The sequence below is a fragment of the Zingiber officinale genome, chromosome 9A, assembly GCF_018446385.1.
Source record: "Zingiber officinale cultivar Zhangliang chromosome 9A, Zo_v1.1, whole genome shotgun sequence".
Taxonomy (NCBI): Eukaryota; Viridiplantae; Streptophyta; class Magnoliopsida; order Zingiberales; family Zingiberaceae; genus Zingiber; species Zingiber officinale.
The window spans coordinates 119,634,029-119,706,117 of record NC_056002.1 but is presented as its reverse complement, the minus strand read 5'-3'; the positions used below and the strand labels follow the sequence as shown (position 1 = coordinate 119,706,117).

Below are 72,089 nucleotides of genomic sequence, written 5' to 3'. Positions count from 1 at the left end.
CAACAAATTGGTCTTGAAAAAAACATACTGTGCCGGCCTGCAGTGTATGAGGTCGGTCGGATGGTCCGGCCAAAATGATTTCGTGGTCGGAGGGGATGTCGAAAACATTGATCAAGCTCGTCGTGTCGTCCTCGTCAAACCTAGTCTCCATGGTGGTGTACCAAAGACTAGGGGCGGGATCGACTGACTGAGGAGAACTTGCCATGATCGAGAAAGAAAAGAGCGGTGTCTGATGAAAAGGTCACCGGAGAAATTGAGGAACAGGGTCGACGCGGGACCCCGGAAAGCACGAGAGAACAAAAAGGAAAGAAGGGAGCTTACGAGAAAAGGGAAGTTGAAGATCACCGGAGCACTCAGCACAGGATCGCCGGAGCACTTGACACAAAATCGTCGGAGCACGCAAGCAAGCAGCAGCAGTAATAAGACAGAGGTTGGTGTATCTGGTTTATAAAGGGCAAGCTCGGCTAAGCAGAGCCATCCGATCTAGGTCGCAGCGACCAACGCGCGCATCTGACCGTTGATTTTGAACGGACGCCTATCACATCACCGCAGACCCTTCGATCGCAGGGCAAAGGCAGCGGCGATACGTGGCATCTGCCCATTGGGTGCATTTAATGAACTCCATAGCTCGCGTGCTCGACCTTAATGGCAAGGATTTGCACAAATTTTGAGGCGATTTGGATGATGTCAGCTTTGACCATTTGCGGACCAGGACGCGAAGCAGCAAAAGTAGGAAGCACCGGTGTGTGAGTCGCCGCTCGGCATATGGGAGCACGGTCCAGGATGTTCGCCACTTTTGAATGAACCGATCGAAGCATCTTTCAACACCCTTGCCGATCGGCCGACTAAGCACTAGGCTACTTCTCTAGTCAGTCGAACTTTCAGCCTCCTTCGACTAGACTTGAGGGGGAGGCAAGTAATCCGACGGTAAGATAGGGCCCCAGCCCAGCAGAGGGTCTTAGGCCACGTGTGATGTCAAAGTCAACAGTCAAGGCAAAAGTCAATGGTCATCACCTCAGCTCGGCTCGGCTCGGCTCGGGTCTGAGCTCCCGACGCTTGGCGGGCGACTAGTACGGCTTAACAGCAGGGGTCGAGGGCTGAGCGGTTTTCGTCTCGGTCGAGCAAGAACCATGGCCATCGAGGTTCTCCCGTTCGCCCGGGCAACGCCGGGGCCGCCGTATGATTGGCTGAGCAGATGTCCCGCTCAACCGACCGCGACGTTAGCCAAACGGTTCTTCCGTCCGGCTTGGTACAATACAAAAGGAGCAGGTAACTCTATCTTCCTCGAGACAAGCGTCGCCGACAGACAGCATGGTCGGCGGCCGGATCAGATAGAGAATCGTATGACGGAAGTTTCCACTGTCACGTCAGGGATATGCTCGTACTATTGAGGTATGGCGTCATGCACGCTTTTCTAACATGCCTATTCTAGGTATGCTTTGAGGGTCATGCACACCTCGGGGAGCGTGCGCGAGCCCCTGAGAAACTCTATATAAGGGCCTCCAGACTCTAAAGGAGGTACGCGCTATTCATCACTGTAGCTACAGTTCTCGTCACTCTCTTTCGATTTCTTGCCGTTGGGAGCTGACTTAAGCGTCGGAGGGTCGCCGCCGAGGACCCCTTCCCGGCCCAGTTTTGTGCTTGCAGGTTCTCGCCAGAGGTCTATGTCACTCAGAGGGCCATGCAGAGTCAACGAGAGTGCCACGTCCCCAGCGACCATCGACTTAGCACTCGGACAGGATCAAATATACTTTAATACTTCATGATCAGTAAACAAGATGAATTCCTTCTATACTAGGTAGTGACGTCAATGCTTTAAGGACTGAACAATGACATAGAACTTCAAATTATAAATAGAATAATTCTTCTTGAATCTGGAGAGCTTCTCACTAAAGAAAGCAACTAGACACCCTAACTGATTCCTATACCAATATCAGATGCATCACAGTTAACCTTGAATACTTGGTCAAAATTAGGAAGTGTCAAAACTATTGCTTCTATCATCTTTGTTTGATCAGTTGAAAACTAGTCTTTGCTTCTTCAGTCCACTTGAAATCTCATCCCTTAAGACACTCGGTGATGAGAGTAATCAGAGTGCTAAAATTTTTAATGAACCAGCAGTAGAAAGAAGCCAAGTTGTGGAAACTTTTGATGTCGTGCAAGGTCCTCGACTGAGACCACTCCAAGATTACATCTATCTTCATTTGATCTACGTGTACACCATTAGTAGACACAATAAAACTAAGAAAAGTGATCGGTATAGTAAAAAAAAAGAACACTTCTTATTGATAAATAAACACTCTATTTTTTAATTTTTCAAAAATAGCACGGAGATGATCGAAGTGTAATGTCCATATTGGATTATAGACGAGAATGTTATCAAAGTAAATCATCATAAACTTTCCCATGAAAGGCCGCGGGATCTAATGCATAAAGCTCATGAATGTGCTGGGGCATTGGACAATCCAAAAGGCATAATCATCCACTTATAAAACTCATGTTGTGTCTTGAATGTTGTCTTCCATTCATCTCCTAGCTGTATTCTGATCTGGTGGTATTTACTTTTAAGGTCAATTTTTGATGAAAACTTAAACCAGATAGTTGATCCAACATGTCATCCAAGAGGAGAATTGGAAACTTGTAATTCACTGTAATCTTATTGATGGTTCATTTGTTGACACATATATGCCATGAGCCATCTTTCTTCGGCATTAGTAGGGCAGGAACAACACAGGGGCTCATGCTTTTATGGATGTGACCCTTTTCCAATAACTCCACCACCTAATGTTGTAATGCCTTGGCTTCCCTAGGACTGAGGCGATACGCTGGTTGATTAGGCAAACTCGACCTTGGAATAAGATCAATCTGATGTTGAATATCTCGTAGTGTAGGGACCTTTGTGCCCGCTAGAGGGGGGTGAATAGTAGTTTGTCGCGCTTGCTTCGGTTTGTTTCATCTTGATGATGATTGTTGGGGTTGCAAGGTTACAAACATAGTCCCAAATTGAAAACACATGGAAAAGATCATGGGTTTATAAGAGAAAGATATCTCCATTGGTATGAGGCCTTTTGGGGAGAGCCCAAGAGCAAAGCCATGAGGGCCTAGGCCCAAAGTGGACAATATCATGCTATTGTGGAGATATCTAAATTCTTTTCGATCCTACAATGATATGCAGCGGAAATACTCGAAGACAAACTATACAATGCTAACACACGGATTTACTTGGTATCCACCTCAAGATGAGATGACTAATCCAAGGATCCACACACGACACTATCTCCACTATGAAAACCCTCCTTCTCGGTCGCAGCCGAAGGCGGAGAAGCCTTGTACAAACTCACACTACAACACAACATGAATACAAGAAGAAGAAATGCAAATACAAGTACAAACACTCTCTTCTTGCTTACTTGTGCTTGTTGTTGCCTCTTGAACCTTGAGAGAACACCCTCAAGAGCCTTCGAGAACTGGCGGTGAAGATCGGAGAAAGTCACCGAAAAATCACTATGAACTCTCGTGGAGAAGAATCGAAGTAGTGCCGAAGGAATCGCACGCCAACGGCTAAAACCCGTGCCAACGGTCGAATCCCAATCGATTGGATTGCTCCCAATCGATTGGGGAGGCTTTGGATCGATCGACCGATCGATCCAGAGTGCCTCTGTGCTCTTTAGAAATCACCTGGATCGATTTGTCGATCGATCCAGGGCTTATCGAGCAAAAATATAGCTCCTAATCGATCAACCGATCGATTGGAGGCTCCCAATCGATTGGCCAATCAATTGGGATGACCTCTGTGCTCGCGATTTCACATTCCAATCGATCGACCGATCGATTGGGTCATTCCCATTTTCGCAGCACACTCCAATCGATCGACCGATTGATTGGACATTGGTTCAATCAATCGACCGATCGATTGGATACTGGTTCAATTGATCAACCGATCAATTGGACACTGATTCAATTGATCGACCAATCAATTGAACACCCTGAACTTGCCTCAAACTCAAGTTCAAGGTCCCAAACCCAACTCTCGGTCAACTGTGACCTGTTGGGTATCCATGCCTAGCATTTGGCCAACACCCGACCAACCTCGAACTAGCCTTCTAGCCTCCTCCATCAGCCTTACGTCCCTCGGATATCTCCCCATCCTTCACGCCTTACTTTCAGGAGCTTCCTTCGGCCTCATCCTAGTTGTCGGGTTCTCCTTCCCAAGTTACACTAGGACTTACCTTGCCAAGACCACATGCTTGGACTTACATCCTTTGCCAAGATCACACTTGGACTTTCCACTTGCCTAGCTCCTCACCAGCACTTTCTCCTTTGCCAAGCTCCTCACTAGGACTTTCCCGTTGCCTGACTCCTCACCAGGACTTTCTCCTGCCTAGCTCCTCACTAGGACTTCAAGTTGCCTGGCTCCTCACCAGGACTTTCTCCTGCTTAGCTCCTCACTAGGACTTTCTCCTGCCTAGATCCTCACTAGGACTTTCCAAATGTCTAACCTCCAGTTAGGACTTCCACCACTACCTAAACTCCAGTTAGGACTTCCACGGTCAAGTCTCCTGTCATCCCTGACCTACTTGACTTGTATTCTCATCAACCTGGTCAACCCTTTGACCATCTCTATAACCGGACGATTGCCCTAACAATCTCCATATATTGTCAAACATCAAAACTCAAACCCCGACTCAAGCTTGAATCAACTCAAACTTAGTCAAACATGACCTAGGGAAATTGCCCCAACAATCTCCCCCTTTTTGATGTTTGACAATACCACTAAGTTAGGCTAAATCCCATAGTCTTAACTTCTTCTTTACACTAAGGCTAAATCCCATATAGCCTTACCTCTTCTTTACACAAGGCTAAATCTCATAGCCTTAACCCTTTCATGACAAGGCATGAATGAAGGTTTCCTTCATTCTCTCACTTTCCTTGAGGGTAAACTCCCCCTTCTTGGGACGAAGGTCTAACTTAACCTTCCATTCTCCCCCTTTGTCACACATCAAACCAAGAAAATAAACTCTTCTCCATAAGAGTTAAGTCTCCATTGTTTACAACCTCATATGTTGTTAACAACCCCACAATGAAGATCTCATATTCTTCATTGTCTCCAAAGCTCCCCCTTGAGCTCTACTTCACTTCACAATGCTCATCCTAGAGCATGCATCAACTTCCCAATGAAACTCCCATTCATTGTATTCAATGCTCCCCCTTGAGCAGTAATCGTCTTCACAATGCTCATCCAAGAGCATTTAATATCCTAGCAATGAAGATAACCAATCTTCCATTGCTCCCTAATACTCGACCCTGAGTATTAATTCATCACGAAGGTTTAACCCCCTTCCAAGGTCTTTGAAAAGATTTTTATGTTTTTAAAGAGTAACTCCCCCTAAAAACATTGTCAAACTTCTATCATTACACCAACAATGACTTGGGGTTCCTAAATAATTAGGAAAACCAAAATTCGAAGTTTTGAGGTTCAAAATTCAATAATGAAACTAACCTCAACCTAAACTTCACCTAAGTTGACATTAACCAAACCATGCTTGTTTTCATCATGAAAACTCTCTCTAAGTGTATACAAATATATTCCAAAGGGTTAGGAATGGTTAATGACCCTTGAAAACCAAAACTTGAAGTTTTGAGGTTCCAAAATTCGAAATTGAAACTAACCCCATCCTAAACATCATTTTGATTTATCTTAACCAATCCATACCTGTTTTCATCAAGAAATCTCCCCCTAAATATATACAAAAGTATTCCAAAGGGGTTTGGAATGGTTAACGGGACTCGAAGTGACTTGAAGTGCTGAAATCAGGCTTTTCCAGCCAAAATCAGACTTCTCAATCGATTGAAGTTGCGACTCAATCGATTGAAATCACTTCAATCGATCCATTGATCGATTCCGCAAGCTACTGCTCGCAGAAATTCTCTTTGAATCGATCGACTGATCGATCCAAACTGGGTCAATCGATCGGCTGATCGATTCAATACCCTTCTGGTCGCAGGAATTGGTTTTCCAATCGATCGACTGATCGATTGAATCCAATCCAATCGATCGGCTGATCAATTGGGTTTCTGATTTCTTTGAAATCCAATTTTAGCAAAATTCAGAAACTCCCCAAAAATTCTACAAAATTCAAAAAATCATGAAAATTCATGTAAACACTACTTAGAGTATATACTATCAAGGAAAAATAGTTTTCTATGAAAATACTTCCTATTTTCAAAGATTGACACAAACTTAAAAACTCTTGAAAATTTCAATATTTTCTTCTAGTTTGTGATTAACTTTCCAATGATGATTACTATCAAAAGATAATCTTCACCAAGGTTTTCCAAAAGCATTTTAAAATCATTTTCAAAACCAATATCCAACCATGTTCTTTGGGCTCAATGCACATTACTTGTACATTAGCTTTCCCAATGATTGGAAGACACATAACTATGTGTTTTGATGAACCTAAAACTCAACAAGATGCACTAAATCAACATCTTAAGTTTTGTTCACCATCCTAACATCTCACTTGTATCTAATGTATACTAAAACACATACAAGTCACCTTATGATTCTTTGTGAGATGTATATTTGGTTTTTGCCCTAACTAAGGGATCATGCATATCTATCTAGACATTATGAGACTTATGATCATCCACCTAGGATGTCATTTGGTATAATCCCACTTCTTGAGATATTTACCATTCTTAATAAATGTCTTTTGTCCTTAATTACAGGAAATTAACATAATACATGATGTGTTATGACATACATCAAAAATATAGAATTTTCAAAAAAAAAAATTCTTATGGCTACATGATGTATGTATGACATGACATGGTATTTTTTATATTTTTCATAATAATCATGAATGCAAAAATAAATATGATGTCATGATATATGATGGGCAAACAATCATGACAGTTTAGCATAAATAAAATATACCTAGATAATCTATCTAAGTATCCTTAATTCTTAGCTAAACCTTAAAATTAAGTCCTAGATTGCCCAATTTTATCAAGAAAGTGTCAAACCCAATTTTGACCTTTCTTTCTCCCTTTCTAAATTTGTGTCATTTTAAATTTAAACAAATTCCTCAAAGTATGACACATTTTACTCTTTCAAGGAGTAAATGAAATCAAATTAAGACTTAGATTCGCCTTTAACCTTCTAAGAAAATGTCAAAACCCCAACTTGTCATTTCTTTTCCTTTTCTAAATGTGTCAATTTAAATTAAGTTCAAATCCTCAAAGCTTGACACATATTACTCCTCTTAAGGATCAAACATTTAGATTGAAACTTAATTTTGCTCTTAATCCCTTAAGAACATACTAATATCTCAACTAGACATTTCTTATCCTTTTTCAAAGTGTACCAACTTACATTAAATGTGATTCCTTAAAGTTTGACACAACTTACTCTTCCAAAGAGTAGTTATTTAGATTTAAGGCTTAGATATACCTTAATCCCTTTAAGAAGATACCAAAATCCCAACTTGATATTTCTTATCCTTTTTCTATATGTGCCGATTTAAATTAAATTCAAGTCCTCATGTTTTGGCACATTTTACTCTTTCTGATAATGACAAGTTGGATTAAGGTTTTATATTTTCCTTGATTCCATAAGAAAACGCCAACTTCCCAATTTGACATCTCTTTTGCTTCTCTCAAGTGTGTCAATTTTAAATTAGATTCAACTCCTTAAATCTTTGACACATTATACTCTTTTAAAGAGTGGCAATCAATCCTTCACATTTTCAAAGATTAGCAAAAATCTTGAAAATGCTCTCAAGTGTCAACTTTACCAAGGTTGGGTGGCCTACCCTTCCAATTGGAGTTGACACTCTCTAAACCCATCTAGGATATAGAGAGTATGCTCCTAGGAACCCAATACTTATTGGTGCTCCTTGGATGTTCTAGGTACTCACTAGGGATAACTTCCCTAGATACCTTCCTAAGAACCTTTCTAGACTTCTTAGAAGCCTTGGTCACTTCTACTAGGTCAACTCTAGGGATAACTTCCCTTGTAACATTCTTTGTGGATTTATTTGACCTTTTTGGAGCCTTAGTCACCTTGGTCTTGTCAAAAGTATTCTTAGGGATTCCTTCCCTAGTGTCTTTGACTTGACCTCTAGACCTAGGATTTGTTCTATAGCTATATGACACCCTATGATATCAGGCTACATCCCTCTTAGTTTTAGGTTTGTATCCCAAACCTTTGTGACTATAGGATTGCCTTGGTATTCCTAAGCCTAAGTTTTGCTCATTTTGACCCCTAAGAATATTTTCCATTCTTTCTAAGGTCTTCTCTAAATTATCAGGTCTTGACCTTAAGACTTGATTTTCACTCCATAAATCCCTAGATTTTGGGTTTTCATTGAATCCTTGAGCATTTCTATTTTTAGGCATATATCTATAATCCTTAGAGTGATCGCCTAAGTAGTTAGCTACCTTCCTAACCTTAGGTGTGGTAAATCTAGCATGAGGAGGAATATATTTATCCTTAGTGTCATCATGCTTCCTACTTTCATGATAATTAGCATTAAAATGATAAGTATTATTTCTAACATGCTTTTTATCATGTGTCAAAGGAATATGTTCATTAAATGATACCTTAGTTTTTACCTTGGAAGCTCCCCCTAGACTTGTGCTTCCTCCTTTGACCTTTGTTGTTTTCTTCCCCTTTGGGCATTGGCTTCGATAATGTCTATTTTGATTGCACAAGAAACAGACAATGTGTTCCTTGCTCTTCTTAGTTGTGGGGATTTTCTCCTTGGGCTTCTCTTTGCCCTTGGGTACTACTTGGCCCTTCTGCTTGGCCAATTTGGGACATTTGCTCTTGTAATGCCCATGTTTCCTACACTCAAAGCAAATGATATGATTTTTATTCTTAATTAAACTAATTATACCTTCATGTGTAGGGATGATGCTTGATTCTCCATTTGATGTAGCTTGAATTGTGGAGATGGCATCATCTTCTAATTCTTCTTCTTTACTTGAAGGTGTGGGTGCTTCCATCTCTTCAACTCTTGAGGATGCGGATGCTTCCACCTCCTCCTCTCTTGAAGATGTGGAGGATCTCTCATCATCTTCATTCTCCTCCTCTTCTTTTTCTTCCTCGAAGGTTGCACTTGTGTCAACGTTCGATTGGTCCTCTTCTTGGACCAATGAGCTCTTCTCCTTGGGCTCCTCCACTCCTTGGAGTTGTGTAGGGGTCTCATGATAAGCAATGATCTTTTTCCAAAGATCACATGCACTTGTGTATTCACCTACACTCAAAATTATGTTAGAGAGTAATGAATTTAACAAATTTTTTGTTACCTCCTTATCCGCCTCCGCTTGCTCCTTTTGTTCCTCGGTCCAATGTCGAGGTCAGAGGCGCTTCCCCTTTTTGTCCGTTGGAGCTTCAAATGGGTCCTCCAAGACCACCCATTAGTTCCAATCCATTTGGAACCAAATCTCCAACCGATTCCTCCATGAGCTAAAATCTTCTTTGTCGTACAGAGGTGGAATCCGGATGTTCCATCCAAGTGGACCTCCCAAGTCCATCTTCTTCTTCCTCTAGCTTCCTGCTCTCTTAGCGGTTAGTCCGTAGAAGAGTGACCTCGCTCTGATACCAATTGTAGGGACCTTTGTTCCCGCTAGAGGGGGGTGAATAGCGGTTCGCCACGCTTGCTTCGTCTTGATGATGATATGCAGCAGAAATACTCGAAGACAAACTATACAATGCTAACACACGGATTTACTTGGTATTCACCTCAAGATGAGGTGACTAATCCAAGGATCCACACACGACGCTATCTCCACTATGAAAACCCTCCTTCTCGGTCACAGCCGAAGGCAGAGAAGCCTTGTACAAACTCACACTACAACACAACACGAATACAAGAAGAAGAAATACAAATACAAGTACAAACACTCTCTTCTTGCTTACTTGTGCTTGTTGCCTCTTGAACCTTGAGAGAACACCCTCAAGAGCCTTCAAGAACTGGCGGTGAAGATCGGAGAAAGTCATCGAAAAATCACTGTGAGCTCTCATGGAGAAGAATCAAAGTAGTGCCGAAGGAATCGCACGCCAACGGCTAAAACCTGCGCCAACGGTCGAATCCCAATCGATTGGGGAGGCTTTGGATCGATTGGTCGATCGATCCAGAGCACCTCTGTGCTCTCTGGAAATCACCTGGATCGAACGGCCGATCGATCCAGGGCTTATCACGCAAAAATGTAGCTCCCAATCGATCACCAGATCGATAGGAGGCTCCTAATTGATCGGCCAATCGATTAGGATGGCCTCTGTGCTCGTGATTTCACATCTCAATCGATCGGCCGATCGATCAGGCCATTCCCATTTTCGCAGCATACTCCAATCGATCGACCGATCGATTGGACATTGGTTCAATCAATCGACCGATCGATTGGACACTGGTTCAATCAATCGACCGATCAATTGGACACTGGTTCAATTGATCGACCGATCAATTGAACACCCTGAACTTGTCTCAAACTCAAGTTCAAGGTCCCAAACCCAACTCCCGGTCAACTGTGACCTGTTGGGTATCTATGCCTAGCATTTGGCCAACACCCGACCAACCTCGTGTTGGGTTTTCGGGCCGTAAAAACTGCTTTTTTGCGTTGCGAAACCCCCGAAACCCCCGCCACCGGATCCGTGCGAAGAATAAAAGTAATAAAACTTTGAGTATGAGTTTTCTAACCTAGATCTACACTAGATCTACAAGGAGAAGAGTTTACCCTTGATGCAAAGCCCTTCGCGTAATCCCGCTCGTCCTAGGTTCGCCGGATCTCGAAAGTATCAAGGTAGATACTTCTCTATGTGTATCCACACAAGCAAGAGATGGAGAGACCAAACAAAAGGTGTGCTAGCACCTTTCTAGAGTTCGGCCAAGGAAGGAGAGGGAGAGAAGAGAAGAGCTTGAGGAAGAAGAGGGAGGTTTCACAACACAAATGAAACTCCCACACTAATCACAAGTGGTCGGCCACTTTCAAGAAAAGGTTTATATACTCCATGGAATTTCAAGAGTCAAAAACCCTTGATCTCCCTCATGAGGTGGCACACCATGAAGTAACATTGATGATGTGGAGCATCACCATTGACCCACTTAATGTCAACTCACCAATAAGGTGGCAAATGGTCAAGTCAAACTTGACCCTTCATCTTCCTCTCAAGTCAAGTCAAACTTGACCACTTCTCTCTCTTGGTTGACCTAATCTAACCATTGGTTCAAGTTAATTTTAATTTAATGAATCTCTATTCATTGAATTAAATTAATTAAATGAGTCTAAGTCCAAATTAGACTCACTTAACACATGAACCAAATTGAGTCCAACTCAATTAGCTTAATTTGGATTACTCTTAATCCAATTTGGTTCATCACATGAACCTAATCCTTTAGGTTCATCAAATGAACCTAATCTCCATCTAATTGCCCTTTGTGTGTGACCCTATAGGTTCTTGTAATATTGGCAATGCTCCTAAACCTATTTAGAAGCATAAGTAATGAGCGGTATCTAGCAACACATCATTACTACCCAAGTTACAAGAATGTTGAGATCCAACATCACCTTGTGACTACTAATTGTGACTCCTCACAATATATGACATTGTCCTTCTATCCTAGACATCTGGATTGATCAATATGAGGCATAGACCGTGTCATCCTCTAATCAATCTAAATCTTGAACTCCAAGTAGACTCACTCGATCAAATGAGCTCAATATCTCATATTCACTCATTTGGGCATGGCCATGCACTTAGTGGTCTCACTCTATCAAGAATATCAATGTCTCTCCCGTCATATAGGAGGGATAGATCCCATCTACATCACTCACATCCCTCCACATAATTTGTTACATACCAAGTAATCGCTTTTATAGTCCACCCAGTTATGGGTGACGTTTGACGAAACCAAAGTACATAACTCCTTATGTAGGGAACCATGGTGACTTCAGGTCCAAGGACTAGTAGTCATACTAATAGCCACATGAGAAAGTTTATGACACTCATATAATGATCCATGATACTTTTGTTGGTTTTCTACTCGGAAAACCTAGAGATTCCACTGTACAAAAATTTTGTACAAAGGTCTGAACCTTTTCCTAGCTACCATGTGTTCTTTTAAATTAAATTTTGGATCGCCTGCGGAACTTAACACTTTTGATCCAAAACTTAATCTATATGTTCTTTTAGGTTTAGACTTGGATCTCCTGCGGAACTTAACACGTTCGACCCAAATCACCTTAAGTTATTAATTCCATTAAACATTAATTTCCATAATTGGTTCCCAGTACTGACGTGGCGAGGCACATGGCCTTCTTGGATATGGGAGCAACCATCACCGACTAGACAAAACCTTTTATGGAAAGCTAATATTTAATTTCCTAAAATAACTTTAGGTTAACCGAAAAGAACAATCAAATCACAAGGAAAAGAAAAACAAAAGAACACTATATCGAAAACAAATTCGAATACACTAGAATCGTAAGCCTCTTGTATTTGGTATTATTTCCAAAAATAACTAGTATGATGCGGAAAGAAAAAATACTAGTTATACCTTCTAGAAAGACCTCTTGATCTTCTACCGTATTCCTCTTCTAACCTCGGACGTTGTGTGGACAACGATCTTCCGAGATGAGAACCACCAAGCACCTTCTTCTTCCTTCTAGGTTTCGGCCACCAAAATTCTCCAAGAGAAGTAGTGGTCCGGCCACCACCACCAAGCTCCAAGGGATGCAAGAAACAAAACCTCCTTTCTCTCTTTCTTCTCCTAGCTAGAACCGGCCACCATCAAGAGCTCCAAGAGGGATTGCCACCGGCCACAAGAAGAAGAGAAGAGAAAGAAGCTAGGGCCGGCCACCAAGGAGGAAAAGAGAGAAAGAATAGAATAGAGTTGTTCACTCCGAAGCCTTCTCTACCCCCTCTTTTATAATCCTTGGTCTTGGCAAATAAGGAAATTTAATTAAAAACTTCCTTAATTATTTTGCCATGAAAAAGAAAATTTTATTTAATTAAAAATAATTTCCTTTTTACAAATACAATGGCCGGCCACACCATTCCACAAATCAAGAAAATTTTAATTCACACAAGAATTAAAACTTCCTAATTTGCTTTCAGAAATTTATAAAAATTTCTCAAATAATTTTTCCCTTCATGGTGGTTAATAAAAAGGAAATTTTATAAATTAAAATATTTCTTTTAAACATGTGGATAAAAAGAAAGTTATCTCTAAAAATTAAAATCTCTTTTAATCTACAAATAAGGAAGATATCAAATCTTTTCTTAATCTTTTGTAGAAACTTACAAAAGAGAATATTTAATTTTAAACTCTCTTTTAAATCATGAACATGATTAAAATTGAAAGTTTTCTTAAAATTTAAAATCCTCCTTTAATCAACAAATAAGGAAAGATTTCAAATTTTAAACTCTCTTTTAAACATGTAGATGATTTACAAATAAGGAAAGTTTTACCAAAATTAAAACCATCCTTTTAATCTACAAATAAGGAAAGAGATTAATCTCTTCTCTTAATCTTTTGTAGAAAGTTATAAAAGGAAATTTTTAATTTTTAAACTCTCTTTTAAAATCATGATATCCACATAAGAAATAATTTTAATAAAAATCCTTTTTAATATTCTAGTGGTCGGCCACCTAAGCTTGGGACCCAAGCTTTGGCCGGCCACCTACATGGCTCATCCACTTGGACTTGGCCGGCCCTAGCTTGGGTTCCAAGCTAGCTTGGCCGACCCCATTGGATGGGTAAGAAGGTGGGTATGCGGTGGGTATAAATCTCTATATACTAGAGGCTACGATAGGGACCGAGAGGAGGAATTGGTTTTGGTCTCCCGATGAAATTAAGCATCCCGTGTTCGCCCCGAACACACAACTTAATTTCATCAATAATAATTCATTCCACTAAAGAACTATTATTGAACTACCGCACCAATCCCAAATTACATTTTGGGCTCCTTCTTATTATGAGTGTGTTAGTCTCCCTGTGTTTAAGATAACAAATGTCCACTAATTAAGTAAGTTACTGACAACTCACTTAATTAATATCTAGCTCCAAGAGTAGTACCACTCAACTTCATCGTCATGTCGGACTAAGTCCACCTGCAGGGTTTAATATGACAATCCTTATGAGCTCCTCTTGGGGACATTCTCAACCTAGATCACTAGGACACAGTTTCCTTCTATAATCAACAACATACACTATAAGTGATATCATTTCCCAACTTATCGGGTTTATTGATTCATCGAACTAAATCTCACCCATTGATAAATTAAAGAAATAAATATCAAATATATGTGCTTGTTATTATATTAGGATTAAGAGCACACACTTCCATAATAACTGAGGTCTTTGTTTCTTTATAAAGTCAGTATAAAAGAAACGACCTCTAATGGTCCTACTCAATACACTCTAAGTGTACTAGTGTAATTATATAGTTAAGATAAACTAATACCTAATTACACTACGACCTTCCAATGGGTTGTTCCTTTCCATTATGGTCGTGAGCTACTGTTTATAATTTATAAGGTACTGATAACATGATCTTCTATGTGTGACACCACACACCATGTTATCTACAATATAAATTAATTGAACAACTACATTTATCATAAATGTAGACATTTGACCAATGTGATTCTTATTTCTAGATAAATGTTTATACCAAAAGCTAGGCTTTTAGTATACACTCTAACAATCTCCCACTTATACTAAAAGACTAAGCTGCCATATCTGCTGCCATACATCTGATTCCCAACCCTTCAACATTCCCATCAAAAACTCTTGCCTTTAGTGAAAGGATCTATAGGTCATCACCTGATGCAATCTGGGCGGCAACAACTTCTCCTCGTTTATACTATTTCTCGTATTGGGTGGTACTTGCGCTCTATTGTGTTTACTTGCCTTATAGACTTATGGTTTCTTTGAGTTTGCTACTGCACCAACATTATTACAATAAATTGTAATAATCTTTGGACAAACCAGAAATCATATCTAAGTCTATCTTGGGGTTATTGAGTCATTCGACTTTTATGGCTGCCTCAGAGGCTTGCCATATACTAAACTTCTATGGTGGAGTCCAGAAAAACACCTATGCTTATCACTCTTCCATAGTTATGACTTTACCTCCTAAAGTAAACACAAAACCCCGAGGTTGACTTATTATTGTCCCTATCCGATTGGAAATCAAAATCCATGTAACCCACAAGGACCAAATTAACTGCCTTGTAAGCTAGCATATAATCTCTAGTACCTCTAAGGTACTTCAATATATGTTTTACTGCAGTCCACTGTCCTTGTCTAGAGTTACTTTGATATCTGCTAACTATGCCCTTGGCAAAACAGATTTCTGATCTCGTGCATAGCATACATTAGGCTTCTGTCAGTCGAAGCATAAAGAACTGCCTTTATTTCCTTTATCTCCTTTGATGTCTACAGAGACATCTTTAGATAAAGTTACTCTATCCTGAAAAGGTAAGAAACCTTTCTTGGAGTTTTGTATGCTTAAAACGAGCAAGGATTTTTTCGATGTATGAAGCTTGGGATAAGTAAAATATTCTTTTCTTGCGATCCCTTATTACTTTGATCTCAAGAATATTTACATTCCTTCATATCGAATTGTTTGGACGACCATACCCTTACTTCTGACAACACTTTGATATTGTTTCCAACTACCAAAAATGTTATCTACGTATAGTACAAGAAATACCACCACGTTTCTATCACGCCTTTTGTATACACAAGACTTATCCGGTTACTAAATAAATCCATAGACTTTAATAAACCGGATGTTCTAAGACCTTGAAGCTTTGCCTCAGTCCATAGACTGATTGAGCTTGCACACAAGATGCTCTTAGCCCTTTGCAATGAACCCTTCTGGTTGCTTTATATGGATGCTTTCTTCAAGACTTCCATTAAGGAATGTTGTCTTGACATCCACTTGCCAAATAGATAAAAGAATCCGGATAGACTTAAGCATGGCTATCAGTGAAAAAGTTTCCTTTTTCATCAAGCCTTGCCTTGAAAGTTTCTACCTTCCTGTCTATCCTTCTTTTCCTATTATAGACCTTTTACACCCAAAGGCTTTTACACCACTTGGTGGTTTTACAAGCTTCCAGATTTTATTAGAATACATATATTCTAATTCTATTATTCATTACTCTTTGCCAAGATGCTGCATATTTATCTTGGAGTGCTTCGTCACATGTCCGGAGATCAGGTTCATGTCCTTCAGGGATCGAGTCCAAAAACTCTCCCAAAGCATGAATCTTTTAAGGTTGCTTAACAACCCTCCCACTACGACAAGGCATTTTTTTTTTAATTGTGTATCATTTGTGATACGTGTTGCAGTTTTCCTTGTGGTATCTCATCTTGTACAGTTGGTACTAGATTAGACATGTCTTTTATTATTTCCTTAAGAACAAATTTACTTCTGAGCACGTGGTTCATTATATAGTCATTTTCTAAAAAACCGTCATTGATGCTAACAATGACCTTCTGATTTTTAAGACTATAAACTTACTTTTGTTTATCTAGGATAACTTACAAACAAGTGAACTCCTATCCAACTTATCATTATCTCTCATATGTACTGGATTACCCGAATCCGAATATGCTTCAAAATAGGCTTACGCCTATTCAGCAACTCTATATGAGTAGAGAGTTATGACTTTGGAAGGTACTACGTTCACTTCCGTTTCCAGAGCATATCCTTAAAACAAATTTGGTAATTTTCTGAATAACTCATCACCTATCTAATTATTCCATAAGAGTCCTATACCTTCTTTCTACTACATCATTCTGTTGGGGTGTACCAGATGTAGTTAGTTGGGATTGAAATCCAACTTCTGATAAGTGACTCCTAAATTCTCCCAAGAGGTACTTGCCACTATGATCTTACCATAGTGACTTTTACTTTAACATTTCTCCGCATCAGCCTTGTACTCTTTGAACTAATCAAAGTACTTAGTCTTGCGGCACATTAAGTAAATTTATTTGTATCTTGAATAGTTGTCTATAAAATAGACAAAATATTCAATACTACCTCTTGTCTGGATAGTCATAGGATCACACAAATCAGAATGAACCAATTTCAACATATATTTGACTCCATACCCCTTAAAAGCTTCTTGGTTATTTTCTTTCTAAGTAAGACTCGCAGGTTGGAAAGATTTCCACTACCAATGAACCCAAAAGTTCATCAGCTACCAATGAATCCTACTCAAGTATAACCTAGCTTTTAGATGCCAAAGATATAATTGGTTCTTTTCTGAAGGTTGCTTTCTCTTAAAATTAGAAGATGTGTTACTAATTTCCATTTGTTGCATCGTGGGAGTTATTGGATTATAAATTGTCAACCATCATACCAGAATAGATAACTTCCCTATTTTTCTTGATAACAACTTTGTTATCAAAATAGACACAATATCTATAATAGTTTAGAAACTGAAATCAAGTTCTTTCTAAACTTGGTACGTAAAGACAATTACTTAAAATCCATATTTTATTCTTATCAAAGGATAAACATCTCCCACTGCAACAGCTACCACTTTTACAGTAGTGCCCATGTGGACGGTGATTTACCTTTCATTTAGTTGTCGGGTTTCCTGGAACCCTGAATTGCAGACATGATTAATGGCATCTTGTATCTACACTCCAGGTTCTGGTAGATAACACCACTAGACATGTTTCAACTAATGAATTAAATACACCTAAATTGTTCTTAGTTCTAAGAAGACAATCTACCTTAATGTCCAAGTCCTATTTCCAATCATTACAATTGGGACTACTAAGTCTTTTTCTATAGTATGACTACTAGGGATTGACAAACATCCTAAGAATCACAAAAATATTTGGTCAAGATCAACTCCTTAAAATCTCCATGAATTTTGTATATACAAAATCGAAGAGGAGATTTTATTCATTAATTTTATTATCTCGTTAACTTTACTTTATGACGAATAAAATTAATAGTTGATCTGTCTTTGATCAAATATTTGGTCAAAACTCTTTGAATTTAAAATAACATTGATTCCTCAAACAATATTATTTAAATTCACCAACACCTCAAACACCGTGAATTTTGCATGCCACGTTAGTGTGGACGTATACAAAATTTAAACATTTGTAAGAGGAGGGTTTTACCCATTAATTATCTTGTCAATAAATCTTTATGACAAATAAAATTACCTCAAACACCGTGAATTTTGTATGCCACGTTAGTGTGGACGTATACAAAATCAAACATTTGTAAGAGGGTTTTTTATCTTGCTTTATTTGACAAATTAATAGTTGGTTTTCTTCGGTCACACAAATAATAGCAGTGACTCCGATGGGGAGGATACTATTAGACATGCCTAAGTGTATACCATTACTTGACACTAAGTCCATTAATAAGATTATGCCCCTTCCGTTGGGGAAGATCACACGCTCTTAATTAACTTCCTATAGTCATCCAAAATTGGAAGTCTGTTCTAGTGATCCACAAACAAGCTCATCCGTTATGGAGGAAGGCACTCAGAGCCAACGCGCAAGCTTGTTTGCATCACTTACAAACCAGTAATGGAGACCATGGGATTTATTTAAAAAACCCTCTCCCACTTAGTTATTTATAAACGAGGAATTTTTAACTATACTAGTCTATGTATACTAACATGCACACACAGTACAATATAAAAGCAATAAATAGAAAATCTAATTTTCAACTATTATGGCTTTTATCTATTGTTGTCCTCCGTGTGTCACCAACCCTAGCTGCTGCCATCTTTGGCCACTGCCACCGGGTCTAGTTGTCGCATCCATCTTGCTCCTTGTTCCGCTGCGCCTCTAGTCCTTAAAAGGTTCCACGCCTTGCAAGATTCGATCCGCGACATAAATAGAATTTTACATTTTTCGATCCTATATTCCTCGAAGGAATGTACATGTATCTAGATCAAAAATAAAATCCTAATAAAACTAAATACAGCTCCTGCTGTATTTTATAATACAATCATGCACACACAATAAAATGCCCTTGACATGTCCAAGGGTCCAATCACACACATAATAACTATAAGCCATAATAGTTGGATCATGCATCCACAAAGTTAGCACATCCTACTATTATCCTGCCTAAATTATGTATGACATGTGCATAATTAAACTAACACCAAATACACAGAGGCAAATCCCTAGCTCTGATACCAATTGTTGGTTTTCTACTCGGAAAACCTAGAGATTCCACTGTACAAAAATTTTGTACAAAGGTCTGAACCTTTTCCTAGCTACCATGTGTTCTTTTAAATTAAATTTTGGATCGCCTGCGGAACTTAACACTTTTGATCCAAAACTTAATCTATATGTTCTTTTAGGTTTAGACTTGGATCTCCTGCGGAACTTAACACGTTCGACCCAAATCACCTTAAGTTATTAATTCCATTAAACATTAATTTCCATAATTGGTTCGACGTGGCGAGGCACATGGCCTTCTTGGATATGGGAGCAACCACCACCGACTAGACAAAACCTTTTATGGAAAGCTAATATTTAATTTCCTAAAATAACTTTAGGTTAACCGAAAAGAACAATCAAATCACAAGGAAAAGAAAAACAAAAGAATACTATATCGAAAACAAATTCGAAACACTAGAATCGTAAGCCTCTTGTATTTGGTATTATTTCCAAAAATAACTAGTATGATGCGGAAAGAAAAAATACTAGTTATACCTTCTAGAAAGACCTCTTGATCTTCTACCGTATTCCTCTTCTAACCTCGGACGTTGTGTGGACAACGATCTTCCGAGATGAGAACCACCAAGCACCTTCTTCTTCCTTCTAGGTTTCGGCCACCAAAATTCTCCAAGAGAAGTAGAGGTCCGGCCACCACCACCAAGCTCCAAGGGATGCAAGAAATAAAACCTCCTTTCTCTCTTTCTTCTCCTAGCTAGAACCGGCCACCATCAAGAGCTCCAAGAGGGATTGCCACCGGCCACAAGAAGAAGAGAAGAGAAAGAAGCTAGGGCCGGCCACCAAGGAGGAAAAGAGAGGAAGAATAGAATAGAGTTGTTCACAATGAAGCCTTCTCTACCCCCTCTTTTATAATCCTTGGTCTTGGCAAATAAGGAAATTTAATTAAAAACTTCCTTAATTATTTTGCCATGAAAAAGAAAATTTTATTTAATTAAAAATAATTTCCTTTTTACAAATACAATGGCCGGCCACACCATTCCACAAATCAAGAAAATTTTAATTCACACAAGAATTAAAACTTCCTAATTTGCTTTCAGAAATTTATAAAAATTTCTCAAATAATTTTTCCCTTCATGGTGGTTAATAAAAAGGAAATTTTATAAATTAAAATATTTCTTTTAAACATGTGGATAAAAAGAAAGTTATCTCTAAAAATTAAAATCTCTTTTAATCTACAAATAAGGAAAGATATCAAATCTTTTCTTAATCTTTTGTAGAAACTTACAAAAGAGAATATTTAATTTTAAACTCTCTTTTAAATCATGAACATGATTAAAATTGAAAGTTTTCTTAAAATTTAAAATCCTCCTTTAATCAACAAATAAGGAAAGATTTCAAATTTTAAACTCTCTTTTAAACATGTAGATGATTTACAAATAAGGAAAGTTTTTACCAAAAATTAAAACCATCCTTTTAATCTACAAATAAGGAAAGAGATTAATCTCTTCTCTTAATCTTTTGTAGAAAGTTATAAAAGGAAATTTTTAATTTTTTAAACTCTCTTTTAAAATCATGATATCCACATAAGAAATAATTTTAATAAAAATCCTTTTTAATATTCTAGTGGTCGGCCACCTAAGCTTGGGACCCAAGCTTTGGCCGGCCACCTACATGGCTCATCCACTTGGACTTGGCCGACCCTAGCTTGGGTTCCAAGCTAGCTTGGCCGGCCCCATTGGATGGGTAAGAAGGTGGGTATGCGGTGGGTATAAATCTCTATATACTAGAGGCTACGATAGGGACCGAGAGGAGGAATTGGTTTTGGTCTCCCGATGAAATTAAGCATCCCGTGTTCGCCCCAAACACACAACTTAATTTCATCAATAATAATTCATTCCACTAAAGAACTATTATTGAACTACCGCACCAATCCCAAATTACATTTTTGGGCTCCTTCTTATTATGAGTGTGTTAGTCTCCCTGTGTTTAAGATAACAAATGCCCACTAATTAAGTAAATTACTGACAACTCACTTAATTAATATCTAGCTCCAAGAGTAGTACCACTCAACTTCATCGTCATGTCGGACTAAGTCCACCTGCAGGGTTTAATATGACAATCCTTATGAGCTCCTCTTGGGGACATTCTCAACCTAGATCACTAGGACACAGTTTCCTTCTATAATCAACAACACACACTATAAGTGATATCATTTCCCAACTTATCGGGTTTATTGATTCATCGAACTAAATCTCACCCATTGATAAATTAAAGAAATAAATATCAAATATATGTGCTTGTTATTATATTAGGATTAAGAGCACACACTTCCATAATAACTGAGGTCTTTGTTTCTTTATAAAGTCAGTATAAAAGAAACGACCTCTAATGGTCCTACTCAATACACTCTAAGTGTACTAGTGTAATTATATAGTTAAGATAAACTAATACCTAATTACACTACGACCTTCCAATGGGTTGTTCCTTTCCATTATGATCGTGAGCTACTGTTTATAATTTATAAGGTACTGATAACATGATCTTCTGTGTGTGACACCACACACCATGTTATCTACAATATAAATTAATTGAACAACTACATTTATCATAAATGTAGACATTTGACCAATGTGATTCTTATTTCTAGATAAATGTTTATACCAAAAGCTAGGCTTTTAGTATACACTCTAACAACTTTCTCATGGCGGGTCATTCAATATACATTCTCTAATGCATACCCATGTGTCAACTTGATATCTCCATATCCATGACTTGTGAGATCAAGTCATCGAGTTGACCTACATGCTAGTCTCGTCGCATTAACATTGTCCCTGAATGTTAATACTTGACTAGGAATGATTAAGAGTAGTATTCTCTATATCATCTCACTATCGATTCAACCAATCGATTGATATAGGTAAGAACCTTCTACTCAAGGACGCTATTATACTTAGTTATTTGGCACCAATACAAGTAAATATAATAACCAAAACAAATACCTTTATTTATATACAAGAATATGATACAATGAGTCCATACAACAATCATCAAATGATTGGCTCTAGGGCTATAACTAACACCTCGAACTAGCCTTCTAGCCTCCTCCATCAGCCTTACGCCCCTCGGATATCTCCTCATCCTTCATGCCTTGCCTTTAGGAGCTTCCTTCGGCCTCATCCTTGTTGTCGGGTCCTCCTTGCCAAGTCACACTAGGACTTACCTTGCCAAGACCACATGCTTGGACTTACATCCTTTGCCAAGATCACACTTGGACTTTCCACTTGCCTAGCTCCTCACCAGCACTTTCTCCTTTGCCAAGCTCCTCACTAGGACTTTCTCGTTGCCTGGCTCTTCACCAGGACTTTCTCCTGCCTAGCTCCTCACTAGGACTTCTAGTTGTCTGGCTCTTCACCAGGACTTTCTCCTGCCTAGCTCTTCACTAGGACTTTCTCCTGCCTAGCTCCTCACTAGGACTTTCCAAATGCCTAACCTCCAGTTAGGACTTCCACCACTACCTAAACTCCAGTTAGGACTTCCACGGTCAAGTCTCCTGTCATCCCTGACCTACTTGACTTGTATTCTCATTAACCTGGTCAACCCTTTGACCATCTCCATAACCAGATGATTGCCCTAGCAATCTCCATATATTGTCAAACATCAAAACTCAAACCCCGACTCAAGCTTAACTCAACTCAAGCTTAGTCAAACTGGTCAAACATGACCTAGGGAAATTGCCCCAACACATAGGTGGTAGCCCAGAAGGAAGGTCCTCTGACATCAATTCTTCAAAATCCATTGGCAGCTGTTGCACTTCAGTTAGTAGCTCTGTGCCTGTGGCTTGGACATCCCTTTGAAATGGCAACAAAGCATAGACAACATCGCCATGCTCCATCTCATCTAAAAACCTAGAAATAAAAAGTATATTAGTAGTTTTGACTGTCGAAATTAGAGTGGTTTTATCTCGGAATGGTGTCAACACAATCTTCTGTCCCTTAATGTAAAGAGTATATGTATTCTTCTGTCTATCGTGGATGACACTGTGATCATATTGCCAAGGTCGCCCACGTCCATGGCCACCACATCACACCAAACACGATTATAATATGTGCTACCAATTGAAAAAGATATGAGACATCGTCTTTCCACTATTACATCGCTATTTGTATTCATCCAAGACAACTTATATGGCCTAGGGTGACAACTCATCTTTAGTTGTAATTTTCGAACAGTCTCCTTAGATACTACCTTCTCATAACTATCGTTATCGATGATCGTCTTGTAGACTTTATCTGTAATGGTACAGGTAGTATAAAAAATATTGGTTATCAACCATTTATACCCTGATTCGCCTTTAGGAGTCAGTAAACTCTTGCACACAACCAAAGTCTTATGCTCATCACTATATAGCATGTCGTCCGCTTCATACACTAGCTCGCTAATGGATGTTGGATCTTTTATTAAGTCTTCTTTGATCAATAAATATTTGCCCTTCGGATCAACAGGAGTAGATTTCCTGTATTGGTTCACTCTATATCCCTATTCACTATATTGATAACATCTGATAGGGGCCTTAGAGTAAACCTGTGGTGGTTGTTGTCGTGGTTGCTACTATGAAAGATAAGAATTCCGAGGGTGAACCAGTCGATTGTTGTTTTGGTCGCTTCTCCCCACTGGTTTTTGATTCTGTTGCTTTTCAAGTGCCAGTGGACGTTGGTAGGCCTCTGAAACTATCAAGAACGAATGAAGGTTGAGGGCTATTGGTGCAATTTGTACTAACGATCTAACTCAAGTTTTGATGAATGACAAGTGAATTAAGTTAAGTGTTGTCATAGTCTAATCTTGTTATCGAGTGTGTAGAGTTGACTAACCTCAGTCAGGATGTTCGATTCCTAATTGGTTGAAGATCGAATGTGTGATTCCGGCAAGTCGGGATGTTCTATTCCCGACAGGTTGAAGTCCAGATGTGAGATTCTGGCAAGGGTCAGGATATGTGATTCCCAATTGGAGAAGGCCGAATGTGTGATTATGGTAGGTCAGGAGGTGTGATTCTAGATTAGAGAAGACCAGATGTGCAATTCCTGTAGGTCGGAATGTGCGATTCCAGATTGGAGAAGACCAGATGTGCGATTCCGGTAGGTCGAGATGTTTAATTCTCGAAGTCTAGATGTGTGATTCTGAAACTTATCTCTACACCTAGTAAGTAGAGAGGTAAGTCACTAGAGGAGAGTGACTAAGTGAGGACGCGTCTCCATTTAAAGGGACAGTAGACATCGGTCCAATTTAGGTCCATTTCGAAAACCTAAATTGAGACCCTAGCTAGATCCTGATCTCGAAGAGACAGGGTCTAATTACTACTCCTTATTATTACTATGCTAACATTATCTTGTAGATTATTGTACTAACATTTTTTACAGGATAAAAGGAGCACAAAAGGTTTCGAGTGAACAGTGCTTGAGATGCCTTCTATGCTATGGAAGACGTCTTTGCACTGTTCATGGAAAGCGCCTTCAGTGTTATGGAAGGCGTCTTTCACAGGATAAAATTCAAACTTCATTGCAGATAAGGTGCGAGTAGTTCAGGATCAGATTCCTCACATTGGAGGCGCCTTCAAGGTTATGGAAGGCACCTTCCATGCTCAATAAAAGGATGTTTTGCCCAAGGCTCAGCAACTTCCATATGAACTTCTATGCGTTTGATCGGCTTTCCGACTACTCCGGCTTGTTGTTGCTGCCCTACTATGACTCTACTATGTCTGACTATTGCCGAGAAGCTGCCCGAACACCGAGCTCAAGTCGACCAACTACAAACAAGTGTTTGGTAAAAAATTAATTATTGTACTTACTTTCTGCAAACAGGAAGTGTAGCGTGTTACAGTTCTCTTACTTTCTTTGTATTCGATTGCTCTATCGGCGGTTCCGAAAGAGGATTTAGTGAATTATCCGTCGATAAGTCTGCGCAACCTGGGTCTTGGAGTAGGAGTCACCGAATGCTCTGAACCAAGTAAAAATTGAATCGTGTTTTTTCTTGTTTGTTTATTTTGTTTTCTTACTTAATTCTCCGTTGCACACTTTGTTATTAAAAACCAAAAAAGTCAGTTTTCCAAAACCACGTGATTCACCCCCCCTCCTCTCGCATACATCTCGATCTAACAAGTAGTATCAGAGCGAGTTTGCTCTGAATTGGTGAAACCACCAATCTAGCAGGGAGTTATTTTTTTTTTTAATTATATATCATTTTTTATTATTAATTAATCTTACGTCTTTCGTTTTTTCCTTCCAAGTTTTTTTCTTCATTGAAAAATTATCATTTTTTCGTTTTTATTTTTTCACCATTAGTTAGAATTTGTGAAATGTCTCATTTGACAAAATTTGTTATCATATTTTTTATCATTATTATTTTTTTTATTTTATTATTACTTTCCTCGAAGTTCATATAATACTACTCAAGTAATTTCTTTATCTTCCGTACAACTTATCCCAAGACATAGTCTTGGAATCTTTTTTAGTTTTCTTTTAGTACTGAAAAATGGTGTACAAAGAATTACACGGGCGAAATGTCAACAAACTACCTCCATATGAGTTGTACAAGAAGCACGAATTCAATCTATGGAGGATGCAGATGGAAAGCTTCATCCTAATGAACTACTTCAATGGCGGCATGGCACTGAGGCGATCAACCCAAAACACAGAAGCCAACAAAAAGGTAATAAATTCAATTGTAAAATTATTACCTAATGAAATCACATGTAAAATTGAAGAACACCCCTATGAGTTCTGAACTCATCTGACCAAGCTTCACGAGGAGACGATGGAGCTAGATGATCAAGTCAAAAGCGAATTCAGACTCGAGTCCAACTCAACGAAGAAGCCTACTAAATTAGGGGTTGTGCTTGAGATAAGTCCAATTTACCAAAATACTCTTATCAGTAGTAATTACATAATATGCCCGATAAATTAGATATTATTTCTTATAGTAATTATATAATGTTTTGCATGACAAATTAGATTTAAAAATTTTAAATGAAACTAAAATTTTAATTAATAATTTAGAAAATAAAACTATTAATTGAAAAAATTAATTATTTTAGAAAACTATGAAAATTTAGGTCTAATTAATTCAATAAATTCAAATTTAAATAAAGTAATTAATAATAATTTAATCAATTCAAACCTTAAGATAAAATTAAAACAAAAAAAAAATGATGAAGTAAATATAGATCTAGATAAGATTAATATATTTTTTAATAAAATATTTGATAATCTAGATAATGTCAATCTATAAATTCCATCCAAAATAAAAATAATTTAATAAATAAAAATCTTAAGGATGAATCTATATATAAAACTAATCTAATAAATTCAACTAACAATATGAAAGACAAAAAAAATAAGGATAAAATCAAACACTTTAATAAAATCAAAACTAAATCTAGATTCACAATCAACAATTAATAAAAAGTCAAATATTAAAGATAAACCTTTAAAGAAAATAATTTAAACCATTCAAATAATTCAAAATTCAAAATTAATAAATATAATTAGATAAACAAAAATAATTCAAATAATTTAATAAATTTAAAATTAAAAGAAAATTTAAATCTTAAGGATAATTTAACTAATTTAATTAATTTAAAATTAAAAATATAAATTCAACCTAAACTACAATGAATTAAACATTAACTAAAATTTAATTAAATTAAACTTAACAAATTAAAGAAAGGATTCTGAAAGCTTGTCTAACCAAGTAAGTAGAACCAAATCAAATCCATATAAACCTAAACAAAAACTTAAAAGGAAAATTCATGATTCAGGAGAGACTCCAAATTAGTTGGCACATCAAAAATATAGACCTTACCCATTAAGGGTAATTAGGACTAGAATAATTAGGAATAAAATTTAATTCGATAAACAGTACTAGAGAAGTTTTGGATGATAGTAGATTAGGGAAGCTCTGTCTATACATGTCTAGGAAGATATTGCTTCGACCTGGTGCATTTGGCTTTGTGAAACTAATTAAAGATACCTCTTACTAATTCTAACTGGTTAGACCAAAGTTTTGTACTAAGTTCAATGGATAGAACTATTTAAAAAATTTTGAATGCGTGGTTACTCTAATAAAGTTCAGGTGACTCACCAAGCTTAGACGTTTATCCAAAGAATGTATGCTTGTTGAACCCAAAGCTAAAATTGAATATAACACAAATTAAGCCAAACTATGAAATTAACTTAACTCATCTCACAAAATTATATAATTCGCTAATTAAAAATAAAGATCAGGTGAGATGAATAAGGATTAAATTAAATTAAATCAAATTGAATTAAATTAAATTAAAATAAATAAATTTAATTAAACCTTGAACTTAAAATTATAATGGAATTAAATATAAAGTTAATTAACATATTTAAGAAACTTTTAAAAATTGTTTTAAATTATTTTAAAATTTGTTTTAAAAACTATCTTAAAAATAGACTTAAAAATTGTTTTAAAATTTGTTTTAAAAATTATTTAAAATTTGTTCTAAAATTATTTAAAATTTGTTCTAAAATTTATTTTAAAATTTGTTTTCAAAATTTTTTTTTTAAAAAAAAATTGAAAATTCCAATTAAAATCTTTTTAAAAATCTCTTAAAAATTATTATAAAAATTCTTTTAAAAATTCTTTCAAAAATCCTTTTAATAATCATTTAAAAATTATCTTAAGAATTATTTTAAAAAATCTTTTAAAATTTATCTTAAAAATTCTTTTAAAATTTATCTTAAAAATTCTTTTAAATGTTATTTTAAAAAAAATATTTTAAAAATGCTTTTGAAAATCCTTTTAAATATTATCTTTAAATTCTTTTAAAATTTATTTTTAAAAATCATTTTAAAAATTCTTTCCAATATTTTAAAAATTTATTTTAATAATCTTTTAATCATTATTTTTAAAAAATAAAGCATATTTTATAAATTCTTTTAAAAATCTTTTAACAATTCTTTTAAAAATCTTTGAAATTATTTTAAAAATATTTTTTAAATTATTTTAAAAATACTTAAAAAAATATTTTAAAATCTTCTAAATTTTTTTTTAAAATATTATTTAAACACATAACTAAAACTTAAAAATTTTAATTCAAACTTATACTAAAATATAAATTTAATTTAACTTAAAATAAAAGAAAATCTAAAACACTAAATAAACTTACATTAATTAAATAAAGTTAAACCTAATGTTTCTTAAATAAATAAAATTAATTAATTTTAATTAATAATATAATTTAAGTTAATTCTAATCAAAATTTAAAGATGACTTCAATTAAAATTAAAACTAATACTCTCACTAATCAATTAACTCAATTAATTAAATGAAAATTTAAGTTGATTAATCAAATAAGTGAATTAAGAGTTAATCAATTGACTATTAATAATGATTAACTATTAGTTAGTAAAAAAACATTTAACTCGAAACTTAATTTTAACCTAAGGTTAATTTTTTATTAATGATTAAGTTAAATAATCTTATTTTAATTAATCAACTTAAATGAACAATTATAATAAGTATATAGAAATACTTATGTAAATAATATATTTGTTGAATACATGTATTAATAACACTAAATACTTAGGTAGAACTTCTTATTGCTAACAAAAATTGTCAAAATGTGCTAAGTTAAGGGGAGAAAGAGCCTTGAAAATATGTTGTAAAATTTAACATATCCAAACTCTAGTACGAATTAAGGGGGAGTATTAACTTAAGGGGGTGAAAGAGTTCACCTACTTTGAAAAATATTTTCACTTTATTCTGAAATCTATTTTAAAAATATTTTTAAAATTAATTTACTGAATTTCTTTGAAACATTTATTTGAAAACCCCCTTTCAAAATTTGCAACTTACCTTAAATACATTTTAGAAAAATTATTTGCTCTGAGAAATACATAATTTTGTAAGTTTTTAAAAAATCAGATAATTTGTAAAATTTGAAAAGTATACCAAATTATCTTGAAAATACTTCTTACCTAAATTTTTGATTGTAAGCATTTTTCTTAGAAACCTTTATTTAAAAATACTTTAAAATCATTCAAAATTCTTGGTTAAAGGATCTTTTAAAAATCCTTCGAGTTCATAGAATTTTGTTTTGAAATGGTTGAAAAAGTTTATTTTGAAAAGTGCTTTGCAACCCACTCTTCAAATATTTTAAAAAATTAATTTAAAAATATTTTTGAAGCTACTTTAAAACTTTAAACTTTGAAATTATTCTGTAAAAGTTAGCTTTCACAACTTATTATAAATTTTAAAAACTTTTTCAAAATTAAGTGGAAATTTTTTAACACTAAATTCCTCCCTACAATAAACCTGCAAGTTTTTTTTTGAAAAGTTTATACTTACTTGTGTATTCAATACTTTGGTATTCTTACTTGCATATTTTTTTATGAATGCCAAAGGGGGAGGGTAAGAGTTAAGTAAAAAAAAAATAAAAGACAAACAATCCTTGAAAACCGTTAATCCTAAAATAATCTAGAGAATAAAATAGTAATTAATCTTTCTTAATTAATTTTTTATTTTGAATTAGTTATTATTATTATTGCATATCTTTTCCTAACTCTAACCCAGATTGTCATTAAATCAAAAAATAGGAGATTGTTGGTGTAATTTACACTAACGGTCTAACAGGTTTTGATGAATGACAAGCAAGTTAAGTTAGGTGTTGTCATAGCCTAACCTTGTTATCGAGTGCGCATGGTTGACTAATCCTAGTCAGGATGTTCAATTCTTGATTGGTTGAAAACCAGATGTGTGATTTCGATAAGTCGAGATATTTGATTACTGACGGTTAAAGTCCAGATGTGGGATTTTGACAAGGGTCAAGATGTGCGATTCCCGATTAGAGAAGACTGGATGTGCAATTCCGGTAGATTAGAATGTACAATTCATAATTGGAGAAAACTGGATGTACGATTCTGGTAGGTAGGGGTGTTTGATTCCCGAAGTCTAGATGTTTGATTCCGGAAGTCCGGATGTATGATTCTGGAAGGTATCTCTACACCTGGTAAGTAAAGGTAAATCATTGGAGAAGAGTGACTAAGGGTGCGCCCCCTTTCGAAGGGACAACAGGCGTCAGTCTAATTTAGATCCATTTCAAAAATCTAAATTTAGACTCTGACTAGATCTTGGTCTCAGACAGACATGGTCTAATTACTACTCATTATTACTGTGCTAACATTATCTTGCAGGTTATTGGACTAACATTTTTTGTAGGGTAAAAGGAACACAAAAAGTCTTAGGTGAACAGTGCCCAAGGTGCCTTCCATGCTATGGAAGGCGTCTTCACACTATTCATAGAAGGCGCCTTCCGTAGGATAAAATTCAAACTTCATCGCAGATAAGGAGCAGGTGATTCGGAATCAGATTCCTCACATTGGAGGCGCCTTCAAGGCTATGGAAGGCACTTCCATGCTCAATAAATATGTTTCATCCAAGGCTTCAACAACAACTTTCGTACAAGCTTCTACACGTCCGATCGGCTTTCCAATTGCTCCGGCTTACTACTACTACCCTGCTATGACTCTACTATGTCCGACTGTTGCCAAGAAGCTGCCCAAACACCAAACTCAAACCGACCGACTACAAGCAAGTGTTTGATAAAAAAAAATTAATTACTGTACTTACTTTCTGCAAACGGGAAGTGTAGCGTGTTACACTTCTCCGACTTTCTTTGTATTTGATTACTCTTCTGACGATTTCGAAAGAGGATTTACTGGATTATCTGTCAATAGATTCATGGGACCTAGGTCTTGGAGTAGGTCTTGGACCTAGGTTTTGTTTATTTCGCTTTCTTACTTAATTATCCACTACGCACTTTGTTATTCAAAACTGAAAAAGTCAGTTTTTCAAAACCACGTGATTCACTCCTCCCCCTCCTCCCCCCCCCCCCTATGTGTCTCTGAAATTGTCAAGAACGAATGAGGGTTGAGGGCATCTTGCAAGGCCAGGCGCATCACCCTAAGTACCGTGCGACCTTCTGCTCCTCCGTCTCAGACAAGTTGTTTCAGGCAACCAACTACAAGAAATCTTCTGTATATTCGTCGACCGATATTGTACCTTATCTCAATGAGGGGAGTCGCTAGAACAAAGTTTGGGTGTCTTCGAAAGGAAGTGTTCCCTCATCTTCTTCTTCATCTTCTCCTAATCAGTAATTTGAGATTTTCCCTGTCTGTCTAGTGAGCACCGCATCTGTTCCCACCATGTCAATATTTGCCCCTTGGGTCTTATGACAATTAACTTCACCTTCATCCAATCTAGAATTTGCTTATAGTCTAAGATTCACTCCACTTCGTTGATCCAATCGATGAAGCCCTCTACTTGCAATGTACCAGAATATTCAAGTAGTTTAACTAAACTGAGGTCTCTATAGGGCTCCTCCCGACCACGACACTCTTGGTGGTAGCTTGTTGGTGAAAAGGGTTCTAGAAGGAAGACTCAGATCCATGATCTGAGATCCCACGATCTAAAAGCCCATGAACCTCAATAATTTGTGTCACCTTGACTAGACGCTAGGTTAAGTCTGTGATTTACCTCTGTAAATCCTCCATCGTCATTATGTCATGAACGTTACGACCACAATGTGAGACTTCCTCAGCTGGAACCTGCCTACTATGACCATGAGTACAATGATCTTCCATTGGATTTGCAACTTGGTTCTGATACCAACTAACGCTGAGCAGGATAACGACTATCCTACGGGTTAAAGAGATAAGGAACTAAGGAGAAGATAAGAAGAGAACCTTAAGAAGATCATTAGAAAAACTCATTGTTTGCTAAAAAAAAAATTTTTTATTATTTGTTGAGAGATCAATTCTCATACAACTAGGCATGTATTTATATATACTTTATACCATGAGACAAAGAAAGGAAAGCAATTTCAATATATGGACATTAATTTTAATCTTATAGAAAAAAAAAGAGATCTTTTCACAAAAGGAAATCTTTTAACATAAATTAAAATTAATAAAACATGACATTTATTTAGACTAACTATAACCTATAATTACTAGGAATACCAAAAATACCCCAAATACTATTAAAAATTATTAAAAATAGTAATAAAATCTTTGGAGGGTCGGATGAGAAATGGCAGAATTTGGGCCTCAAAATTGATAGTTATGGGTATCCTATAACAATTATAGATTGTCAAATTCTGTATGTGTGGCTACAGACAAAATCTAATTCTGAATCCTGAGTCAAAAGTTATGATTGTTTAAATGTCAAGGGATCATGTGAGATTGATCGTGCATCACCTATTCCTTAAGTGAATGAACGGAGAAATCTGAACTTTACTCCTCTATGACAACTCTACCATTCAAGTATCAACTCAACTACACATGAAGACCAACCTCTCGCCTATAAACTAGGTAACACTGAACTTGGAAGACCGGTCTAATCCTACGAAAATTTTCCATTAATCGTCAAGATAAATCTAGAAGGACTTGCAACAGACAGCCCAGAAGCCTAGCATCTCATGGTTACACATCTTCTGAAGGATCGAAAAGTACGCTAGAGAGGGTGAATAGTGCGCATGATTTTTTTACGTTTTTCATAAAACTTAGAGAGAATAACGAAGCAGAATTTTAAAAAACAATGCTAGCATTTTTCTTTTACTTGATCTGAACCTCACAACTTCTACTCCAAAGCCTACGATTGTTGATCATTTTTATTAGATAACTTATTATCTGTAAATATCTAGATGATAATTTAACGTCGTAAAACACCAGCCTCCCTCCTATGTCTACTTCAGGATGGCTGATAATCAAACTCTTTGAGAGTGTGCAATCGCATAAGAATCTAAAAATTGTTACAAATATGTTCACCACGGACACTTTAAGGGCAATATCAGAGTTCCAATTTCACTATAAATAAATATTTTAAAGATCGACGTTTGAATATCCATAAACTATACTCAAAATTTTCTATGAATCAGATGGAAAGCCGTCTATCATACATAGGGACCATAGAAACAAAATTTAAGCAATGAAATGTTAAATCTAGTGAACAACACGCAATGTCATGCAAGGATACAGTTTGGTCCCCTAGATCCTCTCCTTCACCACTGATGTTCTTGCATCCTTGCAGTTCCATTCAAGAACGATGGTGTCCTTGTGCACGGACCGACAACTCCCGACCGCAAGAGACTCGAATGCGCATTTCTGGGATTTGCAGCGACTTATCATCACGGCACTGAGAAAGCACCTTTCAGCATGCTGAAATGAAGAATAGAGTTGAGAATAAAGTTTAAAAGCTCGAGTCATAAACTTGATAACCAAGGCCCCTTACTAGTGGACTGTCAAAACCTCCTTCACAAGCATCGCAGAGATCCAATGCTAGTTTACGCAAGAGTGGCAACTAGATTGATGAGGAAAAACAATATTGCGTTATCAATCGTCAAAGTCATAGACAAAATGGCTTTGGAGAGGGAAGATAACTTACGGAAGAAGTAGCATCGTGTATGAATTTCCTTCCAATCCCTTTTCCCTGTGATCATGAAATAATAACGATGAGAGAGACAAATTTTCAATTGCAGAGTAATTCTAGTCCTATTCACAATCTCTTTTCCCTGTGATAAGTTCTAAACGTCCCAGATTAACAAAAAAATTAGGTAGAGAAAAAATAACAAGAAAACAAAGAATGAGAACTGATAAGGACTTTGAATTTAATATTTAATGGAGCATTATGGTGTAGGTTGAACAGAAGCATTAACTAAGCACTCACATTGTGCCGCAGCAATAAATCCTCAATAGCCTTACAGTTGAAAAGAGAAGAAACCCCACTCAAAGTAATTTGTCCACATTCCTGAATTTCATAAGCTTTTAGGTATATATATATATATATATATATATATATATATATATAAACTGACAAGTAAAGATAAAGCAAATCTCAGCAAACAGAGGCCAACAAATGCTAGGAAGTTGTACTACAAAATTCATAAAATTGCATCTAGCCTTCCTGAATTTTGATAATAGAAATGCTACAGCTTCAAACGCTACTTATTAAAGATAAATTCCTTAAGCATTCCATAATGATTTTCGTCTGTTGATAAATATAATCGACAACAGATTAGCAGTAGCATTCAGATTTTTGTAGCACCAGGAAAGATTACAGAAAGCATGCAAACCTCCAAATGGATAAATGTCAGGCCTGGCCATCCATCTGCAATGATTTTTTGTGAGGCTGAAAATAGGTGAAAGTTTTGGAGCAATAAAGCAATTAGTACACATTATGCATATATTGAAAATACACAAGCACTTGTGGTACACCACCTGAATCAAGAAGTTTACACCCCGTCAATGAAAACTCCAACACAAGTGGACAGTTCTGAGTAAGGACAGACAAATCCTCATTTGTCATCCATGGGGTTACCCTCTCTAACCTTAATATCCTCAGAAGATGCATTCCAGACGTAAAATTGAAGGAAGTCAAATCACCAAGACAGCAACATAGATGTAATACCCTTAGGTTTTTTAATGATTCCCCAAAACTTCTTAAAATACTGTCAGAAATTACCTGCATAAAAGAAAAACAAAAAATATTGAAAATGCATCAAGTGACATTAAATAACACAGTATTAAGTTTTACCTGAAAAATGAGGATAACAGACTGCAACATGGGGCAAATTTTGGGAAGTGCATTCAGCAAATGGTGGCCTGGTGATGCACCAAGACCAATAGTTATGCCCCTTAAGCAATTAAGGTGTAACAGCTCTTCCACTGATAAGGAAGAAAATCCCCATCCGAATGCTATTTCTTCCAGAATGCAATGACGAGTGACTTCAAAGAAGTGATCCCTTATGTCATTATAGCTTGTAAACACCAGATTCTCTCCAACACACTGATTCAGATTTGTACAACCAGTTGCTTTCAAGCATCGAATATCTGGGTTTCTCCTAATTACCAATGACAAAGCTTCCAAAGAAACCTGAATTTTCCAAGCTCAAATAAATCAAAAGCTAGAACAAAGGCAACCTATCTCAAGCTGGTCTGTCATATATAAGTTGTAGAATATTGGGAAAGGAGAGACTACAAGTATGATTACTGTATGGAACTATAACTCGTAATTATAATCCTCGAGTATGATTAAATTTATCCAAATAGCAAATTCTATCTAAACCTAGGCACAAGACTAGGTAAACCTTAGATTAGTTTTTCTATATTATCTACCACTCAACCTTAAGCTAGAGCATAGATCTTATATATGCACGGCTTGAAAAACTAAAAAAAACAACCCAATTCTAGATATTAAACTAGAAAAACTCATCTAAGATTAAAAAAAAAAAATGGGTGTGAAAATAATGAAAGAAAACATGATATTCACATACAGGCGGAGTAAAATCTAAGCTAACAAAATGAGCAGGCGACAATCCCTTTGATCATGATCTGAAAAACTCTAATGAGAGTTGGAGTACATAGGCAGTCAAATCAGGAACAGATGTTGATACTGGTTGTTCTTGCATCTGGGTGAGGCAAAGTTGTATTGAATCACGAGCTGGGGTAGGTAGGACTGATGATCACATTCACCAAAACTCCGCCTAGCGGCTTGGTAGTCAAGTTGTCAGCAGATGCATGCTCCCCTTCACATAGTTCCAACTTCTGACTTCAAATTGCAGTGATTTGGCATTCAGTCTATGAGCAGAGGCATGTTTCCCCTTCACCTAGCTCTAAACATAGACATCAGACTAAGGTAAATCCTAGACTAGGTTTCATATATTGTCTAACAAAAGTAATGCACTTAAGGTTGCACACTTCACCTTGAAGATTGTAACCCCAAAATTTTTATCAATTCTAAAACTCACACATCAAACAATTCAATATCAGAGGATACAGCAGCTGGTTAAGGCTTTATGTGTTTTAGCAAACTAAGTTTTGGCCATATGATTTGGAAAAATAAAGAATAAAAAAACTTACTTATAGCTAGTTTTCATGCATGCCTATTTGAACACAGACCTAGTTTAGATTAGCACGATAGGATGCAATGAGAGGAATGATAAAGCATGGTCCACAAGGGAAACAGTTTATAAACTCACTGAGAATCAGACAAATTAACAAAAGAGAATTATTAATCTAGATACACAATATTACTATAGAAAGAAATTTGTTGAGTTAAAAAGGTAATTACCACAGTCTCGGAAACATCAAGACTTTCAAGGAAGGAACCTGAAAAATTGTAAAGGGCATCATCATTAATAGCAGTTTCCCTTAGTATCAGTCCCTTTAACATGTATGAACAACGCATCAGTTGTGAGAGAGAATCTCGGTCCACACCTGCACCAGAACTTCAACTTACCATAGCTATCCTTGTATAGATAAGTCATGCAAAGCCAAAAAAACAATTATGAATCCAAAGCAATTTTGAAAAGCCAAATTCAGTACTTGTTTACAAAATGAATAATCAATAGTTACCCTCCAACATCAAAATTATAATAATGTTTGGGGATCGAGTCCAATGGTGTAGGAGCCATATAGCGACCCGACTTAGTGGGATAAAGGGTTGGTTGTTGTTGCATCATAGTTCTAGTAATGTTCGAGTTCAAGTTAAAATGACTATGGTTTCATCTTGTGGATGTTGAATTAGAAGAGTGAATTTCAATACCTTTACAACCATCAATATGAAGCTGATGGAGCCTATAGGCAATCGTCTTTGAATATTTGTGATCATCCACTTCCGTAAATTTCTGAATCAGTAAGCAGTCTGAACAAAGCACCTCAATTGAATTTCTACCAACAGATGTATATGATAGAAAAAGAGATTGGATTTTCAGACACTTGCTTACAAGTGTTGATATCCCCATATCTGTTACCACAGTGCAACCTTTGATGTTTAAGTAAGATAAAGAACCACAGAGAGCAGATATCTTCAACAAGTCTGCGTCTGGAAATAAATGAACAAGAAATTATAATTACCCAATTTTGAATGGTAAAATTAACTGATAGAATATAACAATAAATATTTTAAAAAAACATTTTTTCTAGTACTAGATAAATACATTGTGAGCAATGAACTAAATATATCATCTCCATAGTACTATCTTATTGAGAGGTAAATAGAGAATAATAAGTGAAGAACAGGTGTTCACTAAGAGCTATGGTTTAAGATATTTGACAAAAGGATGTTGCAGTCTTACCAGTAATATCACGTCGTCCCTCGAGTGTGAGTTTTGAGATATTTGACATAATTGGATTTTCCAATGTGGGCCTAGCAACACTGAACAATGATTTATCTCCTAGCATTGCATATGAACTGGTATTGGAAACACGATATTCTTCGATGTTTGTAGATACAATATATACTTTTGCAGGTAAAAGAGGACTCACATCAACAGAAATGTCAGCTTCAGTGAGTTTAGGAATGTTTTGTATCAAAAAATATAAATCTTCCATTTTAAATTGTAAACAGTGAGAGGCCCTCAGAATACTCAGTGATGGAAATGCCAAAGCTAAACATTTAATTGTGGCAACAATGTGCAACTTTGGGCACTTAGAAATATCCACCTCACGTACACTACTAAAGGTAAATAATCTTATTGGCTTCTCTAGCCTCACATTGTTGTTCATTCTGCCACTATCAGCCTCTGTAAAAGCATGCATTATCCTTTTCTTGGATGTCATTTCCAAATCAGATGGAAACAGCGCCAGAAGAATTGAAGCAGCTGTTATGTGAATGCAGCCGGAAAGAACAATTTTCTGGATGATAAAAAGTAAATTAGGAATTTTGTGCCTTTCCAAATCACTACTAAACAATACCAAATTCACTTTGTGGTAAAGTAAATTGACAACACAAGAGCATGATTGCATGTTAAAAGCAATAATAAATTAGAAGTTAGATACTACCCGTACAAAGTCTTATTTTCCATTGCTGATTAGAAAACCAGGCTTAACAATGTTGAACTTCAGAGATTAAACATTTTATTAAGCTGATTAGGCATACAACTTAGAACAGGACTAGTATTTTTAAAGAAGATGCATAAAAGAACAAAGATCATACAGGTACTTTCTCATACAAATATTTCATTTGTGTCGACGACAAAGACACTCTTGACATTTTCTTGGAGAAGTTCCTTGTCCATGATTGTTTATAAAACTAACAATCAACATTTCTTGTACTAGGACTAAATAAACAGAAGTTTCATATATTTTATTTTGCATATTCTTAATAGAGTACCCAAATAAAAAAACACGTGTGGGTGGGTGGGTGTGTATATGAGAGATTCTACTAGGTTGGTAGGCTAGTGTCTTTGCTGATCAAGCTGAATCCTATATAAGGAGTCGGACCAATTTATACATTTGTTGTTAATACTCCTTTTATATGTGGATGGCACTCCCTCTTCATGTATGTGTGGAGTACTTGACTTGATTGACCGCTACCTCCCAACATTGCATTGGTTAGAATTTTTTTTTTCTTTGACACAAGTGAGATTCAAACCGCTACCTCATGCTTTCTTTCCAACTAGCTCAGTCGTGGGACAAAGGATGACCTCACGAATGATGATGCAAGCAAAGGATTTGCTTATGGACGCAGTCACAAATGAAGGATAAGCTTGTGATGAAGGATACACTCACAAACTAAAGATTTTGCACCATCTTGCATGTACAAGCGAAATGAAAATTTTCGCTCGTGCCAATTGCCACAAAACAAAATTTGAAACACAAATACAATCCCCATAAATAGAAACTAAATCAAAAATTAAAATTTGAAACTTTGTACTACTAATTACTTGTATTTTATTTTTTTGTATAAGCAAGATAGTAGTAGCTGTTGGATTTTCTGAAGCCACAATGAGCTATTTGAAGATTTGACTTATTTATAACGTTTTGTCAAAGAAAAAAAAAATTGGTGCAAACCCTTTGATAAGATTTGCAGAAACATGAATGAGTTTAGGGAAGGGATCACTGAATATTGGGTATCACTGCTAAACTAGGTTGAAAACTTCATGAAATGGGTGGAGTATCAAACTTATAGCTAGAACAAACTATTTCACAAGTTGCATCCAAAATTTCTAAATGTACTCAATTTGTCATGATGGGGATGTAGAACTAAACCTTTGTTACTCTGAAGGATGGAATTACTTCTATAGATGGGCACGAGGTCAAGGTAAGAATGGGCTTCCATCCACTATTTACCTATACAAAAATTCAGGAGGGAAGGGCATCAATCTCATTCTGCAGATTTGATTTTTCTCCAAAATCCGACCACCCCAAATAGGTAGAAGCCAAAGTCTTCCACTAATTCCACTTGAAATCTTATTTTTGCCTCAAGCACTAAGGCATCCAGATGATGAAGATGAATACAACAATGCAAGTGTTAGGTAAATGGTCATCTTCAGGCATCTCCGCCAACGGCTCCATAGAGAGCTTCATGTTAGACAGTTAGGGTAGAGCAACTTGGTGATGAGGTGATGAACATTGAAGAGAACCATAAAGGACAACATAAGTCTTGCCCATATTGGATCTTTGAGGTTGCTAGTATCATTGAGGAGACAAGCTGGCAGAAGTACAAGTGTGTGACGTCCTCCCGAAGGCGACTGGAGTGATTTGGCAAAGAGCTCCTGCTGCAAACAAGTTCTATTGAGAAGAAGATGCAGGTGCAGGAGAACATTGGGATTTGAATTGGGAGAAGGAAACGATCGAGAGATCAACAACGTCATTCCTCCTTGTCAAGGAGGCAATTAGAATGGAATGGTGTTGTGCTAAATCAGTGCGGAGAAGACAGAAGACAGAGAACGAGGTTATTTTACAAAATTTTCTCCGTCTTTCCTTTTTTTCTCTTCACTAGTTAAACAGATTTGAATTGAATGGATGTTGATTCCTCATCATCTCCTCCCTCCAAATATTCCTATATGGATCCCTTTCTGTCCACTTTTCATCCTTAAGGTAAACAGACCCCTAAATAGTCTATTGAGAATGAGAAAACAATTTCACGTTTCTTACTTCTTGACAAAAACAAATCCATTTTTTCTTCATCCTTTCCATTAAAACAACAGATTCCAACGAAATGACAGGTTGTTATGTGAATTTTAAATCAGCAAGCAAAATTGGCTTCAACCAGGCATACAATTAATTACCTATTTGGACTGCCCAAACAAGCATAGAAAAATAAATTGTTTTTAAAGTCAGATTCTTGAAGAAAGATCAACAAGAAAAAAACATATTTTAATCATTTAATCTATTAAATAAATAACAGAATAATAACCTCAGTAAATTCCGTCACTCGAATTCTCAAATCATCCAACTCATCACCTTCAACAGCACGAAGTATGCTTGAGGAGCAATCTTTCAACTGATCCAGAAAAGTACCAATGCCCTCTACACCAAGCTGTGATAAGTCTTTTCCCAAACCTACAGGAACACACCTCACAGGAACACCACCCAAGCTAGTTCTAAATGACAGTTCAAACAAAATCAGAAAACCTACTTTCACAACAGTTAAACCAAGTTAAGAACTACCTGCAATGAACTCTAATGGCAGAAGGCAGATCTTCACCTGGTCAGGAAAGAGATAAGATCATTTAGCAAAAGAAGAAAGCAGCTCCTTCACAAACAATTTAACTTGTCGACTATTATGAATCATATGTTAGAAAAATAGAAGCATCTGCATCCAGCAAAGAATTTCTGAAACTTTGGTGATAGCAGATTTCTTTTCCATGATATGTGAAGGAAACTTAAATCTTTTACCTTCTTAAGAATGTCGAAGTGATAATTACTTGATGAGCCTTTCCAGGATGTTCTGTTTGTAGAAATCCAGTTTACTAATGTCTCGCATAGTTGCCTCTCACTAAATATAAGTGGCAACTAGAAATTAGTTCATCTAGTTCCACAACTCAATCTATAGAAGACAAAAACCAACCTATCCAAAGTCAGCAGAGGATGTACAATACAGGAATGTAATAGATCATAAGGAATATCAGGAAATGAGCTCCATGATGTAATCCATGCCTAAAAAAAAATCCAGATTACTCTTTATCATGATTCACGAACTAACCAATTAACAGACATATTTTTGGAAGAAAATAAAATAAGAAACATGTTCAAATTCAAACCAAATAAAATTAGGAATTATCTATTACATGCTTCAAGATACTGGATGAAATATCAAGAATGGATAAGCACTTGACTGCTTAACCAAACACCAATATGAGGATTCAAAAGACTTTATTGGCGACCTTGAATTCATCTTCATTCAATGCTGGACCACTATAACATGAAGTTTTAGTCACAACTTACAGCTAGTATCAAATAGTTGTCACTAAAAGTATTTTGGTGATAAAGTGCAGATAATAATTATATGTATGACAAAAAATCTTTTATAATAAAATTTTATCACAAATGTAACATTTAGTGGTGATATTTTAAAATAGATTGTCAATTAATAATGAAAAAAGTTGTCACTAGCGTCACAATTATTGATGGATCAATTAATTTACTATTACTAATAATTTTAACTATGAGACTTAGACCAATTAATCTAGTACCAAAATTATTGCCTCCAAAGCAACGAAAGCTTATAGTGACAAATTATTAACTTTAGCGACAAATTGTTTTGTCATTAATATGCACTTTTTTATAATGGAACCATTAATGTTAGCTCCAAGTGTGCTAAGGCCTAGGTTGGCTCTCTTAGGGAGTGTTTGGTAGAGCTTTTACTAAGCGCTTCTTAGATTCTAGCTATATGGAAGCATTTTTGAGTGTTTGTGAATGTCAACTTCTGTTTCAGCTTTTATAACTTTTACTCAAAAATTGGAAGCAAGAATTTGACGCTTTTCTTGGTTCTGTTTTTTTATTTATGATCTAAAATTAAAAGTTGACATTTATGTACTTAATAAATTTATCATTTTACACAATTGCCACCACATTTTTTACCTTAATAAATTTATCATTTTACATAATTGTCATCACACTTCTGCGATATTTATTTTTTAAATAATATTTTATATTTTTATATAATTTGTATTTCTAAAAATTTTTTATACATATTTTTATGTATTAATATAAATTTTGTCATTTTTTATTTTTATTTTTATTAATTTTATATATTTTTTCATTATAAAAAAATAATTTTGATATAATATTTAAAATATAATAATAATTATATAAACAAATAGTGTATCAAAATTATATTTGGATAATTAAAAAAGATTCATTTATATAGTTTAAGGATATTATTGTCATTTAACTAAAAATTAAGCTTAGAAGCAATTATTCATCAAGCACTCCAACTTTACCTTGTATTAGCTCTTGACTTATATTTCCAAACACTTCATACTTTAGTTTCTCACTAACTTCAAAATAATATCTATAAGAATCACTTTTAAATAAGCAAAAGCTCTCCCAAACACTCCCTTAATCAGTTCCCTTATGATAGTTGCCAGTTATCTTATTATCACAAAAGTCAAATTGTTAATTAGTATTGGAACAATATATAAAACCTAAATGCAAAGTATTAAACAATCCTTTTCTTATATTGACAGTTCAATACCCGTCTAAATAATACAAGCCAATTTACCTACTATTAGTAGACAAAATGATTTCCTTCACTTCTGAATCTCAAACTACACAAAGATTTAAGATTATTTTATTAATCTGCTCTCCACTAAGTTTATAGGGTTCATAGTAGGTTCATCAATGTTACCCATCAAATTAAAAGCCTATACTGGAAGATTGTCAAATTCACTTGAAAGGACAAAATGAAACACTGGAAAAGGTTGATAGAAAAAATATGTATTTGGTGCGGCTTCTTCCTATACCTATTGGGATCTGGAAATGAGACATTGGAAAAATTTTATGATCTTCCAATATCAATAAGTTGATTGCTGCTTTTATAAAACTATTGTATGTATAATTCAACTTGAAGAGACAGGAATGCTGAGAGTTTAATAGTAGTAGGCTATCAGCTATTTAAAAACAACATGGAAGTATGGAAAACTGGGTGCAACAGGAAGACATGATAAATCGGTATTAGACTGCTATCCAACAATATACAAGAATTAAATAAGCAGTCTCCAAAATCTCCAAGGAAAACATATCTATGAAATGGTTAATTATATACTATGTTTTTAAAATCAGACCGGATGGCTCAACTGGTTAACCAGAACCCAGCCATAAATCTGGTCTGGTTGGAAAGAAAAATACACGTTATATGAATGGTAAAAACCGTTATAAACTTGCAATCAACACAAATATAACAAACTGGGTTATTAGCTTTATGGTTAGATGCTTAACCATTTTTCAAGACAGGGGGTTTGAATCTACCCTAATACGAGTTTGTGCTTTCTTTTGAATTTTTTGATTATATTACATATAAATTTTATAAAATTCTTAATAATTTCATTACTGAAAATATTATATACATAGAATTTATCCTTAATTAAAATATTTGTTACAGAATAAATTATATCATCACATTATTTTTCAAGTTGACAATTGAACTAGTAGATTTGTTATTATTTTTAATATATTTAGCAAACCCATATAAAATGATTTATAAATATTAACTCTAAATTAGGGCTATGTTTTTATTTCTCAAGTTAACCAGTTGGACGGGTTTGATTGGTTGAATCAATGACCAGATAATCTTAACAGTTTGATCTCCAGTCTAGTTTTTGAAACATTGACTATATAAAGTTAACTAGACCATACAAATAGCACAAGAAAGAATAAACAAAGATAAAATCATGGTCAAACACATCTTGTACCTACAAAGTTCCTAGCAAGATAGCCCTTGCAGAGTTCTGGAACAAATCCAACACCTGAAAATGCAGATCAGTCAAAATTTACGTTAAGATCATTTGAGCATTTGCTCATGTTAGCATCATAATTTCGTGGAATGTTTAGATGCCATCATTTACGCAAAAAATTATACAATTCAATACTTACCATGCTCTAAGCCAAAATTCCATACTTCAATTACTAAATTCAGGGGAATTTGTAGCCCTCTTGCATATGTCATCTTATGAAACCATGACTCACATTCAACCAGAAGCGTCTCAACACCGAAATATAGAGAAGTCTAGATAAACAAAAGGAAAATAATTAGAGTATTATATTTCAAATCCTCGAATGGAACCTACAAACCTTCATGGATCATTAAAGCTCAAGTTTTAAGGAGCTAATGGTATGTTTCCTCCAGACATAAAAAATGATGAATACAGCAAATGAATAACCAGCCTTTTCAGTATTTGAATGAAAAATTTCTGATCCGCAAGGAGTATGTAAACATGCCTCCAGAATTTGAAGAAAATCGTTGGATGTTATATATAGCTGGGAGCCATGTATAAACTGCAAGAAGGTGAGGAACCCTTCAAAGTTCCACTGTATGGATACCTGTGTAAGCCCTGATTCACTGCAAGGATGATAGTAAAATGTGATAATATGCAGGACCATGGAACAAATAATTGAACAAAAAAAATTGTAAATTACTATAATTAAGGATGAGAGATACAATGTCATAATATGCACAATCAAGGTATATAATTGAACCAAAAAAAATCCTAAATTATCATCATTACTACGTATTGCCTAAGTTCTACAACTGGGTCATCAAAATTTTCAAAGCATCTAATGCAATGGTCAATGATTGCTGAAGATAAGCCTTTACATAGCAAGTTCCATAATACAGATAACACATTCAGAAGCCAAAAACATTATGAGACCAATTTGCATAACCATTAAACATTCTTCTCTGCTGTCTAATTGTACAACAAAACAGGAAAAAATGACAAGAACTCCATTAAAAAGGACAAGAAAACATGCTAGCCCAAAAGCCAAGAATCAAGAAAATTCAAAATTTTACTGCAAAAAGAGAAAGAAAACGCAATTCATTTTCAACAGAGGATGTAACCTGAAGTTTCCACAGAAAAGGCTACGGAAATAGGTGGACTGTTCCACAAGCCTGCAAGGAATCCCAGAAAGACATTTGAGGCAACAGCCAACATACAACTGCTGGAACAAGAAGAATTCTCGAATTACCAAAGAAGTCATCGGTAAAGCAAACTTGCCTGCTTTGAGCCGCTAGAATTTTTATAGCCGGCGATAGGAGAATTAGATCAAGATTCCAGGAATCGATATCTAAGGTTGAAATAGATGCAAGATCCTCTCGAGCTACAAGCTCATCCTCAAAGGCGGAGGGATCAATCAGCACGAGGACGACTTCATCGCCGTCGGAACCGGCGGAAGCCATGGATTTGAGTCGCCTAATCTCTTCGTGAGACGATTCATAAATTAGAGCCCTTGAAGCTAGAAGAGAATTAATTATTAAAAAAAAAGAAAAACAAAAAATGGCCGCCGCTGCGAGTCCAACTTCATTTCTCTCTATATTCATACGCCAGTACTAAGAGACTATTAAGATAACAGATTTATATTTTTTTTAATATTTCGAAAATTAGTAAAAATCTCTGGAAATCTTGCTTTAAAATTTATTTTGTATATTTATTAAGAATCTAACTTTTACTAATTAATTTTGATAAAGTACAAAATAAAATTATATTAATATTTTTTTACATTAAAAATAATTTTAACACATAATAATAATTTTATCTAGTTATTTTTTATATAAAAATTATATACACATGTTCTTTCTCAACCTCGGTATGTATTATATTACACATGCAATATTGATGCACAATGACTATATATATAGGGATGCTCAAGACACCTAGAATGAATTCAAGCACCTCAATGGTTCATATATTAACATTTATTTATTTTTAATTTTTTTAAATCAATTTTTTCTTAAATTCTAAACCCTAAATATATATATTATATACCGTAAATATTTAAAATTTTTAAGTTTTATTTTTTTTAACTTCAATATTATAACTTAAATTTTAAAAGTAAAATCTAATTGATTTAATCTCAAAGTTAAAAAAATTATATATAGAGAGATATGAACATTCTTTTTTTTAAAGATTTTAAATTTAAAAAATTCAATATTTCTTATATAAATATATCCTCTAAACACATTACAATAATATATAAATATTTAAATTTATTTTATTTTTAATTTTTTTTTTAACTAAATATTATAACCCAATTGAGAAGTCTGAACAAATTCTTAAAAAAAAATAGCTTAAAAATTATAACTCAATTGAAAACATGAATCTTAAAAATAAAATCTTAAAAAAATATTTTAATTTTTTTTTAATTCGAAAAAATTTAAAAAATTAAAAAAAAATAAAGAAATTTTGAATTAAAAAAATAATATATATCTCCTTAACATATTACAATATTTTGTAAATACTTAAATTTATTTTATTTTTAATTTTTCTTTTAACTAAATACTATAATCCAATTAAAAATTTTGAATTCTAGAGATAAAATCTTTAAAAAATTAACTGAAAAAATTATAACCTAATTAAGAAACCTGAATCCTACCAATAAAATCTTAAAAAATATATTTTAATTATTTTTTAATTAAAAATTTAAAAAAAATAAAGAAATCTGATTTACTCACAGTGTAGCATGCAGTATATCGTAATCGGGTGTGTATATATATTTTTTTTAAGTATCTTAAATATATACTAAGTGAGCACTAACTTAACACTATAACCTAAATCCTAAAATAAAATCTAATTTTAGTCTCAAAGCTAAAAAGTAATATATATATATAAATATATAAAGCACTTTAAACATATAGTCTTTTATATATATATATATATATATATATATATGTATATATATATATATATAAAGCACTTTAAACATATAGTCTCGTAAAAATTTTAATATATATATATAAAGCACTTTAAACATATAGTCTCGTAAAAATGGTAAAATTTAATTAGCTTAATTCTGAATTAAAAAAAAAAAAATACAAACTGTACATGTATAAAGGCGCACCTGGATAAAATTTTTTTAAATCTTCCTTTGTTTTTTACCTTTAGATTTTGTTATTTATAAAAATATCTCCTCTAATTTTGCTGTTATAATTATATTAACAAGGAATGAAAACTAAACCTACATTTACAAGGATACAGGGTTACATACTAGAGATACTTTAAAAAGCTCGAATTTAATGTCCTCTCTTCCACGAGCTGGGGGAACATTCTGACCTGCGCATAGGCTTCAGATTTCTTTCTCTCCTGAAGATGAAAACGAATGCGGTGTGAAGTGAGAAACTTGAACCCATGGTGGTTGAAGACACAGAGGTCCTCAGTGCTTCTTGAGCGGCGCTTGCGATGATCTGAGAAGGGTTGTGCTCGCCGAGCATCGGAGAGACAAGTCAAAATCAGAGGACATGATGATGCCCAACATATGCAGGTATTCCAATACAAGGACTTCTGCGACATAAAACCTGCATAGGTTATAACAAAGAATTAGTGTGTAATATGGGAAAATTGCTACTAGTGTTAGAGCTACTAAAAGCCTAACAAAAGATTTTTCCTAAAGCTGTAGGTTTAATCAATCATATCTGAGAAAACCCCTTCGTTGTATGTCTTTTGTGGACGATACATGCTAATCGAAGAGGTTGTAATTAGATAAAATAAAAATTGGACTTTAGGAGCTAACGATTTTTAGATATGTAGACTATAAATTAAATATATGAAATGCAACTTCAGTAACAAAAAAAAGACACGATGAACATGAACTCCCTTAAGTGCTTTAGCCTTTTAGGTATCTTGAATCCATTATTCAGCAAGGAGATAATAAAAATATCATTGATAGGATAAAAAAATGAGTGGTCAAAATAAAGAGAACTACTTTTTGAGTTGTATGATTGTAGTGCCCCTCTTACGCTAAATGAAAATTTATACCAAAATCCTACTTCTCTAGCATTAAGCAACATACCTGCTCTAAAGAAATGTAATCAAGCAAAATTGTTTCAATCGCCTAGGCATCTTAGTTTCAGTGTGTAGACTCATGAAGATTGTACGGGAATTTATAGTGGTATAAAATTCAGTATTGGGTAAAAAGTATGTGAATCAGTGAGCCCATATTCAGGCTACAAAAAATTGTATGTGTCTAAATTCCCAAATAGACCATATTTACTTGTTACTCCAGTAACAACACGTTAGAACAAAAATGTAATTTAAGCACCAGGGATTAGATGCAACTCAAAAGACGGATTAACAGAGCAAATTGTTCTGACATGAACAGTTTAAACTCTGTAGCGAAGCAAAAGCAGAAAATTAATTTGATGATATACCTGGCAGCTGGCTCGCTAAAGCTCCTGCCAGGTTGCTTTTGTCGAAGAACATGCAGGTTACCACCTGGGCAGTACTCCGTAACTAAATGAAAAAGGATATCAGTCGTAAAATAAACATAGAGAGTTGGAAGGGAGGGATGATCTAGCATTTGCAATATCTCTCTTTCTGTTTGTGCTACATCAGTTTTTTCCTGCTAATCAGAAATTCATTGTCCATCACTTTCAATGCAAACGAGCATTCTGAACCAATCATCTCCGCAAGATAGACAGTCCCTATATCTCCACGACCAAGTTTTTTCAGAAGCTTAAAGTTATTTAAGTCTTCTTTGTTGAATTAAGCGTTGGATTGCTATCCATCTCGCATCCTTTGACATGTGAGGCCGGCATCCTTTCCTGCTAGCACTGCTCTGGTAGCGCACTTCACTGATGCTAGTGCTGTTACTATAATCACCAATACTGCTTTTTGAACTGTGATAACACTCACCCTTTTCTCGTGATCTAGCGCACTTCACTTGAATTTACACTTATTGGCCTAATACTTCTGTGGATATTGGGGCTCAATAGAATTTTGCTTTCTGCACTAACTGCAGCAGATGCAGGAGTGACAGGTTCCTTATGATAACATGATTTTGTCTGAGGCATACTACAGGCAGTTGTGAGTTGTTCCTTAAGACGACAAGATTTGGTTCTAGGAATAGTACATGAAGGAATGGCGGACTCCTTAGACTGAGATTGTTTAGAATTGGACAGAGTGCTACCAATTCTGTTGACTTCGGCACGTGTGGTGGAAATAGTGGCAGCTGATGATGCCTTGGATTTTCCCTTCTTTTTGAGATTATTGTTCCTATGCACTGGTTTGTTTAAATGTGGGTTTACTTTAGTGTTGCTTGTAGCAGCAACTGCCTTTGAGCTAGCTATGTCCTTTTTCAACTTAACTGTAGCTGAATGACTTTCACATGATTCTTCAAGAGTGGGTTTAATGACGTCTTGGATCCTGATCTTAGTTAACTTTGATGTAGAAACAGCAGAGAGATGTGAAACAGACATTTCTGTATTTTTCTCTTGACCAAATTCAGTTGTCGTTTTTGAGAAATCTGCTGAAACTTTCTCAGCCATGATGGATATTTCAACTAAACTTCTCTTTTCTTCACTTAAGTTACTAGATGGAATCATCACAGATGTACAAAGCCTCCTAATTGTAGGAGTCCCAGAGAAGCTAATTGGTCTTGAAAATTTCTTCATAGCAGCCATCTCTGATGCCTGTATGATGGATGACTTTCTCAAAGCTTGTTTTAAGGTGATAGATTCTGATATCCCTATTCCAGATGCCCTACATACTCCTACTTTGACTGGCTTCTTGGTGTCATTCTTCCGCAAGGAATCAACCCCTGGTTGACTAGAAGGCCCGAGAACCCTGGATGAAGTCCTGAGATGAATTGCCCTCAAAAGTTGATCAAGGTTATCTTCCAGATCCTGGCACTTACCATCTTGCAGGTTTGATTTTAGTTTAATACGTAATGCCTTAGATCCACCAAAGTAACTTTCCAAATTTAGAGCTTCATTTGATTCAACAATCTCAGAAGTACCACTTGTTGAACCCATTTGCTAGGCAATGAGCAAATTGGGGCTAAGAATCTACCTCAATGGGACTGGATATAAAAAAACGAACCATCTGTCAAAGATCCATACAATGTAAATGCAGCAGAATGAGAATCCGAGGTTGCCTTTTGCCTGTATTCATTATTTGAAGTAAAGAACTGATGCCTTCCTAAAATCCTGCCGGAAAGAACAAGAAGTTTATTAATGACAAAAAAGTGTGTCTTTAAATCACAGTTCAGAAAACAAACCAAATGTCATCTGCAGTATGAATTGTCCAAACTCAAGTTTATGTTTTTTGCAATCACTACATCACAAGGGTGAATTTCTTTACTGTATATATATCCAATGACCAACCAATAGATTTAGAATCGTTGTTTTCAGAAAATATTCCAAATTAAAGTATATGAACATGACGCATGTAACGACCAAAGGAAGGGAACTAATACATCCACAAGAACTGCTCGTAAAAGCAAAAGAAAGCCTTCAAGTTTTTTATCTATACTAGTCCAACTACAGCTCGGGAAATGACAAGATAAAAATTCAGCAAGGTTAATCCAAATTACTTGAAGAAAAAAGACACAAAGCACAGTAGCTGTATTCCTCATTTATTTCATGAGGTGAAAAACAATTTTTGAAAGAGATCAATCCCTAGAACGCATCAAACATGACAATAACTGGAAAAAAAAAAAAGGGGGGGAGAGAGAAACAATAATGGTTGGAAAAAAAAACAATCTCGATCAACCACATGCAAAAGAGTAGAAACGGAAGGAACAGAGGAAACATTTCCGGAATAAATCGCTCTGTGAGAAATAGTAAGCTACTCCCGGTATCAGTCGGATTGTACAATACAGAGACGAATTAGAAGAATCAAGCGTACCCCAAGGATCCACCACCAATGCCGACATCGACCGGATGGACGAAAGAATCCACTGATCTCGCTCGAGAACCACCCAGAGGAACCCACGATTTCTACAGGCCACGGCGGGTCGAAGGTAGTTACTACAGTTAGGGTTTGGGGGCGGACAGAACGAGAAGGGGACAAAGGCGGCAGCGGCAGCGGCAGCAGTGGAATGAATATCACGAGGAAGAGCGCACCGCTCTGAAGTGCGAACGATAGAAAAGAACAAAAGACAATGAATATCACCATAAATTATTATTATTATTATCCAATTTTTTCTAACGATTAATTCTATGATCGATTCGGCCCGAGGAATTTTCCACTATCAAAGTAAATAAAAAGTAAATAAAAAAAAAGTATCTATCCAAATAGTCAGTATTTTTGAAGTTGTTAACGAGAAAAATATCTAATTAATCGTTTAAATAATCTAACCGTTGTACTATTAACCGAAGGCACACTGTCACGCTAATATTTAAACTTAGAGATTGTAAAAATTTTAATTGATCATCATTTTTATTTAAAGTATATTTCTGCCTTGTACAACATCATGGAGATGATAAGGCAAAATCAAGTCAGGAATGATTTATACATTCCGAGACAGGAATACAAAGAATAGTTTTAATTATTCTAATTATATTTTTTTAAATATTAATATAAAATTATAATTTAATGTATACCTTTATAGTTTATAATACTCTCCAGATTTTCTTTTATTTTTATTCTACTTAAAATTTTACTCTTATATAATATAAGAGCTACAAAATAGTCTACTCAGAAATACTCTGTGTTCTAGAGGAAACTCAGTAAACTATGTTGAAGTAGATGAATGTAAATAGTATAGATTACAAGTAGATCTAAAATTGTCTTTTACTATTTTCAAATTTTTTATTCTAGCAACTCACTTTTTAACTCATATAAAAAGTTAACGGATGCACAAAATTTTCGTCACTATTATTTTATAAAAAGATCGAATCATATTAAATTTATTATACAGTAATCTTATTTATTGTACCAGAGACGGTTTCCATGATTTAAACTGGTAAATAATGTTATTGTTAAGTCGACGTTTCTCTTCTATATTAATTGCATCGACGTTAATAACGTTAGCATGAATTTGCATATGACCTTGCCGCGGGAACCATTGAGTTGTCAAATGACTCTACACTTTTTGTCTCCCTGTCTTCTCTCTTGTCATTTTCTATGTGGTTGTGTCCCTTCTAATAAGGACAATGAAAAGATAGCAAAGAGTTGAGGAATTTAGGAAAAAAACTAAAAGGTTTTTTTTTAAAAATTATAAATGTCAACAGGAACTTTTTTTCAACTGCCGAGTTACTAAGGAGAGAAAAAAATTTTCCGAGAACACGTGTCTGTTAAGAATTTATCTCTTATAAAAATTAACGTAAGTATATGACTCGTGGCTCTAAAAAAATCTCATGTAACACTTTTGATAATTTATCAAAAGATGTATTTAAATTTTTAAATTTATCAAAAAAAAAAAGAAAAAAACATATTTTATTTTGTTATTTATCAAAGGACATATTTTTTTACAGTATTCTTCTCATTCTACTCTCCTAACAAATTTGACTACTTTTCTTTTTATTTTTCTTTTGTTATTTATCACTCTTCTCTTTCCTCTCAAAGGACATATTTTTTTACAGTATTCTTCTCATTCTATTCTCCTGACAAATTTGACTACTTCTCTTTTTATTTTCTCTGTCATTTCCTCCTCTTCTTTTTCCTCTTATGCATGGAGCATCTCTTCTCTTTACTCTCTTATTTTTTTTCTTTCTTCTCTTTTGCACGCCTATTCTTGTAAAGATATTTTAACACTCCTAAGATGCCAAAATAAACAATGTATAACACAGTTTAACTCCTTACAATCCTAGAAATCTACAGGAACTGAAATGAATGCAATCAGAGCTCTCTACATCCATCAATAGATTTCAACCAAAATCTATTGATAGACTTAGAGAACTTCGATTACACTCATTTTAGTTCTTGTAGATTTCTAGGGTTGCAAGGAGTTCAAATATGTTATCCATTATTTATTTCAACTTTTCGGATGTGTTAAAATGTAATAAAGAAGAATCACCAAAAAACTCCACGATATGGAATCATATCAGGCCCAACATGGAGAACTTTGACGATTCTTATTACATTTTAACACCTCTGTGAAGTCAAAATAAACGATGGATAACATATTTGAACTCCTTGCAACCTCAGAAATCTACAGGAATTGAAATAGGTGTAATTTGGAGCTCTCTAGGTCCATCGATGGATTTCGACTAAAACTTACTAATGGACCTAGAGAGTTTCGATTACACTCATTTTAGTTTCTGTGGATATCTGGAGTTGTAAGAAGTTCAAATATACTATCCATTATGTATTTCGACTTCACAGAGATGTTAAAATGTATTTAGAAGAATCGGCTAAAAAATCAACTTTTTAGAAGTCATTTTAAGTTCATGTTATCATGCATGCATAGAAAAAGCACTATAAAGACATGAAAGAAAAAAAAAATAGAGAAAAAAGAGAAGAGATATGACATGTATAGTAGGAAAGAGAAGAGAGAGAAAAATGACAAAGAAAATAAAAAGCAAAATAATCAAATTTAGCGGGAGGGTAGAATGGTTAAAGTACTGCAAAAAGATAAACCCTTAAGTAAATAATAAAGTAGTATGTACTTTTTGATAAATTCGAAAACCTAAATTTTTATTAAATTGCCGCATATATATATATATATATATAATGTGATAATGCTACCATAAACTTTTGAAAATCGCTACATTATAAATAACAACAATACTTATACTACAATTGTTATTGCAAAAAAAAAAAAACCTACAATTGTTATTGTAAAATGATGGAATTAGAGATATAACCCAATAATATTTATGCTACAATTAATAGGGGTCTATTACATGGTAAAGATGTGGTTAGAAATTGTTATCTCACTGGATGTTGAGGTGGAAGCCTCGATCAAGAGTGTAAGTTATTTTGTAGATAAGAAAGCACATGTCAGAAAGTGTCAGAGTTATGTTACATAACTCTGGATTATCATCCAAAATCTTAACTCTAGATCTATTGAACCCTTAGAATTCTGGGCTACTCAATTATGGGGGTTATACTCAATTATGGGGGCTGAGTCATGTGGGGGTTATGCTCAATTATGGTTAGGCTATCAAAAGAATGGAGAACCCAAGAGATCGAGCTCGGCATAGGGAGCTCGAGGGAGCTCAGAATGCACACAGGAGGGTGGCTAAGAGACTTGGGTACCAAATTGTGCGAGGCTTTCTGGAGGTTGAATTGTACGTAGAACTTAGGAAGCCAAGTCATGTGAGGAACACCAGAAAATTAGCCGCAAAGGGCGCTTGAGAGTCCAAATCACATTAGAAACTAGAGAGTTTGATTGTAGGGCCGCGTAGACATATCTTGATGGCAAAAGACAAAAATACTCGCCCCCAACATTCCCGCGTAGGCATATCTTGCTGATCCAGAAGGGTGATCCAGAAGGGTGTCAATATTAGCAGTATCAAGAGGGAAGATAGAAAATGACACAAAATATGTACAAAATGATAGAGCTTCATATATAATTTTGTCTTTCTTTCTCTATCCCCTTCTTTCTTTTCACCCATGTAATTGACGAATGGAAGAGATTCCAAGCTAATACGGTCATTGTTGGCATTAGTGGAAGAGTTCTCATCACACTCTTCAGTAAAGGTCATCAGGTAGTAGACGAAAAAGGCATCAACTCAACTGTTGATTCAGTATACAAACTCATTACTGACATAAAAACACAACCAGAAGAATTCATGCACTTGAAGTGTTTATGACAATAAACTGCTTCAGTCCATTTCTTCTACAGTTAAAAAAACAAACAAATTAGAAGAATGCAAATACTGAGACGGAATACTCCAGACATGGATATGACAGAACCTGAATCGAAAATGTAACCGATATATCAGGGGCTCACTAAGCTTTTGATAAAGGGGGTTTTGATGGTGTGGTTACCCTTGGTGAGTGATTTACAAACTCCAAAGCTTGTAATCTGACCTCAACTGGATAATCTGCAACACATCCAATTCTAGGACCAGCTCCGCTACACCATTTGGAAGAAAGCTGATGCCCCAACTGATAAGAACTTGCATTCCTTTTGGAATTTATCCTCTCTAGAATGGCTTTCTTAGGCACATCAGTTCTTGGACTCTGAATGCCGCCAGATAAAGTTCTTTTGTACTGGAATTGAGGGCAGACGGCCGATTCAGATTCTGCAGTTGGTTCCACAGTTCTATTCTTTGTTACAACGGTAGGCAGAACTAGTTGTGGAGTTTTAGAAACTTTCATTGCTTCGATCACCTCTTCTAGCTGAGGTTTCTTTGCATCCTCATAATAATCTTGGTTGGATGATGTCATTATCTAGAGATTAAAACATTGATAAGATTCTTCTGAGAATAAATCTCTAAATTTCAGCCATTAATAAGGCATTACAACTAGCATTACCTCAGTTTCATCCAGATTAACATCATTTTCTTTGAGGAAGTTTAAAAAGTTGTTGAAGTTCTCCTCAGTTGGTCGGTAATGTCCACTGTATGCCCAAATTCGCTGCAAATCAACAAACCTTCGTATTTAAATAAAATTAAAAAAAAAAAACTCAGTTTTTGTAAAGATGCACGCAAATAATCTGCCTGTGGATAGAGTAGCAACTATGTTTAAAATATGGAAGAAATGAAGGAAATAAATATTTGTTATCGTTAAAGCCTTCAACTCAAATTGCCAAGGTAGGTGAGTACCTCGTAGTATAAGCATGCTTAATAAGCCTCATTTAACAATGTGACTGGCTCTGATATCATGTTATAGCTAAAGTGTAGTGTAATCCAATTAAAAATGCTAAGACACTTATGAGAGAACCTCATAGTATCTAAGTATGTCAAAAAGCATCAGCAGGCACAGCAGGAATAAGGAGTGGAGTGCGGCTCCTGTTCCTTTCTCTTTAACTCCTTTAGCATGTCCTTTTTCAACAGTTTTAGTGATTCACTACATCCATCAATACAAGTTTTGAATGCCATGGCAAGATCTCATATTCAACCGACTACAGATGGAGATGATCGAATCATGGCAACCGGCAAAGAAATCTAACATCATTTGCCAAAAACTGCATAATCTACCTTGAGCATTCCGTTTTCTGCAGTGAATCTTCCAGCTGCTATAGTAGCTCCTCCAGCAAGGAAGCTGGAATGGTGAAATATTCCTTTCTTTTTCTGCAATTAAAATGTACCAGTTATTGATATTATGACCAAATTCAACACTGCAAATCAGACTTAAAAAAACATCAAAACCCTTAAGTTCGATAAGTTACCTGACCAGCATATAATTTCCCGGATGTGCTCATGACAAAAATCCACTTTCCTCCTTTGGAAACTGTAGTTGTGTCTAAGAGAATTCCAGTTTGTTTGTGCACAAGTTTACCATATACTGGAACGTACGCATAGTGTTCTCGTTCTTGCTGAAGAATGTTAGATATAAGAGGTTAAGCTTGAAGTTAAGAGCTGCATTTCAGATAAAACTATGTGTTCGAGAAACATGAATCAACATTATTCTGAAAATGTTATTTAGCCGTATTCCATTGGATACTTAAACTAGATAAAATTGTCTGACATTATGAGAAATAACAACTACTCAATATACTCCTAAAGATGTTATATGATTAGACATACTGGACTGTACATATATGAGGGTTCAACTTCTCTAAAGGTAGAAATACAAGTTACCATTTGAGAACATTTTACATATTAACCTTCTGAAACGATAAAATATTTGTTTGCACTTTTTTTATCTATATCAAAAGCTTCTGCCTTTCAGCAAATTATGCACAAAATGCACCTAAACAAGATAGTGCATGAGTGATTTATGTTACTCGGAATTATTAAGAAATTGCCACATGGCACCTATCTTCTTGATAAATCCATTACACAAACTCTTTGAGTAGAAAATGTTCAAGAATTTTCACTTAAAGGGTTTAAAGGGGAAAGATTCTTACAGGACCAAGGTAGTTGACACATTGCTTCCGAAGTAATGACCTTGGACATTGTTTAAGATCCAAATCTCTGCCATTACCAATATCCAACCTGCATAATAGGTAGCATTAGATTCACTATGCGAGGTAGGACATTACTACAACCTATCTTATTCGTTTAACCTAGTTTAAGTATTAATTAAGCCAAAAAAATAAAAATAGTTCAAATATGAAGGATTTATCATGCTTCAACTATATGATGGCCTTTGATTATAGATTAATGTGAAGAAACTATGTAGTGGATAAGTAGGGTAAACAACACATAGTCATGGTAAAGCCACTAAGTCCTTGGGACTTTTTCTGTTCGATGAGACACTTTAAAGATATCCTATTCTAGGTGTCATTATCAACAAAACAGAGCTGCCTAAAGATGAAAAATTTTGAACATTACAAACTTGAGAATATAAACTAAACTAAAATAAATACATGAAGAAAAGATGGAGTATATCTAGGATCGTCACTTACCAGTAGAAGAAAGGTTGACCAGCTTCACTTTTGCACCATTCTTCATAATAAGTATGCAGATTATGCCCATATCGATGTCTTGGATCAATCTAAACAAATTAAATAATGAGTGAGCACACATGAGCCCAAATAAAATAAAAATCATTAATGTGATCTCAACTATCATAAGATTCAAATGAATTCCAAGAGATGGACACTGGGAAAAACTCTCAACAGAATGCTACTGGTTAGTTGACGATGAGGGGAGAAAAGGGAAGGTTCCTTGGTTTTAGTTTAATAAATAAATAAAATAAAAGGTTCAATAATTAGAGATATGAACAGAAGGAAAGAAAGGATCATTTTTCTAGAGTTCAGATCTCCCTGTGTGAAGCAAATAGTGTGCGACTGTAACAGCTAGTCGGCAATCCACAACACAAAAGTGAAGATAACAGTAAAAGAGAGAAGCAAAATAAGCCTTCTGTATACGTACGGCTTCGATCCAGTGCTGAAAAGCGAGTTTGAGGGCTCTGCCGTCCTTGGATAAACCTTGACCAACCTGGAAACAACCACGGCGTAACTTACTGTCTCTTGTTTGTATTTGCAAGCTAAATCTTAATTCAGTTACAACCAAAATTTAGAGCAGATAAAAAGGAATGAGAAAGATATAGGGGAACGAGCCTTGGAAGCATTCAAACTGATGCGACTCCACCGCGAGATCGCCGTCTCCTGCTTCCCGTGATCGAAGAACGACACCGTGCTTCGGTTGAGCCGAGCGAAGTCTATCGCTTGCCACCTTCCAAAATCCCCAAACACAAAAAGGCACAATTTTTCAACATCCAAAGTCTGACATCTAGAGAGAGAGAGAGAGAGAGCGTAGAACCAAAAAAGGTTTTTTCTTCTTTAATCTTACCAGAGCTCTTCAGCGACGACGGCGGAGTCCGCTAACCTACGGCGGGTCCGGTAGCTCCTATACACCTTCTGGAGCTTGGTGGCCGCTGACGATTCCGGCGGGCTGGAAGAGTGCCATCCTGCATCTCCTATAGCATCCATCCAGGGTAGGCAGCTTGGATCTTGGCCCGATACCGGAGACGCAGACTCCACGGGATGCTGGAATGCCAGCGGAGCACGATCAAGGCTACTCCGGATAATGGCGAATGCCTCCACTTCCACGTGGCAGCGTCGGAAGGGAGAGAGAGAGAGAGAGAGAGAGAGAGCGAGCGGGGGTGAGGAGATTGTTGTTCTCGGCACAAGAGTCGAGTAGAGCTGAACTGAGCTGAGCAGATGCTGCTGCTGGTGCTGTTTATAATCGAAGAGGGAACAGGCAAAAAGGTAAAAATGGAAGATGAGGTGAAACCCAAAATCAGTCGGTGTGCGTTGCGCATTCTTTTATTGTTGTTATTCAATTCGTAGGTCGGGCCGGTGAATGGCGAGGACGACGAAGCATCGCGCGTGGCGGCACCCCACTAAAATAACAAAGAAGGACAGGAAAAAAAATAATAAAAAAAACGGAGATTCGTGAGCTATTCCAGTGGATTATTTAACTTTGTGCTTTTTATCTATTTATAAACCAGGTTTTTTTTTATAAAACTTGTACTATCTTACAAATCTTTTTATATTACAAAATGTTTTTCATTGAATAAAATTGGGGGGAAAATAAAAGAGCTTTTCTTTTATTAGAATCATTCCTTTTTTATTTATTATCAAAAAAATATATGTATATTTTACTTTTTCGAAATTGACTTTACTTTCATCACTGTAGTAGTTATAATTACAACACAGCAGCTGCGATTTACTCGTTACTATAATATATATATTTCAATTCTAACAACATTATGTTTCAGTAGCTACACTACTTTACTGTTTACGGGATATCTGATCCTATTATATTGTAGCAACATTTTAATTTTTATTTATAATATGAGTACTTTATTTTTATCATTATCGACGCTCATTAAAATTGGTCAATTATATTATAATAATTATAAAACATAATGGTACTTTTATTTTTATCTAAGTAGTCAATATTAGTATAAAATATGATTCCGTAATTATTATAACTATATGGTTATAAAATTATAAGTATTATAATTACGAAGTAATTATTTAATCACAACTATAATAGTGTCAAAGTTATAGATAATTTTAAAAAATAAAATATATGTAGTAGTGAGATGAGATGTTTCTTTATAATAAATTAAAAAGAAACGTCCTTTTGAGAATTTCAATAAAACGGACTCCTGGTCATTATACTGTAGGTCCGGTGGGATAATAAATTTAAGAACACATTGATTCGTATTCTAATAGTAAATAAAACTTTTTTATGAAACTATATTTGTCATTTTAAAATTAATCAATTCACATGGTTGAATATTTAAAATATATAAAATAGTAATAAAAACTTCCTTTTAATTTTTACCTATAAAATTTAAAGTTATTTTTAAAAATTGTGAATGCCGATGGATAAAGGCTCTCCAGTTATGAGAAGTGACATGTAAAGACTTATCTTTTTCTTTTTATATTTATTTGATCACTTGGTCTGTCCACTGTGCGACATGTAAGACATAATTCTAGTAGCATCTTATCTAGGGATGAACAAAATAAATTATCTAGGACCAAAGATATGTTTTTTTGCCTTTTCGAAAGTGACTCATAAGGCCACAAGGTCGTTTATAATTTTAAATTAGAAAGTTCTTCTAAATTTCTAATTGTTCTATTTACTTGTTCTTGATGAAGATTTCTAAAAGACTTATCCTTGATTAAGATGCTTAAATGCTTAATTTTTCTATTACAAGCTACTAATGAATAATTTGAAAACGATGGGAAGCCAGTTGGAGCTGCTGTCGCATTAACACATCGATTAGAGTCTTCCTTTCCGCAATTAAATTGGTCGTCTTTAATAAAAAAATTCCGGATATTGTTATGTATTTAAATCATATCGTACCTGATGCGACGACGATGAAGAACCCCACCCCGCGAAGGATAAAAGTCATGATAGAGATCAAAGTTAAGGTGGTTAACGTACAAATGGCATCGGCCGGTCAAGTAAGCATACTGGTACCTGACTGAGGGAAGAAGGTCCCAGTACAATCCCACCTTCAACACGGGGAGATGTCAAATGATTGACGCTCAATGGAGTGTGGGACGTCGAACGGAGGAAAAGACGAGTGCAGAAGCTAGGCCGAGCGGTTACCCCGCTCGGTCAGGCAGCAAAGCTCGACATTGGCAGAGCAAAACTTCGGCCGAGCGGCTACCCCGCTGGGCTAGACAGCAGGTTTCGGCATTGGTAGAGCTCAACTTTGGCCGAGCGACTACCCTGCTCAACCCACCAGCAAATCTCGACAGTGGCATAGTGGAATTTCGACTGAACCGACACACGCACAAGAGTAGCAAAGTTCTGGCCGATCGAACGGGACACCGTAGCGGCAAAATTCTAGTCGAGCGACCAACCCGCTCGGCCTAGCAGTACACTCCCTCTGATATCCATCGGCATCCTTTTGGGAGTTGGTGTCGTCGACACCGGGCATGGACAATCAAAAGATCGTATGGCGGAAGCTTCCACTGTCACTTCAGAGATATGCTTGACCCATTAAGGTATCATGTCAGAGACACTTTACTGACAGTCTTTTCAGGAAAACTTGAGCAGACGTGCCCGTCTTGGGGAACGTGCATGCGTGCTACAGGAGCTCTATATAAAGGGGAGGGTCCAAATATCGGCGGAGATACGTAACACGTAATACGCGATGGGCGATACATTATTTTCGCTATTGTTCATTTTGCTCCGCCTTCTACTTCATCGTCGATGACTGACTTGAACGTCGGAGGATCAACATCGAAGAGATAATTCGATATTGACATAATTTGTATTGTAAATCCAAACAAAATTCATCGGAGATCAATAAAAATATCACATCTTTAATTTTTCATCTCATCGATTTCCCGATGGGATCAGGACCTAAATCGTCAGATTTTGTTATGAATTTAGTCGAGTCTACACTCTGCGCACGTGTACATCTTTTTTTAATCTATATATTCAATTATTAGAATCAATTAATTTTGATAATCAATTCGAATTCGATCTCAGCATCAAAATAAATTCGAAAAATGGAAGTAATTCAGACTATTGCAGGAAAGTTCGTCTTATGTTTTACCATCCCATAGTCGATCTACGCACGTCGGCACGTGTACATTTGACCAGTAAATGAACTTTTCATGCTTCAATGAGCCGTTTGTCAAACCAGACAACAGCCACGCGTCGCTCATGTTTTTTACCAATAAGTAGATCACAAGTTTGACTTTGATATTTATTAAATTTAGCTAACTTTGCTCTCATATTCATACTTGTAACCACCGGCGCCCGGCCGTCTAAACCATCTTACGGCCCTAATAAAAAAAGAAATTTAAATATTTAATATTTTTAATTAAAAAATATAAAAACATTTAAAACAATAATTTTATTTTTATTAAACCTCACTTCAGTAAAATTTTAAAAATAAAAATTATTTTAGATTAAACTTTAAAAGATAATTTATTAAAAAATATATATTTATCTAATAAATATTTTTAATTAAATAAAATAAGTTAAATTTTATCATTAAAATATTAAAAATTCTAATTAATTTAACAGTAATAAATTATTATAATACTATTAATATATATTATAATTGCTATTTTAAAAAATATTGATCAATTTTAACTTGAATAAAAAAAATCTTGATACAATAATAAAATTATTATTTATAATTTCTTTTTAAAAAAATATCGATCAATTTTAATTTTAATGAAAAAAATCTTGATGCAATAGTAAAATTATTATTTGTAACTTAAAAATAATAGGTTCAAATAACAGATATAGTCATTACCTACAGTAGACTCTTCTAAGAAATCCTGCATTGGTGAGAGCTTCAAATATGCTTTGGCTTTCGAAAGTATTTTTTAAAAACATACTTAATTTTGGTCAGTAAATTAAACAATAAAAAATTAAGATCAAATTTTAATAATCATAAAAATAAATTATCAACCAAATCTAACATTAATAGTAAAAAATTAAAATTAACAATCAAATTTGACCTTGACTAAAAAAAATAAAAACTAAAAAATTTAACTTTAATCTATAAAATATTAAAAAATTATTGTTCATATGTAAAAAATTAAAAATTATTAACTACATTTAATTTGGCTAATAAAAAAATAAATTTATCAATGAAAATAAATCTGCACTACAATTTATTTTAACCATAATTTTAAATATTTAATATCCGAACACATCTATTTCTAAATTAATATTCATATTTAATTATATATTTATATATAAAATTTGGTGGGCCCTAATATAATGGGGTCCTAGGCATATGTCATCATTATAGTCTATGTCTTGAGTCGGGCATGCACTAGCAAATCACTTTTTACTGTATATTTGTAACTGTTGGACAATACGTTACCTGAAATGTTAGAGAAATTACAGAATTAAAATTATACAAAATCAATTTTAACTTATCTATTGAAATAAGCTAAGTGGATAATCTCAGGCTGCCAGCAGGACTGGCTCTGTCAAGCTTCCGGTTATCCAAGTTGCGGAGTTGATGTGGTACATAGTAGAATCGGGAGTCAATTGCCGAATTGGGGAGAGAATTCACTTACTAAGATATCGAGGCCTGTATTTAACGCAATTTTCTTGAAATAAATTCGTCCCACCTCCGGCTGTGCTTCAAGGTTCTCTCGGGTCGTCTATTTTCTAGGATACAACGACAAAACTACGCACGCAACCAAACACTGGTTGTTCGTGGTGAACTGAGAATGCACTCGAGTACTATCACGAGTAGTTCAGCCGAATGGATGCACGATTGAGAGAAAATAATTGAGAAACGAAGGTGGAGCAATTCTTTTGCTTTTGCTTTTGCTTTCGCTCTCTCTTTGCTCAAGATCCAACCTCCTTATATAGGAACTTTTACCTTGTCTGTAATTAATGACCTAATTATAGTAATTTAATGTTGAGTTTAATATTATCATTAATAGATTTAATGTCTTCATTAATGCTGAGACATTATGAAATCATTATTAATGAGTTTAATATCGTCATTAATGTTGAAACGTTACGAAATCACTATTAATGAGTTTAATATCGTCATTAATGTCGAGACATTATGGAATCGCTATTAATTTTATATTAATACTTCCGTTACACTCTTGAGCGGGTAGCAAAAAGATATTCAGGTGGTAAAATGTTGATATATTCACATAGGCAAATCTTACATTGACCGGTCCAACATTGAATGTGCGCAGATTGTGCTCGCACACAAGTCAACCTTAGTTCAGTATAATTCGAGCCCTGAATTTGCACCCATCCCTACATACCCACGTGTAAGAAAGTCTCTCCCCATGAATATCTTTTCAACATCAATACATGTGTCATAGTTTAAACCAACAATAAAAACTAAGAAACTTATAATGTAGGACTAGCAATCTATGTATAATAGAGTATTTTCATTTCTACCTCTTTATTCCATTCATAGTTTTAACAGTAACCAGTGATGTATATGTCCCTCTTGACTTTTCCGCTAGTAAATTTATCATCCTATCAGAAAATGTGCATTGCATTGTAATTGTAAATCAAATTGTGGATATTTTGTATGACTATATGGATGCTCTATCATTGCGTCATAATCAGAGAGCATCCCTCTTGAATAATTGATGAAACACGAGGTTGCACATTTTAATAACCACTAATTCTTTTCCTCTTGACAATCAGGAACGGAGCCACCCAAGGGCTGTCTTGGGCTATAGCCCAGCCCTGCTTGCAATGTAAAGGGAAAGAAAAACTAATCGATCAATTCCCTAATGCAAGTAAATACAACCAAGTGGAAAATGAGAGGGGCCTCAGTCAACTTTGACAATGTTCAACGGATCATGTTGCTTTGCTCACCAAGAAAACACAAAAGAGAAGAATTATAGTTGACTGTTATGGATTGGGAAAAAAATTAACCGGAAGAAGAGAAGAATACTATTGTTCTTGCTCTTGCTAAACACAATGACAAGGGCAAACTGTTGCTTAAGGGTTGAAGGAAACTTGGAAGAAACTTTTTGTTGAGCTGTTGACCGGCCAACCGAAAGATGGCTGCTACTACTGTTGAAAGCAAGGTGCTGCTTTTGTTGTTGAGAGAGGACAACAACAATTACTATTTGAGAGAAAGGAGGAGAGGGTAGTTTGGGTTGCTACTGTTGAGAAGAGGAAAACTGGAGAGGGTAAGGATGCAGTTTGGTGGCTAGAAGAAGAAAAAAAATAGCAAACTTGCTGCTGTTGTCCAAGAAGAACAGAGTAGAAGTTGCACTTGGGAAAAAATAGAGAGAAGAAAAGAGAAGAAGAAGAAAGGCAGCAAAAAAGTGGAAAAATAAACGTCGTGAGGTGGTGAGAGTGACGGTGCAGCTGCGCATGTGGAGAGATAAGAGGAAAAAAAAAATCCTTAAGTCCTTTTAAATTTATAGAATCAATTCATACATTTGGTCCAAATAAACTTCGAACAACGTAATTTTTATCTCAGTGTCTATCCAATAATTTTATATTTTAAACATATTACATTTTTATTTCATTTCGTATTTGACAATTTAATTTTCTTCTATGGTAAGATAGTAACATACTAGAAATGAACTCAAATCTCTTCTATAATATCCTTAACGGACTCAACTAACTTAGGACTAGCCTAGTCCATCTCTAATTCCTGGATCCGTCCCTGTTGACAATGATAATCTCTCGTTCTTTTCATCTTAACAATGTGCAAGAAGTTGCAAGAAGCTAGAACAAGTAATGATCACATAAGATGGACAATTGGTCGAAACGATAATATCTAACTTTATTTTGTAATCTAGATATTTAAGTCTTATTATTTGACTAATCCTTAAGGAATCGACTCGTAAGGGTGGAGCCAAGATTCAAAAGTACCTTGAGCTAACCGTTGATTATAATTGATACCATAAATTAATTAATTTAAAAATATAAATAACATAAAAAATTATATGAATATCAATTTTCTAAAAATATGTAATAAAAGTATTTAATATTTGATATATTGAAAATCATTAAACAAAAATACATGATTAATTATTATTTTATTATCAATTTTTTTTACTCTAGTTCAATGTAGATAACCAATCAGTTAAAAACACTTCTTCATCTTGTTACGAAAATTATTTTAATAAATTTCATAGTTAAAAATATTCGTTTCGTTGTTATTATAAAAATGGGAAGAGTTAAAATAAAACGATCAATCTACCAATTAAATAAATAGATTAATTCAGTATATAAATAAATGATAAAATTATAATTCTCAAATATCACAATTATTTTCCCAAAATTCATAAAAATAATTAAAATTTTTATGCCAAAAATCTATACTTAAAATTCATAAATATCATCTCCAAGTACCATCACAACTAAATATTTGACATAATTTTAGAGTTATCGTATTTTACCTCAAAGTTATACAATTTCAGAACCTACAATAGTAAACCAATCAATAAATAATATTAGCCAGATATATGAGTTGAATCAAACTAAATCAAATAGGTAAAATTGTTACTTAAGATAGTCCACAAATAGAACAATACAGGTTGGAATCAAGCTTCAAAACACTTTAAATCACAGCTAAATTGAGTAGGCAAAAATTTTAACAATCGTATGTCGAAAGAACTCAAACCAAAGATCTAGAATCGAGTTGAAAACTATTCAAAAAAAAAATGAAGCAAAATTAATTTGGGTCATAATAAAGTGGTCATGTGATGGTTTTGCTAAAATTATTGTCATCGAAGGGAGGTAATGGTCATGACCGGGTCTGGTCGAGAATTTTCCTAGGGTTCGAATGCACACATCCTATAATTCAAACTCTAGGAAATCACTAATAAAATGACTAAAATTAAAGGAGAATGACTAGCATATGACCTACATGAATTAATGTTTGGTTTTCATCATTTCTTACTAAATGTTTTAATTCAAACTTTTTTCGGTAGTTTTTTTTGTGGTAATTGGTTGGAAATTGGAAGGGGGAGGGAGTTAATAGAAATAATCCATAAGTTGTAGGGGTTGGATAAAAAATTTATCAAATGAGATACAAAAATTAGGTGAGGCTGGAGCTCACCCTAGCCCATGGGTGGCTCCGCTCCTGTAGGCTGCAGGCTCGATTTTAATAAATTTTTTTTACCGATTATAAGGATAAATCTGAAAGTATAAATGACAATTAACACAATCACTTACATAATAATGCTACTGCACTAGGCTTGTGCCCAGTCTAGTAATTATTAGGTTAATACATAGTGTAACTCAACAATTTTTAGAGTTTAGAATTAATATATTGAGCTCCGTGTACCTCCCCAAATGCTAGTGACAACCAACCACCACTATTACTATCAACATTGTTCTCTGTCATAAGTGATCGATTTCTTATATTCTCCAATAATAATATAATCAACGACGAGTCAAACCGCCTCTTGTAATTTAACCCAGGGCAATTGAAAATCCTGACTCGCCATTAAACATAATGGTCCAACGGTGGTTCAAATGTGGGAAGGTGAATTTCTTATCCTCCTTGAATTTTGAACCTTGGATACATAGGGAGCCTCAAGATGTGTTTACCAATGCACCATAAACTTGGTAGTTTGGACCGTGTGTTTATTAGTGTTAGGGATATTATTGGAATAGAAATAAATGAACATTCTTCTGAGATTTGAAGAAGGTGAGATAATTTTGTAAAATGAAGATAGAAATCCATTTCAAATGTGAAGTGCATGATAAATGAGAATAATGACGAAAAGAAATCTATTTGTAAAATGGTGGTCCACCTATAAGCTATATATATAAATGTTGCATTCCATCACCATATAAGACAGAAAGAACAAAACATAAACATATGTGGCCGAGGAATCAATAATAATACAAAAAAAGTAAAGCATTGAACACAAATTGTCAAACTTTTGACTCCTCCGTATCATAATCCTGGTCATATTTGGTGCAGCAGCCGTGCACATTTTACATACCAAACAATTTCACATCATTTAGAGGAAAACACAACTCAATATTTAATACTCATCTAACTTATTCGCCATTAAACAAAATCATTATTGATAATTTATTAGATTGTTTTTAGATAGTATATAACGACCAAAAAGCAAATAAAGTTGCTCCAACATATCGAAGTTTGATACAACTTTGCCATTGAAATTGAATTAAATTGAGAAGAATGATGATGATGGGACTTTTGAGAAATGGTTTATACAATGTTTTCGCAATATGACTCAACTACTACAATAGCTTCAAAAGACAAAGAACGGAGAGTGAGGAAAGTGATAAAATGTATTCATGGGATTTTTTTACTAGTTATTAGGATAAATTAGAAAGAATATACAATAAATAATCTATCAGTCTAATATTCAATTGTATATTTAAAAAATTTATCTATAAATTTACTGAAGTTGAATTCAATTCTTATATTCTTAGAAAATAAACGCGCCTGCCGCTGCACTATTACACGAGGCTAATGTTAATGTTGTGAAGGTTTTATTCATCCTGGGGTCAGGATGTACCTTTTGTAGAAATTGTGATGGTTTTATTTTTTATATTTCCTTAATATTTTATTATTGTCGTTCTGGTGGACCCATAGGATTGGTTCATCTTACCAAATAATTTAAGATTAAGTTGAAATTTTATCCTCATTAAAAAGTAGATCTGAAGGAGTCGGTCAGCTCGGTTACGGGTCTAGGTGACTACCCGATCAAAAAGAAAAAACAACTAAAGACAAAAATTTTAAAATTTAAAATTAAAATAGAAAACTGATTTTGAAGGAGCTGGATTGAAAATTTTCATTCCGTCATGACGGTGGGCCGCCATTTTTGATGGGGCGATTTTTCTCTTTCATCCTTTCTGTAATGATATTAAAATGTTGGGGTATTTTGAAATACAAGTAAAATAGCGGGTGAAATGGAATTTTTGAAAGCTAATAGAAAAAGAGAGAGATTTTTTTTTTTTTATTATAGATGTGCAGCCCAAAACAGGGCGAGACCGACGTTCGTCATGGAAGGCGGCGGCGCGAAAGAGAATCACAACAAGCCGGATTTGTCAACGACCGACCCACACGAGCTCGGTACTTGCTTTCTCTCTCGCACGTCTCCCGGAACTTCTAAGTTACACGGAAAATCCATGTTCTGTCTAGCCTTATTCCCGTCAACGATTTTTTAGGGCCTTGCTGTTTGTTTGATCTCAGAGTACCATGATTTAGCAGGAGAAATTTGTTCCCTTGGGAACATTACGAAATGCTTTTCATGTTGGAAGATTGTGTGCAGAAGTTGAAGTGATATCATTTGAGTTTGGTGTTGAAAGCGGAAGGTAGCCATAATGGAACTCTTTAATATCAAGCATGGTTCGCCAGAACGGTTGTGGTGGCCATCGCGGATACTACCGTTCCAATTCCAATATCATTTCATGGAACGGTCGTGACATGGATTTATAAAAAAATAAAAAATAGAGAACTAGATAGAGAACTAGTAATAAAAAAAATAAAATACATGAAGCTATACAAAATCAATACATCATTACATAATCAGAAAAATACAATGATAATTATACCTTATCGAGCTAATACCATGAAGAGTGACGGGGAGGAACTAAATCTTCATTGTATTATCCTTGAGTATCATGTTGATTAAATTGATCTCCAACATATGAGCATTGATATAAATTAGCATTAAATTGTCCATATGGATATTCATTTGTTTGAGTTGACGAAATATGTTCAGAATTAGATGATTGACTTTGTAATAATGTTTCATCACAATGATTGTAATATCCAAAACTTTGATACCCAATAGAATTGCCGTAGCACTTGACGATTCACGATCATGACCATGATATCCAATATTACTCCCAAGATGACAACAACAACAACCAAGCCTTATCCTACTAGGTGGGGTCGGCTGTATGAATCGTTTCACGCAATTGAGCTCTATCTCCTACTATATCATCATCATCTATATTTAAATAAATTTTATTTTATTTTATTTTATTGTTGCTAACTAAGTCTTTTTTGGTCTTCCTCTTCCCCGTTTGATATGCATGTTTATCATAGTTTCACATCGCCTAATTGGAGCATTTATCGGTCGTCAGTACATGTTCGTATCATTTTAAACGTGTCTCTCGGAGTTTTTCTTCAATAGATGCAATTCCGACTTTCTCTCTAACGCTCTCATTTCTTATTTTGTCCATCCTCGTATATCCACACATCCACCTTAACATCCTCATCTCTGCAACTCTCATCTTCTACTCATGTGCTCGAGTCATATCCTAATATTCAGCTCCATATAATATAGCAGGTCTAATTGCGGTTTTATAGAACTTACCTTTAAGTATAAGAGGTATTTTACGATCAAATAAAACACTCGACGCTCCTCTCCATTACAACCATCCTGCTTGTATTCTATGTAAGACATCTCTCTCAATCCTTCTATTGTTTTATTACAATGATCCTAAATATTTAAATCTCTCGGTTCTAGACAATTCGTCCTCTCCTATCTCAACAATTGTCTCATTACTTCTATTATCGCTAAACTTAAATTTCATATATTCTGTCTTTAATCTACTAAGCTTAAAACCTTTTCCTTCTAGTATTTCCCGCCAAGATTCTAGTTTAGCATTTACTCCTTCACGTGTTTCATCTACCAAAATAATATCATCTGTAAACAACATGCACCACGATACTGTATCTTGAATGTGCGCAGTGAGTTTGCCCATAATTAATGTAAAGAGATAGGGACTTAGAACTGATCCTCGATGTAACCCTATCTTTATTGGAAATGCTTCAGTTACTTTGCTTGAAATCTTTACTCTGGTCGTTACATCCTCGTACATATCCTTAATTAGTTCAATATATGTTACGCTAACACCTCTCTTTTCTAGAATTCTCCATATAATTTCTAACTCTATCATAGGCTTTTTCTAAGTCAATGAATATCATGTGTAGATCTTGTTTTTGCTCCCGATATTTTTCAATTGATTGTCTAAGAAGATATATAGCCTCTATTGTCGACTTTCCAGACATGAACCCAAATTGATTTTCAGTCACTGTGGTCTCCTTCCTTAATTTTTTTTCTATTACTTTTTTCTAAAGTTTCATAGTATGACTCATTAGTTTAATACCCCTATAGTTTGCACAATTTTGTACGTCTTAGAGTACTTATCCTCCATTTTTGTATGGAACTAGGCACTTCCATACCTCTATCGAAATATTATTTGGTCCAACGACTTTTCCATTCTACATCTCATTTAAGTTTGTTCTACTTTTGAAGTTTGAATTATACAATAAAAATTAAAATTTTTATACTCATTTGATCTACTTAAATTACCTAAATTAAGTTGGCCACTTAAACTTTTATTAAAAAGTTGATGAAAATACCTCTTCCACTACTCTTTTATTTCTCCATCGTTTACCAATACCCTATTATATTCATCTTTAATACATTTTATTTGGATAAGATCTCTTGTTTTCCTTTCTTTTACTTTAGCTATTCTATAAATGTCTCTTTCTCCTTTTGTATTCAATTTTTGATATAATCGTTCAAAAATTTCATTTTTTGTTTCACTCACTACTTTCTTAGCTTCTTTCTTGGCTATTGTATATTTTTTAGATTTCCTTGTTCTTACAAATATATAATTCTTTATAAGCTATTCGTTTTCCTTCACTTTCTCATTCCACCACCAAGATTCCTTACTTAATGGTGCATGCCCCTTTGACTCACCGAGTACACTCTTAACTACTGTTTTCAACTTTGATACCATTTTATCCCATGTTGTATTAGAGTCATCGTATATTTCATCTAATGCTTGTACTTCTACCTTCTCCTTAAATATATTTTGCTTCCCATCCTTTAAATTCCACCACTTAATTCTAGAAATCATATATATTTTCTTTCTATTGATACTATGTTTGAGGTGTATATCCAACACTATTAACCTATGCTGGGTAGTTAAGCTTTCTTTAGGGATGACTTTACAAATTTTTCTATCTTTCTTCCTAACCATAAGAAAGTCAATTTACGATTTATTATTCCCACTTTGAATGTGACCAAGTGTTCTTCTCTTTTCTTAAAAAACGTATTAGCTAATATAAGGTCATATGCTATTGCAAAATCTAATATAGTTTTTCCTTCCTCATTTCTTGTTCCAAACCCATAACTCCCATGTACCCTCTCATATTCCTCATTTTTCACTCTGACATGCCAATTTAGATCACATCCTATTAAAATCATTTCATTTGGTGGAATATTTTATAATATTTCATCTAAGTCGTCTCAAAACCTTGATTTGGTAGCTTTATCTAATCCTACGGTGCATATACGTTAATTCTGTTCATAGTTTCCTTCGTCACTATTATCTTAAGGGCTATAATTCTATTCCCTTTTCTAACTACTCCTACAACTTCATCTTTTAACAAACTATCTACAATAATACCCACTCCATTTCTTGTTTTACTTTTTCTAGTGTACTTTTTCCTACAACTTCTTGTTCTCTATTATCTTTGCATTCTCACCTACCCATTTTGTCTCTTGTACACACAAAATACTAATTCTTCTCTTAATCATTGTATCTACTACCTTCATTGATTTACCAGTGAGAGTTCTTATGTTCCATATTCTAAAGTTTAGATTATTTGTTTTTCTATTATATTTGTTCTTATCCAACCTATGGTGTGAGAAC

At 34.9% G+C, this 72,089-nt stretch overlaps 4 protein-coding genes across 7 annotated transcripts in view; 1 reads left to right on the top strand and 3 right to left on the bottom strand.

Moving 5' to 3' along the window:
- Positions 1-33,112: 33,112 nt before the first annotated feature.
- On the bottom strand, positions 33,113-45,517 carry LOC122018826 (BTB/POZ domain-containing protein FBL11-like). 4 transcript variants are annotated; one of them, XM_042576253.1, is made up of 19 exons: positions 45,202-45,516; positions 45,045-45,095; positions 44,426-44,546; positions 44,081-44,213; positions 43,904-43,953; positions 41,055-41,143; positions 40,883-40,982; positions 40,655-40,691; positions 40,401-40,546; positions 37,336-37,894; positions 36,804-37,082; positions 36,330-36,475; positions 34,794-35,132; positions 34,478-34,721; positions 34,333-34,388; positions 33,927-34,007; positions 33,645-33,689; positions 33,492-33,560; positions 33,113-33,418 (listed from the first exon to the last, which is right to left on the bottom strand). In XM_042576253.1, exons 1-19 carry the CDS (start codon positions 45,381-45,383, stop codon positions 33,248-33,250), a joined length of 2,898 nt encoding a protein of 965 aa, XP_042432187.1. In that variant the 5' UTR covers positions 45,384-45,516; the 3' UTR covers positions 33,113-33,247. The 4 variants fall into 4 exon arrangements, with proteins under 4 accessions (XP_042432187.1, XP_042432189.1, XP_042432188.1 ...); XM_042576255.1 differs by having other exon boundaries at positions 36,330-36,367; XM_042576254.1 differs by lacking the exon at positions 33,927-34,007.
- Positions 45,518-48,378: 2,861 nt separating this feature from the next.
- LOC122021865 (serine/threonine-protein kinase KIPK1-like) lies at positions 48,379-51,075 on the bottom strand. Its single transcript, XM_042580039.1, has 2 exons — positions 50,824-51,075; positions 48,379-50,123 (listed from the first exon to the last, which is right to left on the bottom strand). Exon 2 carries the CDS (start codon positions 49,947-49,949, stop codon positions 48,846-48,848), a length of 1,104 nt encoding a protein of 367 aa, XP_042435973.1. The 5' UTR covers positions 49,950-50,123; positions 50,824-51,075; the 3' UTR covers positions 48,379-48,845.
- Positions 51,076-54,587: 3,512 nt separating this feature from the next.
- LOC122018492 (IQ domain-containing protein IQM3-like) lies at positions 54,588-58,724 on the bottom strand. The gene is made up of 9 exons (XM_042575824.1): positions 58,272-58,724; positions 58,040-58,154; positions 57,852-57,917; positions 57,383-57,471; positions 56,882-56,969; positions 56,201-56,347; positions 56,010-56,102; positions 55,345-55,446; positions 54,588-55,260 (listed from the first exon to the last, which is right to left on the bottom strand). Exons 1-9 carry the CDS (start codon positions 58,409-58,411, stop codon positions 54,817-54,819), a joined length of 1,284 nt encoding a protein of 427 aa, XP_042431758.1. The 5' UTR covers positions 58,412-58,724; the 3' UTR covers positions 54,588-54,816.
- Positions 58,725-68,391: 9,667 nt separating this feature from the next.
- The window catches only part of LOC122021437 (E2F-associated phosphoprotein-like), an 18,099-nt gene continuing 14,401 nt past the window's right edge, over positions 68,392-72,089 (top strand). The window contains exon 1 of the mRNA XM_042579554.1: positions 68,392-68,484. Within this exon, the coding sequence (XP_042435488.1) occupies positions 68,415-68,484 (70 nt within the window). The 5' untranslated portion in view covers positions 68,392-68,414. The remainder of the gene's footprint in view (positions 68,485-72,089) is intronic.

Excerpts from the sequence above, each read along its gene's own strand:
- LOC122018492 (XM_042575824.1), bottom strand. The coding sequence starts at position 58,411 with ATGGATGCTATAGGAGATGCAGGATGGCACTCTTCCAGCCCGCCGGAA. Across the intron at positions 58,155-58,271 it reads GTCGTCGCTGAAGAGCTCTG|GTGGCAAGCGATAGACTTCG; the intron begins GTAAGATTAAAG and ends GGATTTTGGAAG. Across the intron at positions 55,261-55,344 it reads TTAATCTGGATGAAACTGAG|ATAATGACATCATCCAACCA; the intron begins GTAATGCTAGTT and ends TTTAATCTCTAG.
- LOC122018826 (XM_042576253.1), bottom strand. The coding sequence starts at position 45,383 with ATGGCTTCCGCCGGTTCCGACGGCGATGAAGTCGTCCTCGTGCTGATT. Across the intron at positions 33,561-33,644 it reads TACACGATGCTACTTCTTCC|TTGCCACTCTTGCGTAAACT; the intron begins GTAAGTTATCTT and ends TCATCAATCTAG. Across the intron at positions 33,419-33,491 it reads GAGGTTTTGACAGTCCACTA|CATGCTGAAAGGTGCTTTCT; the intron begins GTAAGGGGCCTT and ends TCTTCATTTCAG.
- LOC122021865 (XM_042580039.1), bottom strand. The coding sequence starts at position 49,949 with ATGGGTTCAACAAGTGGTACTTCTGAGATTGTTGAATCAAATGAAGCT.